Source organism: Bidens hawaiensis, unplaced genomic scaffold, assembly GCF_021521415.1.
Source record: "Bidens hawaiensis isolate Kalapana, Puna unplaced genomic scaffold, B.hawaiensis_p1.1 tig00007551_1, whole genome shotgun sequence".
Classification (NCBI taxonomy): domain Eukaryota; kingdom Viridiplantae; phylum Streptophyta; class Magnoliopsida; order Asterales; family Asteraceae; genus Bidens; species Bidens hawaiensis.
Genome location: NW_027491527.1, coordinates 370,161 through 442,249, shown reverse-complemented (window position 1 = coordinate 442,249; position 72,089 = coordinate 370,161). Strand labels below are relative to the sequence as shown.

Below are 72,089 nucleotides of genomic sequence, written 5' to 3'. Positions count from 1 at the left end.
TGTATCTTCTCCGCTGCAATTAATTTATTTATTTTTTATTTTTTTTTAATAATAATCCATAAACCCTAAAAAAAGAAGAAGTGTTCGATCACTGCAATCCAATTCTATACTTTGCATTGCTTTTCGTTACTTTAATTATTCTAAATATTATATTTGATCATCGCTACTGTGTTTATTGCGGCTCCGATTTATAGGTTAGGCTGAATTAGGTTCCTTCTTCGAAATTGTAGTTATTTGATCTTAGAAGTATGTTTTCTGTATTTGCATTCACTTGTATTTTTTATCCATAAACCCTTTCGATCACCGCAATTCTATGTGTTTCGTCGCTTGTATTCCGTTTGATCGTGTTCTGGTTGTGAAGTTGTTGTTACTGTGTTTATTGTATGCTGATTATCGTTGATGCAATTTAGTGTCTAAAAACATTCAATTAGGCTTTTAGGGTTAGTCAACTAAGCTGCCTGCAGGAGTAAGCAGAATCATCTTTTGTTATTTAAACACATCATTCTAAAACTCAACTGTGTTAATTGTTGTCCTTTAGAATAATAACAACTAACATTTGACTGCTTCAGATTCTAGGTTTACACAGCAAGAGCTTCCCGCTTGGAAACCAATTTTAACCCCAGGATGGGTAAGTTATGATTACAATTCTATTATATATATGAACTAATTTAGCCCATCAAATAGTTTTCTTTAACATTATATATTTCACTCAGGTCATCGCATCAATTCTAGCCATTGCATTTCTTTTCATCCCTATTGGCCTCTTCTCTCTGTTTGCATCCGAGCGCGTAACAATCAAACCATATCTTTTCCACTTTATTGCATCGAGTATTATTACAAGTTTCTTTGAATGGGAATGCAGGTGGTGGAAATTGTTTATCGCTATGATCAAGATTGTCTCCCTGAAATGTATCGTGGCAACGCAACTGCATATATTAAAAATTCTGACGCTAACAAAACCTGCATCGAGAATATTACTGTTAGTCCATGCTATTTTGATAATAATCTACGTTGACTATATATAGCTCTTTACATGAACCTTTCTCTTTTGGCCCGGTTGTTTCCTTAGGTACCTAAAAGAATGGATCCCCCCATCTATGTCTATTATCAGCTAGACTACTTCTATCAAAACCATCGCCGGTAAGATTACAAATTTTTTGGTCAAGAATTGTTGGTACATGATGTCAGTAGTTCAGTGTCTAGTGTCTGTAATCGAGTCGTTTGGATTTGTGTTTGTATGTAAGCGAAGTTAGCTCACAAGTTCGCTGATACAGGCGAACTTGTGAACTAAGCGAAGTTAGTGACAACTTCACCTGAACATGCCAGGCGAAGTTGTCGTGTTATATATTGATTAGGTTACGGCTTAATCAATAACATTAGGAGGGATTCAAATAGTGTATTCAGTTTACGTGTAACGAGTCCAGTATTAGTGATACATATCACGTGTTTAAGGTTGCAATATAACGAGTATTTGTTTATTGTAACGTGTGTTTAATCGTATCGTCTTCTACACTCGTAACGTCTTACGTAGGGATTCCGCACCTACGTAAAACGAGATATCTCGTGTAGATCCGGCTGGGAACCTACAATTGGTATCAGAGCCACTGCTCGATTGTGTGGTTCGGGATTATCACGCGGGTGTAGAAATCGTTCCGTTCGACTATTCGCGGGACGAGTTTTCTGAGTTTTTGTGTTATACTCACCTCCTACAATCATAAACAACCCATAACACCTTCACAAACCTCGTAAAATCCAGAAATCTAACCTGCATATTCATCGTGTTCATCAGGCGAAGTTGCCGTCACTGTTCGTAGGGTTTCAGCGAAGATATAAGGTTAAGCGAAGTTATCCACAACTTCGCCTACCTTCTCAAGTTCGCTTATCTCAAGCGAAGTTACCCACAACTTCGCCTACTTCACAAGTTCGCTTACCTTAAGCGAAGTTATACACAACTTCGCCGAATCAGGCAAATTTAAAAAGGAAGCGAAGTTCAGAATCAGCGAAGTTCAGACTTAAGCGAAGTTATTCACAACTTCGCCTACAGTACTGTTAAAAATAAAATTTTTATTTTTCGGGTTTCTGTGGGTTTCGTGAAAGATGTCTTCAACCAACATTACGGAACTAGTTAAGATGGAAGTGGAAGCGGGTTCGGCTACAAAGGCACCGAAGATGCTTAAGAAAACTGATTATGTAGCGTGGAAAGATCGTTTTGAACAATATGTCAAGTACCAAGATGCTAAGATGTGGGTATGCATACAAGATGGTTACATTCCACCTACTACTGAGTATGAGGGTCGTGATCAGATAAAGAAATACATAGAGATGGAAGAAGAAGAGAAGAAAATGTATGAGGCTGAAAGCAAAGCTCATGCTGCGATTACTATGGCTATTCCACAAGAGATTCTACACACCTTCAGAAAGTATAAGACTGATAGAGAGCTTTGGGAAGCTCTTGAAAGCCGTTTTGAGGGTAATGTGGGAATTCGTGCTTCAAAGATTAAACTACTTAAAACCCAATTCTCGGTCTTCAAGTACTTGAAGAATGAATCACTTGATGATATCATCACTTGATATTATCATCTGATGACCGAACTCAACAATTATTCAATTGCTTACAAAGAAGATGAAATTGTTGAAAAGCTACTTGATGCTCTCCCACCGAAATGGGAGATGTACACTGTGTTGATGAGAGAAGACAAAGACTTTGCCGACTATGATTTGGAAACGGCAGTAAACAAGCTATGAACTTTTGAACTAAACATGGTTCGAAAAGAGACACCTACTGATCAGGTTCAAGATCCAGGAATGTATGGTGCAAAGGTTAATACAAGTTCAAGTTCGAAGTCTGATTCGTCTGCTTACTACTTAAAGGGAGAGTCGGGCGCTAACTCAACACATGAAGGTCATGTATCTCTCAACATGAATGGTGATGTGTGCTTTGTAGCTGGAGGATCAAATGCTTCTAACCCTCAAGCAACCAAGAGTAGTTTTACCCCAAGTGTTTCGAACAACAACTACTCAAGGATGCCCATGAGTGTTAAATCTGCTGAACAACAGTTTGCTCTCTATGCATCTTTCATTGCTTCGTATGAAAATTACATTCAGGGTAAGATTGTTGATCCTGCGACTTTGGATGAAGATTATGATCAGATCGATGCTGATGATCTGGAAGAGATGGATCTGCAGTGGCAGATGGCGATGATTGTGAGAAGGGTTAATAGGTTTATGAAGAAGACAGGAAGGAAGTTTGTTGGTGAGAGACCGGGTTTTGACAAGTCAAAGGTGCGCTGTTACAACTGTCAGCAGAATGGCCACTTTGCGAAGGAGTGCACGAATGAGAGAGTTGAACGTAGTCAGAACAGGTCGACACACCAGAATGGGGTGGTAATGAGACTAGAGCCATGATTTCCAGACAAGACGGGGAGTATAACTGGAATCTGCATGTTGAAGAAGTGTTCGAACAGGCCAATTTGGCAAATATCAAAACTGCAGATACTGAGGAAGTGACTGGCGAAAGTGAAGCTTACATGGCAGAGGATCAAAATGAAGCTTGTATGGCAGATGTGAAAAATCAGCTCACCGAGGTAAGTACTAAACTCCCTTGCACTAAGTGTGAAAATCTGTCTGAGCAATTGACAACTATAACTGATCAGTATGTTAGTTTGGATGCTCAATTTAAAACCTTAAAAGAAGAACATCATTTCACTAAAGCTAGAGAAAATAGTTATAAAGTAAAAATAAAAGCTAGTGAAAAAGATATTAGAAGTCTTCAAGCAAATCTAGCTGAAAAAATTAAAGTAATTGATCTGAGCTATGAAGTGTTAGAAGAAAAAAACCAAACTAATAGCTGAAAGGGATAAACAGATAGCTGATCATCAGGTGAGAGTGGTGGAACTAAACAGGAAACTTGAGAAATTCAGAAATTCCACCGCTATACTTGATCACCTCGTTAGTGATCAAGGTTCCCCAGTTAAAAGGGGAGGAATTGGTTATCATGAAGTTCCACCACCTTACAATCATAATTACACTTATGATCCTAGTAATCAGAAATCTGTTGATGTTGATTATAGTCAGACAGTTCCGGTTAAGGTAACTAGTAAAGAACCAGAAGTTAGTAAAGGCGAAACAAGTAAGCCTGTTTCTAATGTGAAAATTTCTGTGCCTAGTCCTGTCTCATCTAACTCGGACAAGTCTTCCGAGTCGAGTGAGACAAAACAAGAGGCAGTGTTACCAAAAAGTGGGGAGAAACATAAAACAACTGAAAAGAAATCTCCACTAAATCCGTATGTCCCATCTTATGTGAGACAAACGGGCAGTAATACAGCCTCAACATCTAAAACAACTATGGAAAAGAAAGTTGAACACATGAGTTGTTTCAGATGTAATCAATTAGGACACCTAATTGCTGATTGCCCTCTGAAGAAGAGATTCAGAGGTGTGAGGTCTTCAAAATCTGAGAAAAGAAACAGTAATCAATATAATGGAAAAAATGAAAACTCATCAAAGTTCAAAAATTGGTCTAATTCAGGTTTTCAAAGAAATAGATCTCAGTTTTTCACTGCTAACAACCAAATCATAAGTAATAATTCATTTAATTCACGATGGTTTGGATGGCCTCATAGTCAATCTCCAAGAAGGTATCCGCTCAGGACTTACAGAAATTATTCTGATGCTAACTTTGGACAGCCAAGGTACGGGATGTATCGACCCAAGACCAAGAGGTCTTGGGTCCCCAGATTTTAACTCTCTGCTTTAATCGTGCAGGAACAGTTGAACAGGGCTGCAAACAATCAATGGGTTGTGGATAGCGGCTGTTCCTGGCACATGACGGGTAACAAGAATTTGTTACACGAATGGAAACCTGTTCAAGGAGGAAGAGTGAGTTTCGCTGGAGAGAGCGGTGGAAGGATCACAGGTATTGGGACTGTGACGAATGGAAAGATGACTTTAGAGAAAGTGAACTTTGTTGAAGAATTGAAGCACAATCTGCTGAGTGTTTCGCAGATCTGTGACAAGGATTACACCATGCATTTTACCAAGAATGAGGCGATTGTGTTGCATCCTGGTTTTAAGATACCCGAGGATTGGATTGTTATGAGGGCTCCAAGAGAGAAGAATACGTATATCATGGACATGAGGTCGACTGAAATGGCCACAAAAGAATCGTGTCTTTTGTCGAAAGCGACTGAATCGGAGTCCGAATTATGGCATAGGAGAATGGGGCATATTCATCTTCGGAAAATGAACTACATTGTCAAGAATGGGCTTGTGCTGGGTGTTCCATTGGAGAATTTTAACTTTGAAGACCAATGTTTGTCATGCAAAAAGGGAAAGCAACACAAGAAATCCCATCGCACCAAGAAGGTTAACTCAATAGTCAGTACCTTAGAACTACTTCACATGGATCTCTTTGGTCCCGTGAATGCAAAAAGTCTAGGAGGAACATCTTACTGCTTGGTGATCACTGATGATTTCTCTAGATATTCCTGGGTATATTTCCTGAAGTCAAAGGATGAAACTGTTCAGATGGTAAAGAATTTGATTACCAAGGTTGAGAATATCATGGGAAAAAGGGTTAAGTACATCAGAAGTGACAATGGGACTGAGTTCAAGAACTATGAGATGGAGATCTTCTGCTTACAGAAGGGGATTGAACACCAGTACAGCGCTCCGTATACTCCGCAACAAAATGGAGTGGCTGAGAGGAAGAACAGAACGTTAATTGAAGGAGCCAGAACCATGCTGGCTGATTCGAAACTTCCTGTGGTGTTCTGGGCTGAAGCTGTTGCAACAGCTTGTTATATCCTTAATCGAGTGTTAATCGTTAAAAGATTAAATAAAACATGTTATGAACTTATGCATGGGAGAAAGCCCAACTTGAGTGGTCTTGAACCATTCGGGTCACCGTGTTCGATATTAAAGACCAATTCTAAATTTGGTGAAGTAGCCGACGAAGGAATCTTAGTCGGATACGTTGTTGGGACTCCCAACAGACGGGTCTTTAATACATCGACCAACAAGGTTGAGGTGGTGTGTAACACTGATATCACAAGTTACAAATCACCAAAACCAAGCACGGGACCCGCCGCGGTTTTCGACTATGATAGACTTTTTAAATCTTTTAACATACCTTATTTGGATTTTGCAGAAGTTGAGGAAAGAATGGCTAGGAAGATGATATGCGATGAGGAAGACACTTTGGTGCAACGACCACAGTATGATGAATGTCAGCCTTCCTCGTCAAATGCTGTCAATACCCCTGCTGCCTCTACTGAAGAGGAATTCATCAATCCGTTTCACTCTCTACATCAATCTCCCATTGGTGAGCTATCTTCGAACTTGGAAGAGAATCTGAATGTCAGTTCGGTTCCGACTACGAGAGTTCACAAAAATCACCCATTGGAGAATGTGATAGGCAATCTGTCCGACGGTGTACAAACAAGACAAAGCTTGAATGAGCACACCTGTGTTTATACAAGCATTAAAGATTCAGGCATAATCAACGAATGCTTGTACACCTACTTTATCAGCCAGATTGAACCAAAGAACTATCAAATGGCTCTCAAGGACAGCTAGTGGGTCGAAGCAATGCAAGAAGAATTAGCCCAGTTCAAAAAGATGGAGGTATGGAACTTGGTTGCAAAACCAAAGAATGTGCATGCGATTGGCACAAAATGGGTCTTCAAATGCAAGAGAGATGAGAAAGGGATTGTTATCAGGAACAAGGCGAGGCTGGTTGTTAAAGGCTTTAATCAGCAAGAGGGGATTGATTACAATGAGGTGTTTGCTCCTGTGGCAAGATTGGAAGCCATTCGGCTGTTTTTGGCATTTGCTGCTCATAAGGAGATGAAGGTTTTTCAGTTAGATGTGAAGAGTGCGTTCCTAAATGGTAAAGTCGATGAGGTTGTGTACGTTGAGCAACCTCCGGGTTTTCCTGACCCTGACTTTCCCGATCACGTGTACAAGCTAAGTAAAGCACTGTATGGACTACATCAGGCACCTCGTGCCTGGTACTCAACGTTATCCGACTACTTGCTTGAGAATGAGTTTGAAAGAGGTAAGATTGATAGCACATTGTTCTTCAAGAGAAAAGGGAGCGACTTACTACTGGTGCAAGTCTACGTGGACGACATTATCTTTGCTGCATCAAAGGTCGCCATGTGTCAGGAGTTTGAGGCCGTCATGAAGAAGAGATTTGAAATGAGTGCTATGGGTGAACTAACTTTCTTTTTAGGACTGCAGGTTGATCAGAAGAAAGATGGCAAACCCAAAGGAATCTCACTTGAAGGGTGCGAAGAGGATTCTACGGTATCTCAAAGGCAAGCCTAAGCTGGGGTTGTGGTACACGAGAGGAGGAGACTTGGAGTTGGTCGCCTACACAGATTCTGATTATGGAGGGTGCAATCAGAGTCGGAAGTCAACAACAGGTGGATGTCAGTTTCTTGGTGGCAGATTAGTGTCATGGCAATGCAAGAAGCAGACCTCAGTCGCCATTTCAACCTGTGAAGCAGAATACATGGCATCATCCAACTGCTGCTCCCAGGTTCTTTGGATTCAACAACAGTTGCGCGATTATGGTCTGAATTTTACTTTTACTCCTATTTGCATTGATAACACTGCTGCTATCTCAGTAACTAACAATCCCGTTAAGCACATTAAAACTAAACACATTGACATACGTCATCATTTTATACGGGATTGTGCTGAGAAGAAACTGATTGAGCTCGAAAGGTTGATACGCTAGATAATTTCGCTGACTTGTTTACGAAAGCGTTTGACAAAACTAGATTTCAAAACCTTGTTGAGCTGAATGGGATGATCAATTCCGAGTAACCATGCTTTATGTTTTTGTTTTAAAAAAAAAACGTCACTATCGGTTAGAAGTATGTCGGTTGCCTCAGTTTGAAGGACATGTCTTCGGATATGTTTGGTCCTCATTTCTACTTGTAGAATATGAGGATAGCCATTAACCAGATGACTGAAAGTGACCGGGGCGGTTTATGATGTGTTTTCATTCTTTCGCTGAAAATTAGTCGATCATACTTAGTTAAAAGGACACATACTTGTATGTGGTCGGTCCAGCTGATCCATTGGATCTTCGGGACAGCCGTTTACCTGAAAACTTCAATTTGATCGGGGCGATTGAAGTTAAAAATTTTTCCGGGAGATGAAATTATTTTTCAAGTCTACTACTTCGTAAGAAGTTCCTTTACTATGTTTAACAGAAAATTGATCCAACCTTGGAAAGTGATACATATACTGATTCTGTGTGCTTAACTAGTGAAGTTATTAGGCCTAAAAGACTTTAGAACAGTCATTGTATGTCATGGTAGCTTTTTATGGTGCGTAAAAGTAGAAGTGATACTAACTAAATCTACTCGATTTTATGTGGAAACTTCTTAAGAGTTGTGCATGTCTCCATATATATCTTTCCGAATGATAGGCAGAAAAGCGATTACCCAGTCATACACGAGCCCGTGAGTGTTCTGATTCCCGTAAAGATAGCGTGTCAAGATACTGCAGTGATCCAGATTCGGGACTTGCAGTAGTTTATCTGAAGTTGTGTAAATACTTAAAAAAAAAAATGTGTGTGAGTTATTGAGACATTATAGAGTTCATAATGATAAGACGTCTCAATCAAGATGCAAGATAGAGAACGAGAAGATGAGTCTGAAAATCGAAGAGTAATTTCTATTTAATCAGACACTAAGGGTCGAGGTCAACTCGGGGTGACTTGGGGAAAGCCAAATACGCTTTGAGAATAGATAGGAGGTATCATAATCTTTGAGTTGTTGCCCACTTAAGTTTTGAGCTTAATTGAACCTAACCCGTATCACAGAAACGATGAAAACCATTCTAAGTTATTTACCTGCTTACAATCTGTTTCTTTTTGTCATAATACAGCTGAACACGGATCTGTGTGACAGTCACGTAGTTAGTATGATTCCTGTTCGGATCTTTTCTAAAACATGGTAGTCCCTATCGAGACTGAAATTTGATCCCGTGTACTTTATTTTTAAAATGTTTCTACTTATATAGTTGTATGATTTTATACCTGGTTACTTGGTCTTGATCATATCATTTAACGCCTTAAAGGATGTTTTAAACTTAATTGCAAATTGTTCAAATTATAGGGGTTTGTTTTGAAAATTTTAATATATAGGCGAACTTATCCATAACTTCGCCTGCAATAGGCGAAGTTATCCATAACTTCGCCTGTCAAATTTTGACCCTATATAAAGAAGTTTTAAGGTCAAACAGTATCATTATTTCAAAAACCTAAGCGAACTTATCCTCCGAAACCTAAGCGAACTTATCGTATTATCGATCTCAATCTTCTGTGTTCATTCTTTCTATGTTCTAAGTCGATTAAAGGTGTGTAGGGTTTATAGTTTGATATACTCATTGTTTTTGAGGTTCATCATCGGTCGTTTCGACTCGATTATCGACCTCGTCTTTCGAAACCTTAAACACCCGATTTCAAGCTTGTTATTACGTGTTCGTAATATACCTGAACGTCTAAAACTTCATAAAATCATGTGTTACGGAGTCCTCGATCTCCAATTTCATCATCTACACGTCGTTTGATAAACCTAACTGTTGCCGATTCGAATTCGGCGAAGTTACAGTTTAGGCGAAGTTATCCGTAACTTCGCCTGATTATAGATTTTGAAACAGTTTATGAGGTGATGTTGTGGTTAGGCGAAGTTATCATTAACTTCGCCTGGACCTTTTTACTTAACAGTTATCAGACGAAGTTCAAGTTGAGGCGAAGTTGTTCCCAACTTCGCCCCACCTCTAACTTCGCCTTTACAGAATAAATCACAACTTCGCTCATGGTAACAGGCGAACTTGTGATTTGCGTTGAAGTGTATCTAACTCAGTCTGTTTGATGCAGATATGGCTGCTGTAGGTGGTGCAGGCGGTGATGATGGTGGTGATAACCAAAGACAGTTCTTCCCGGGTCATAACATGTACATAACATTAGACCCGGAGGCGAGCGGAGTTGAAAAATTCTGCGAAATCATCACATTCTTACTACGCTCGCGTATATTCCACGCGATCTCTACAACACTGCCGATATCCTTGCCCAACATTGAGGATTTTTGGCAGACCGTGGAATATGACTGTAGAGTTGAGCCCCCGGTGATGCGCGCAACAGTCAACAATCAGATTGTTCAGTTCTCTTCTGAACAGATCCGGGCGGCTTTACGATTTGGAGATGAGACGAGGGATGACCCGACAGAGTTTGTGGCTCCTTTCCGTGATGGAGCGTTATTGAGGATGGGATACTCTGGTCCCTTGGGAGATACGCAGAGAAGAAAGGGGTTTCTGCTTGACCAGTGGCGCTTTCTCATGCATGTCATGATTGTGTGCATGTCAGGGAGAAAGGCGGGCACTGATGGCATGGGCGCGACCATGCAGTCGGCTATGACTGCTCTGACTTATAACAAGCGTTACAGCTTTAGTCAGATGGTCTTCTACGAGATCGATCGACAACGAAGAGCGGTGGCGCGTGAGAGATTTATCATGTATCCAAGATTTCTCCAAATGATCTTGAATCATGTTGCTCCAACGCTACCTCAGTGCCGTCCAATCCGATACGTAGAAAGTGTAAGCAAAAGGATCTTTGCCCAATGCAGATCCTCCAGTCCGAGGAGCAAACCTGAGCTCCGTCCTCGCCATACTCCACTTTTTGGGTACTTAATCAACCCGGGGTATGTGCCTGCTCGTGGGGACGAGTTTCGGGACCCGGCACCACAACAGGCAGGAGCACCTCAAGCTATACATGCTGCTCCTGTTGTGTCACCAGAGGAGAACGTTGACCTTGACGCAGAGTTTGGCGGTCAAGGATTTTTTGACATGGAGAGGGTAGATCCAGAGGAGTATGTGCAAGTCTCGATTGAGAGGGTGTCGACTGTGAATGTTACTAGGACAGCTGCTACGGTGGCTGGTTCTGATGAGGCAAGAAGGATGTTGGTAACACATGAACGGACTCATGGGAAGAGAAAGAGAACTGATGATGACAGCGAGTCAGATTACGAGGAGGAGGTACAACAGTTAATACGCAGATCAAGAAGGGAACGGATAGGTGCAGGATCGAGAGCCAGTGAGAGCTCGAGGGTGGTACGTTTCACCCCACCCACACTATCCGGTATGACAATGGTTCCCTCATCATTACAGGTTACAAGGCCAAGCGCCACGGACGTTCCCGTGGTGGCTACCTCATCTGCCTTTGGCCTCCCACCAACTTCATTCCAACTACCGACTCCGGAGATCGTTTCGTTGCCGCCTCCGACTGTTACTCCAATGGAGGTCGTGGCACACTTTATTGAGTCGACGGTTGTGGCCACTGCAGGGTTATCGGTGACGATACCACCTGCGGTTACGTCTTTGCCTACTTCTGAGGTCCCGGTTACATCGGAAATCCCTCCTCAGTACACTCAAGATATATCACATCTGAGGTTTGATTTCGATGCAACCTTATCAGACTCAGAACGAATAGCAGCACTTGAACGGGTCGTGGCAGAGCAGTCAAGGATTAATCTTATCCAGACCCAGGCTATTCAACGCCTTGTTGAAGAGAATCAGATGCAGTCGTCCCTGCTGGTAGAACATGGAAAAATCGTAGATGCTCTGAAGGAGTTCTTGGCATCTCAGGGGGAGACGAGCTGTAAAGGCGATGAGTTGAGGACGAAGAAGCGCAATGATAGAGACGATGATCCCAATGCATCGAAAGGTGCAGGTGGTGAGCTGCCAAGAACTGTACAAGCTCTTGGGACTTCCACAACTCAGGGGGAGTCGACAACTGCAGCTGGTGGTGATGATGTGGTGGTAGTGGAGGTTGAGGAGATGGATGATGACTTTATGTGTGATGATGATGTATTACCGAGTGATGAGATAGAGAAGATTGGTGAACAGATTGTGATTGATGATGAGATAGAAGAAGGAGAGATAGTAGAAGAGAATGTGAAGTGAAAGACTTAGCCAGATTGGGATTGATAAACCGAAGTGATGATAATATGGCTAGAGTTATTGGGAAGATTGTTTGGAAGGAAAGCATAAAAGAGAAGAAGTTTGAGCTGTTGAAACCACAAAAGGGAAAACTTATCGAAGACAAAGATCGTGGATTGAGAGTAGATGGTAAACCTTGGATGATTATGAAGTATAAGCCGATCCGGTGCCTTAAAGAAGTGCCGATGAAACAGATGCCCAAGGATGTGCTCAAAGATCTAAAGTGGTGGTTTGTTGATTGTGAAACAGCTGAAGCAGTGATTGAAGACGAAGATGAACAAGAGCTGCTAAGAGTTTATGATCCGATGCATCTAGTGAACTTGTCGCAAGCTGATCTGCAGGTGCTGAATGAGAAGAAAATCTTTTATATTCCTGCTTGGAAAGACGAAGCGAAGAAATATCAAAGAATTGTATCAGTTTGTGTACGCGAAGGAGTTCATGCTTGAAGATGAAGATGCAAGGTCGTTGAAGATTACAAGACACGTGTTTGAAGATAAAGAGTTGAAGCTACTGCCAAGGGGGAGTCTGTTGGTACATGATGTCAGTAGTTCAGTGTCTAGTGTCTGTAATCGAGTCGTTTGGATTTGAGTTTGTATGTAAGCGAAGTTGCTAACAAGTTCGCTGATATAGGCGAACTTGTTAGACAAGCGAAGTTAGTGACAACTTCGCTTGAACATGCCAGGCAAAGTTGTCGTGAATATATAGTCTAGGTTACGGCTTAGATTGATAATTATTAAACGAGTTCATTTATTCAGAGAACGAGTCAGAGAGAGTCTGTATTTGGTGATCTTTGTATCACGTGTTTACGGTTGCAACATAACGTGTTTGTGTTTATTGTAACGTGTTTAATCGTTTTGTTTTCTACGCTCGTAACGTCTTACGTAGGGATTCCGCACCTACTTAGAACGCGATATCTCGTGTAGATCCGGCAGGGAACCTACATGATTGTTGTTGATTAATTGATGATTTGATAACTAGATTGGATGTTGTTACATGTTGATTGTTGTGTCTATGATTTGAGTTCAAACAAAAACCCTAATCATGTATGTAATGGGTAATTGATGTGCATGGATGGTGTTTATGAAGTCTAGAGTGTTATATGAATGCATGATTGTTCATAGATTGTTAATATGTTGAGTTTGGATGCAAACAGTTTCTGGACAGAATGTGTATTTGATGTTTAAGTGACTGTAACGAAGTGTAAATGTAAAAATTGGTTGAGATTATTGATACTACAGTAAACTAGGTTGAGTCTAGTTTCTAAAGAATATAAACTTGTAATTTTTGGATAAGTAGAAGTTAACTTTTATGATTTTACAAAAACGTTGTGCAAAGCTGAGCTGTTAGACCTGCTGTTAGGTTGTTTTGTAAATGTTATATTTCATGATCTACGAGACCAATTGGGTTGGTTCCACTTCTGGAAGTTGACTTATTGAGTTAGGAACCTAACCCAAGTGGTCTTGCATTTATTGGATTTTTCGTTTAACGGGAATTGCAAATAACATTCTGTTGAGCATGAATTTGACTGTTATGAGTTTGCTGTAATGATTTGATGTTTGTGAGAAAACTATGTGGAATAAAAATATAATAAAATATGTTCTGGAAACCTAAGACATATATGCTTCTGTGATGATTTTTGGTAAATTAATTGAGATGCTATGATCGGTGGAATAGTACAATCTTTTAAGTAGAATTTCTGTCTCGGTGAAACTAGCTGCTGAGTTTTGTGAAAACGCATGAAACATGATACTTGCTATATAATTGTTATGTTTTGACAAAATTACCCTTGCGGGGAATAATTGCTAATTGATTGTCATAATTTGACCAAAATGCCCTTACGGGGAGTAATTGCTAGTGATGTGCTTTATGAATACATGACACGAATATGATTGCTTATAATGTATCACAAATACACTTGTTAAAGTCACACACGATTCACAAACGAAACACGAAACATGTTATGTGCATAGGTATTATGTGCCGGGTCTAGAGACTCGATAATATTCCGACACTTAGAAAAATCTCTTTGTTGTTTTAGAACGCTAGAGAGAGTTTTTCTGTGACGCGCATCTTGGTGATTTAATTTGGGAAATTCTTCGCAAACTGTGAGTTTCACTTACCCCTTTAAACTGTTTTAAACGCTTTTCACTTGGGGGAGATAACATACTCCGAAAAACGCATTTAAGATTTTGTTAGTAAATTATATATCACTTGTAAAGGCTAAGTGGCAAACGAAACATTTGAAGTCCTACACATCGAACCGGTTAATATTTGGAATAGCGAGTCACTGTTGAGTAGTACTACTGGGTTTGACAAACCCCACCCAACGCTAAACTCGACTGGAAGTCGAGCGGGTGTAATTTTGGCTAACACGTACCATGGTCTGGATGACCTGGTGACAAGGCACTTGATAAACAGTCAGCTTCGGTGTCGAACACTTAGTAATACTTGCTTTATAGGCTAGCTACCTATAGATATATAATTGACATAACACTATATGGTAACGCAAAATGCTGTAACGCAAAACGTTGTAACGCAAAACGCTGAACGCAAACGCTAAACATTTATTTTATATAACTTGTGAACTCACCAACCTTGTGTTGACACTTTTAGTATGTTATTCTCAGGTAGCCGAGGCGGGCGCGCGGTTTAGGAACATGCATTGCTTGAAAAACTTTTAACTATGCAAACTTACTTTTAACTGTTATCATTGGTTTTAAATCGTCCTGCGTGACGTAACATTGTTTTCTATGGTTTTACGCTTCCGCATTAAATTACTCGTAAACGTTTTTCATGGTTTTGAAACTTTGTTTTGTGGTTTGATTATAATTGATGATTCCGATCCTGTTAGTTCACACCCTCTGACGGTAAAACTCCGTTAGTGGATTTTGAGGGTGTGACAGATTGGTATCAGATCCATTGGTTATAGCAAACTAGAAGCTGCATGCATACTAGACTATAACCGCGACGACCCATTAGTTATAATGATACGCACTGCATAGATTTTTGTAGTCTTTGTTATCCTATCTCTTTACCTCTTTCACTCATACGCGCGCGCATACACGGCTTACCTGTAGGAATGTCGACGCCACCCTCATCATTATCCGATTCGATGACGCATGCTCACGGGAAGGAACCGCAGTTACCTACAGCATCGCCACCCCGTGTAGTCCCGGAACTCGAAGCTCCCGCACCGAAGAGGTACCGCCTATCCGGAGGCATATACGAAAACGACGTTAGCTGGGATTGGTACCCTAACATGATCAGACGTATGGTCTATCGCGAACAAGTTCCCCCGTTACCTCACCCGAACCACCCTTCTTATCCCAACACCCTACCACCCATAACCGAACCTGTAGAGCGAGTTCTCGCAGCTGTTGTTTCATGCTTGGAGCGTGACGTGGGTTACATGCGCTATACGAGAGCGAACGTTTCCGGACTGTTAAAAGACGGAACCGAGACTAAGGAGGAGATTGCCCGCATGGCAGCGGCAATGAAGGAAATGCAAGAGGCTAGTGATCAACAGATGAAGATTATGAGGAAGATGCAAGCCGAGATGATAGACTTGCAAGAGCAACTCCAAGTAGCAAGGACCCGAACCAAGATAGCCCTAGAGCGTTGCGATGTCTTACAAATGCAAATTGCTCAGAACGCAGCCGAACCTGAGGCAGAGCCTGAGGCCGAGCCTGAGGCGGAGCCTGAGGCGGAGCCTGAGGCCGAACCTGAAGAAGATCCTGAAGAGGAGCCTGAGGAGGATCCCGAGGAAGATCCCGAGGAGGAACCCGAAGAAGAACCGGAGGAAGAACCGGCTGAGGAGGAGGCACACTCAGAGGTGTCCTCAGATGATGACATCTAGTGATGATGACACTTAGATGGAGGGGTTGTCTCCATCCGAACTATTATTTTCTATGATTTTAAGGATTGATTAGAAATACTTTGTAGCGAATACAATGGTTTTAATCATGAATTATTAACTAGATTAATATATGGTTGTGATGTGATGTTGTTTCTTATTTCTTTCTTACCTATCTTTTTATTACATGTATGGTGTGTTGAATATGAAAGAAAAATTCATGTTTAACATTTTATACTGTGATTCTAGGAAATGGCTGGAAGAAACGCTGGACACGGACGTGGTAACATCAACTTGACTGCAGTTGAACTCCAAACTCTGCTGAACGACCATGCAGCGGCCGCTTTAGCCGCACACGTTCAGAATCAAGCTGGAGGTCCTAGCGGAATGTGTACCTTCAAGAACTACCTTGACTGCAAGCCCAGTACGTTTAAGGGCACTGAGGGAGCTATAGGCTTCCTGCGTTGGGCTGAGAAGGCCGAGTCGGCATTTGAGATGTGCAATTGTCCCCCTGCTAGTAGGGTCAAATTCGCTGCTGGAACACTTGAGGATTCTGCCCTCACTTGGTGGAATTCGAACGTGCAGATCCTTGGATTGGAACTGGCTAACGCTATGAACTGGGAGGAGTTCAAGAACATGATGCGAGAGGAGTACTGTCCGAGGGAAGAGATTTCAAAGTTAGAGTCGGAATTTTGGTCACTGAAGATGGTGGGCTCAGAAATTGAAGCCTACACCACCCGTTCTCACGAGTTGGCTGTGATGTGTCCGCGGATTGTGGATCCGCCGAGTAAGAGGATTGAGATGTATATCGATGGGTTAGCACCGCAGATTCAGGGCATGGTGACGTCTTCCAGACCAGCCACGATACAACAAGCGATCCGTTTAGCTCACAAACTGACGGATCAGGCTGTGACCCAAGGTGCGTTACCACCTAGGGGTTCAACCACTAAGGCCCGTGACAACCCGAGTAATGACAACAACAGCAACAGCAACCCGAGCAGCGGAAAGAGGAAGTTTGACAACACCAGATCCTCGTCCTCGAACCTCCCACCGCAACAACACTACCGTAAGCCCGAATTCACTCGGAGCTTTAACAATCAAAGTCACAACAACAATAACAACGGTAGCGGGCAGGGTTCGAGCGGATATGCTGGGAAAAATCCGAAGTGCAATTGGTGCAACTATCATCATGTTGGCCCGTGTAACCGTGTCAAGTGTCAGAGATGCGGAAAGATGGGTCACCAGGCGAAGGAGTGTAGAGGAGACCTTGCGGCAACGGGTGCTCCTAAACCACCTATGATGACGAAGGGATGTTACGAATGTGGGCAGGAAGGTCATTTCAGGAAAGATTGTCCCAAGCTGAAACAGAACGACAACAATGGAGGTAATGGATGTGGCAGTAATGGTGGAAGCAATGGCAAATGAAGGGCTTTTGTGATTGGGTCGGGTCAAGCCCGCAATGTTCCGCACGTGGTGACTGGTAAGTTCCCTGTGAACGATTGTTTTGCTTCTGTATTGTTTGACACTGGAGCTGATAGGAGTTTTGTGTCGAAAGCCTTTAGCCAACTCTTAGACTTAACTCCAACTCCGTTAGATGCTAAGTTTCCTGTTGAATTAGCTGACAGTAAGACTATAGTAACGACTCATGTACTTGCGGGATGTAAGTTAAAACTGTCAGGTCATATTTTTGATATCGACCTTATTCCTTTTACGCTTAGTAGTTTCGATGTCGTTGTCGGCATGGACTGGTTATCCGAGAACCGAGCGGAGATTATATGTCACGACAAGATAGTTCACATTACTACCCCTTCCGGCGAGATCATTTCGGTCCGAGGTGAGAGAAGCGGCATGACCACCAGCGTCATTACCCTCATGAAGGCGCAGAAGTATCTACGAAAGGGTCATCCGGCAATTTTAGCACAGATTGTTGAGAAACCCGCGGAGGAGAAAAGAATTGAAGATATACCGGTTGTGCGAGATTTTCCGGAAGTTTTCCCGGAGGATTTGCCTGGACTCCCTCCTATTCGTCAAGTCGAATTCCAAATCGAGTTGACACCCAGTGCAGCACCCATAGCACGAGCCCCGTATCAGCTCGCACCGGCGGAGCTTCAGGAACTGTCCACTCAGTTGCAAGATTTGTTGGATAAGGGTTTTATCCGACCTAGCTCATCGCCATGGGGAGCCCCTGTCTTGTTTGTCCGAAAGAAAGACGAGACTTTCCGCATGTGTATCGACTACCGGGAGTTGAACAAGGTGACGGTCAAGAACCGTTATCCCTTAACCCGAATTGATGATCTGTTTGACCAGCTTCAAGGATCGAGTTACTACTCGAAGATCGATCTGCGATCCGGTTACCATCAGCTAAGAGTGCGCGAAGAGGATATTTCAAATACGGCTTTCAGGACACGGTATGGTCACTACGAGTTTTCGGTTATGCCTTTTGGCCTAACCAACGCACCAGCCGTATTTATGGATCTCATGAATCGAGTATGCAAGGCGTACCTCGACAAGTTTGTGATTGTTTTCATCGATGATATTCTCGTCTACTCCAAGAACGAAGCTGACCATGAAGAACACTTAAGGGTAATTCTGGAATTGTTGAAGAAGGAACAACTGTATGCTAAACTCTCGAAATGTGAATTTTGGCTTCGCGAGGTTCACTTTTTAGGGCATGTGATCAACGAGAATGGTATCCATGTCGATCCCGGTAAGGTAGAGGCCATCAAAAACTGGGAAGCACCTAAGACTCCGACTGAGGTGCGGAAATTTCTAGGACTGGCCGGCTACTACCGACGTTTCATCGAGGGATTTTCAAAGATTGCTCAACCCCTCACCGCTTTGACTCACAAAGGCACTAAGTACAATTGGGGTGACGCGCAAGAATCCGCTTTTCAACTGTTGAAAACCAAACTCTGCAGCGCCCCTATTCTAGCCCTCCCCGAGGGAACGGAAAATTTTGAGGTACACTGTGACGCATCTATACAAGGTCTTGGTTGTGTGCTAATGCAACTCGAGATGGTTATAGCTTATGCCTCTCGACAACTACGGGTTCACTAGAAGAACTACACGACCCACGATTTGGAACTTGGAGCTGTGGTGTTCGCCCTTAAGATATGGAGGCATTACTTGTACGGTACCAAGTTTACCATTTACACCGACCACAAGAGTCTCCAACATATCTACGATCAGAAGGAGCTGAACATGCGGCAGCGTCGTTGGGTCGAGCTGCTTAAAGATTACGATTGTGCCATCAAGTACCACACTGGCAAGGCCAATGTAGTGGCCGACGCACTCAGCAGAAAAGAAACAGATAAACCCAGACAAGTGCGAGCATTGCAACTCACGATTCATGCCAGCTTACCTGATCAGATTCGCGATGCGCAACACGAAGCTTTGAAAGATGATAATCTTCCATCGGAACTCATGCGGGGCATGAACAAGCAACTTGAAACCAGATCGGACGGGGTCCGATATTCTGAGAACCGGATTTGGGTTCCACGGTACGGAGAGTTGAGAACTCTAGTGATGGACGAAGCTCACAAGTCCTGATATTCTATCCACCCTGGCTCAGATAAAATGTATCATGATTTAAAGGCACTTTACTGGTGGCCGAACATGAAAGCCGACATTGCCACCTACGTGAGCAAATGTTTGACTTGTGCCAGAGTCAAGATAGAATACCAGAAACCATCTGGCCTACTGCAACAACCGGAACTCCCAATGTGGAAATGGGAACACATCTCAATGGATTTTATCATGGGTTTACCTAAGACACCGATGGGATGCGATACCATCTGGGTGATCGTTGACCGGTTGACTAAATCTGCACACTTCTTAGCGATTAAGGAATCAGACAAAATGGAAAGACTGACTCGTGTTTACATGAAAGAAGTAGTGTCTAGACACGGAGTTACGAACTATTCAGACCCTGGAAGATATGTTGCGTGCATGCGTATTGGATTTCGGAAAAAGTTGGGAACCTCACTTACCTTTGGTAGAGTTTTCGTATAATAACGGCTACCACGCAAGTATTAAGGCAGCGCCATTTGAAGCGCTGTACGGACGGAAGTGTCGATCACCACTCTGCTGGGCAGAGGTGGGTGACAGCCAAATCACTGGTCCAGAACTGGTACTCAAAACTTCGGAAAAGATTGTTCAAATCCGAAATCGCATGGCAGCAGCACGAGATCGCCAAAAGAGTTACGCCGACAAGCGCCGAAAACCTCTAGAATTTCAAGTGAACGATCGAGTGTTACTCAAAGTCTCACCTTGGAAAGGTGTGGTTCGCTTTGGTAAGCGAAACAAACTCAACCCACGATATGTTGGTCCTTACCGGATAACTGAGCGCATTGGTCCGGTGGCGTACCGACTGGACCTACCAACCGAACTCGGTGGTGTACACAATGTATTCCACGTGTCCAATTTGAAAAAATGCCTATCTGATGAAACCCATGTAGTCCCTTTGGAGGAACTGCAAGTCGATGAACAGTTACGTTTCATTGAGGAACCAGTCGAGGTTTTGGATTGGGAAACCAAAACGCTTAAGCACAGCAAAATTCCAATCGTTAAGGTTCGTTGGAACTCGAGACGTGGACCGGAGTTCACGTGGGAACGCGAGGATCAAATGATGAAAAAGTATCCTCACCTTTTTGAAGGGCTAACCAAACACAGAAAACCGCGAAACCCGGCAAACCGTCAGACATCACCGGAGGTATGAATTAAATTTCGGGACGAAATTTCTTTCTACTAGGGGATGATATGACAAACTGAAATTTTTTTCTTACTCTTTCAGACACTCATCACGACTTGACTCAAATTTTCGGGACGAAAATTCTTTAACATGGGAATGATGTGACAATCGTCAATTTCAGGTTAACTCCGTTAACTCAACTCCGTCAATTCAAACTTAAAGATCATTGAATCTATAACGCACACTTCATTACATTTAAACTAGGGTTTAAATGACGCTTAACACTTACTACATGTGTAGTCTTTCGGGAATTGCACCGAAACGCAAACGAGTTGACGCAAACGATTGGTGAATAAACGAAAAACGTCAACATAATAATTATGTGTTAACATATGTGTTACTTGATTATATGGTGTGTAATGCTAGACAAGAAACAAGAACTAAGTTAGTTAAGCTAGGAAAAGTAATACTTAGAAGTGGAGGGGCCAAAGTGTAACATAGTATTCTATAAATATATCATTAACAACAAACCCTAACTTATTCTCTCCCCAAACACACAATCCCGATCGGAGCTTCCTTCCTTGTGAACCCTTGGCTGCCGTCACCTATACACACACATACAACCATCAAATCAAGTCCTTGATTGAAGAATTAGGCGCTAGGAAGGTATAATTGATTATCCTATACATCCTTATTACTTGATTTTGATGTTTGTTGGGTTAATTGTAAACCCTAGCTGCCGATTCTATATGTATATGTAGTTATTATGATTGTTGTTGATTAATGGATGATTTGATAACTAGATTGGATGTTGTTACATGTTGATTGTTGTGTCTATGATTTGAGTTCAAACAAAAACCCTAATCATGTATGTAATGGGTAATTGATGTGCATGGATGGTGTTTATGAAGTCTAGAGTGTTATATGAATGCATGATAGTTCATAGATTGTTAATATGTTGAGTTTGGATGCAAACAGTTTCTGGACAGAATGTGTATTTGATGTTTAAGTGACTGTAACAAAGTGTAAATATGAAAATTGGTTGAGATTATAGATACTACAGTAAACTAGGTTGAGTCTAGTTTCTAAAGAATATAAACTTGTAATTTTTGGATAAGTAGAAGTTAACTTTTATGATTTTACAAAAACGTTGTGCAAAGCTGAGCTGTTAGACCTGCTGTTAGGTTGTTTTGTAAATGTTATATTTCATGATCTACGAGACCAATTGGGTTGGTTCCACTTCTGGAAGTTGACTTATTGAGTTAGGAACCTAACCCAAGTGGTCTTGCATTTATTGGATTTTTCGTTTAACGGGAATTACAAATAACATTCTGTTGCGCATGAATTTGACTGTTATGAGTTTGCTGTAATGATTTGATGATTGTGAGAAAACTATGTGGAATAAAAATATAATAAAATATGTTCTGGAAACCTAAGAAATATATGCTTCTGTGATGATTTTTGGTAAATTAATTGAGATGCTATGATCGGTAGAATAGTACAATCTTTTAAGTAGAATTTCTGTCTCGGTGAAACTAGCTGCTGAGTTTTGTGAAAACGCATGAAACATGATACTTGCTATATAATTGTTATGTTTTGACCAAATTACCCTTGCGGGGAATAATTGCTAATTGATTGTCATAATTTGACCAAAATGCCCTTACGGGGAGTAATTGCTAGTGATGTGCTTTATGAATACATGACACGTATATGATTGCTTACACATGTAATGTATCACAAATACACTTGTTAAAGTCACACACGATTCACAAACGAAACACGAAACATGTTATGTGCATAGGTATTATGTGCCGGGTCTAGAGACTCGATAATATTCCGACACTTAGAAAAATCTCTTTGTTGTTTTAGAACGCTAGAGAGAGTTTTTCTGTGACGCGCATCTTGGTGATTTAATTTGGGAAATTCTTCGCAAACTGTGAGTTTCACTTACCCCTTTAAACTGTTTTAAACGCTTTTCACTTGGGGGAGATAACATACTCCGAAAAACGCATTTAAGATTTTGTTAGTAAATTATATATCACTTGTAAAGGCTAAGTGGCAAACGAAACATTTGAAGTCCTACACATCGAACCGGTTAATATTTGGAATAGCGAGTCACTGTTGAGTAGTACTACTGGGTTTGACAAACCCCACCCAACGCTAAACTCGACTGGAAGTCGAGCGGGTGTAATTTTGGCTAACACGTACCATGGTCTGGATGACCTGGTGACAAGGCACTTGATAAACAGTCAGCTTCGGTGTCGAACACTTAGTAATACTTGCTTTATAGGCTAGCTACCTATAGATATATAATTGACATAACACTATATGGTAACGCAAAACGCTGTAACGCAAAACGCTGTAACGCAAAACGCTGAACGCAAACGCTAAACATTTATTTTTATATAACTTGTGAACTCACCAACCTTGTGTTGACACTTTTAGTATGTTATTCTCAGGTAGCCGAGGCGGGCGCGCGGTTTAGGAACATGCATTGCTTGAAAAACTTTTAACTATGCAAACTTACTTTTAACTGTTATCATTGGTTTTAAATCGTCCTGCGTGACGTAACTTTGTTTTATGGTTTGATTATAACTGATGATTCCGATCCTGTTAGTTCACACCCTCTGATGGTAAAACTCCGTTAGTGGATTTTGAGGGTGTGACATGGTCGATGGCCTATTTGTTTTGACTGGATTGTGCGTCAAAGAAAGTTTATACTTGTAACCATACGCTCAGTCCATGTTGTGGACATCTTCGTAGAAGACTTTAGTATCTTTCCCATGCTGCGTGTAATGACTTATCATCATCGGTCTGGAATCCGGTAATGCTGGCTCGGTATTTGGCAATTTTATCAGGCGGAAAATATTTGAGGAGAAACTTTTCAACCATTTGGTCCCAAGTGGTGATGGAACCAGATGAAATAGATTCTATCCATTCTAGGGCTTGGCCCCATAGAGAGAAAGGAAATAGTTTAAGCTTGATTTGATCGTCTGAACAGTTTTGAATTTTAAAGGTTTCGCAAATTCGTAGGAATCGAGATATGTGAGAAAGAGGTTCTTCGTCGAGTAGACCATGAAATTGAACTGAATTTTCCACCATATGAATGGTGTTTGTTTTGATTTTGAAATTTTCGGTGATTTCAGGTTGAGCCACACCATTGCCATAGCTTTCGAGAGTTGGCTTGGCATACTAGCTCATGTTCGTCTCATTGTTATGGGCCGCCATTTATTTCTTCGGTTTGATTTTCTTTTAATGTGGTGGCGTCTACTGATTCGTCTTTGATTGCTTCGACGGTTTCTACAGTCTGTTTACGTGCTCGTCGACGAAAGAGTCATTCAGGTTCAGAAATTGGAGAAACAAGCTCAGGCTCAATAGTAGAGGACATACATGTGACTAAATCAAAATTAAAACTAAAGTAAAAGTTAGTTAAAGTTAAACTAAAGGTTAGTCTAAGTTAAACTACAGTTAGGCTATGCTATATTAAACTAAACTACGGTCAAAATTAATTAAGCTAAAGTAAAGGTAAGGTAAATAAAAGTTCAAATTAGGCTAGCCGTAAAATTATATAGTTTAATAGTTAGTAAAAAAAATTAAATAAAAATAAAGTAAAAGGTTAAAAATTTGTACAATTATAAACAATGATTAAACTAAAACTTGTATCGTTCTTAGAAACGTACCGTGTCCCCGGCAATGGCGCCAAAAACTTGATGCGTGCTGCGTAGCTTGTATAAATATGATTGATGGGATGATTTGCTATTGCACAAGATCGTGTTTTAAATTTATAAAAGTGATTTCTTCAAAGACTAAACACACACAAAATAGGCAAGTGTACCTATCGTATATGTAGAACAGAATTGGTAAGAACCAAGTATCGATTCGTGGACACCAATGTTTCTAATGATAAATCATTGTTTTATTTTAATCGGAGGTTTTAATCATTTTTGGGGTTGATTTTTAAACTTTTTATAATATAAATACTTATATATATAGGTGACCAAGACGAGAAATTCTAAACAAGTAGTTCAATTATATGAAGGTTACCATCTAAGATCAAGAATCCACTCCATTTTATCCTTGATAATTAATATGTAAACATGTGGTAAACTTGCCGTAATAATATATGATAGATAGCTCCTTAAGCCTTAAGTGAGCATCTTTGACATAAAAGGAGTAACATGCACATTTTAAAGTCCATCCTTTCCTAATGTCATGCTACCTCGGGAATGTCAATTTAAGTTGGCAAGTAGTTTCGTAAAGTGAAAATATTAGGATTGATTTTGATTTCTCAAATACCAATTCTAACAACTTCGGGTGGTTATAGTTCATCACATAACCTCCCCTTGGTTGATTAAAGTAGGTTATAATTACACATTCAATTAACATATGATTTCTTTAACTAGCATGATATTGTAAGCAATGCCATTTTCGGATTACCAAAGCATAGTGAAATAGATCATAACTTATATCTCATCATTTCTAAGTATAATATAAGGATCCATGTTTCGATAAGTTATCAAAGTGTTTCTATCTTTCAAGAACATGAGTCGATCATGAATGATTGTCAATGGGATTGACAATCACCAACTTTGAATTTGTAATTTAAGATGGTGAGACATTTCTCATCAAAAGATAATTGCAAGATAACCATGTACTTTACTAGACTACACCCCATGTTTTATATAATCATCAAGTAAAACAAAGCTTCTTCATAGATATTAGATGGTAAATGGAGTTTAGCTCATAATGAGCATGGTGATTAACATTAGGATGGATGATGATAACAAACACATGATTAAAATAGAACAGTCTAACCAAATGTGGATGAATCTTCCTTCTTAATGATGATGATGATGGTTAATGATGACCTCCAAGCCTTCAAACTCTTCACTAGATCTTCTATGTGAGTGTTAGTGTGTGTTTTTATAAGTGAAAACCGGATAGAACTCTCTTCAAGGCACACCAAATGAGTGCAACATGAGCCACTATTTATAGGCAATCTGGAGTGAGAAGCATGGCCCCGTGCTTACGCATGCACGCCCCCGTGCATTTTTATGACATTTGCCAAATTCATTTTGTCTTTTCTTGTAGACGACCACGGCCCCGTGGTCAAGGGGCACGGCGTCGTGCTTTTCTTCCCAGTTTTTGTCCTTTCTTGTAGATTTTTGTCTTTTCTAGTCTTCAAAAGCATGGGGGCGTGTTTCTTGAGCCATGGGGGCGTGTTTCTTGTTTTTTCTTGTGTTTTCTTCCGTTCTTCTTCTTCTTTTCACTTGTTTCTTCATTTGGGGATTGATTTCACCTGAAATTACATTTTATTATGATAAGTAGCCTTTTGTGCTATGTTATTTGATAGAAATTTCAGTTTTTAGAGATTATTTGATGCTGAAAATATGTATAATTTTATGTACATTAAGTAACATCCTACTTTCGATAATAATAAATAAAAGTAATCGTGTTAGTTTAAAAGTGTGTTAGTATTTAATTAACTTAAACAAAATAAAAGAGTATGGACTTGGTTAATGAAAGATGGGATAAATGATGGTGATGAGCCTTATGTCCATGTGCTTAAGGGAGTATAAATACTCCTTATTAAGGGAGTATAAATACTCCTTAAACCTCCCTAAAACTCGAAAACCCTCATTCTTATCTTCAAGCCTCCCAACACACTCAAAAACACACACAAACACTCTCTAATATCATGGCTCAAGATCCAAAGCCAAAACTGAGCCTAGTTCGTGATAGATCTTGATTATACAAGCAAGACACGAGTCCATAGTTGCACATCGAATCTAACCGTAGCCTAAGAACGCAAAAAGGTACGTTCTTTTTGCTTAAAGATTATGTTTTTAGGGACGGTTTGCCCTAAGACTTATCCCTAAGGCAAATCGGGTATTATTATACCATAAAAGATGTAAACTTAATGTTTAAAAGGGACTTAATGAACTCGTAGTAGGTACGGTTCCAAGGGAAACCCTTGATCTAGCTTAAACACGTTTAAAATCAATAAAGGTTTAGACTTTATGGTTAAACAAGCTAGATCTTAGTCTAGAATAAAAAGGAGCATTTTAAAAGATAAAGAACACAAAAATATGGATGTGGATGTTAGATTATGAAGTGAAAATGATAAAAATGGTATTTAATACCCTGCAGTAGGTATATTCGAATAGAATACTCTAGACTTAGAAATTTTAGGAGAAAACTTAAATGATGTATAAAAGGTTAGTGATTGCTATCTGTAATTCCATTCAAATGGAATACCCAGTCGAATCGAATGTCAATTAGAATAGAATACTCCATTCAAATGGAATACCCGTTCGAATAGAATACTCTTTTAGAATAGAATACTCCATTCAAATGGAATACCCATTCGAATAGAATACTCTAGACTTAGAAGTTTTAGGAGGAAACTTAAATGATGTGTAAAATATTAGTGATTGCTATCTGTAATTCCATTCAAATAGAATACCCATTCGAATAGAATGTCCATTAGAATAGAATACTCTATTAAAATGGAATACCCATTCGAATAGAATGCCCATTCGAATAGATTACTCCATTAGAATAGAATACTCCATTCAAATGGAATACCCCATTCAAATAGAATACTCCAGACTTAAAAGTTTTAGGAGTAAACTTAAATGTTGTGTAAAAGGTTAGTGATTGCTTTTTGTAATTCCATTCGAATGGAATACCATTCGAATAGAATGTCCATTAGAATAGAATACTCCATTCAAATGGAATCCCCATTCGAATAGAATGCCCATTCGAATAGAATACTCCATTAGAATAAAATACTCCATTCAAATGGAATACCCCATTCGAATAGAATACTCCATACTCAGAAGTTTTAGGAGGAAACTTAAATGATGTGTAAAAGGTTAGTGATTGCTATCTTTAATTTCATTCAAATGGAATACCCATTCGAATAGAATGTCCATTAGAATAGAATACTCCGTTCAAATGGAATACCCATTCAAATAGATAGCCAATTCAAATAGAATACTCCATTCAAGTGGAATACCCCATTCGAATAGAATACTCCAGACTTAGAAGTTTTAGGAGGAAACTTAAATGATGTATAAAAGGTTAGTGATTGCTATTTGTAATTCCATTCAAATGGAATACCCATTCGAATGAATGTCCATTAGAATAGAATACTCCATTCAAATGGAATAGCCATTCGAATAGAATGCCCCATTAGAATAGAATACTCCTTTCAAATGGAATACCATACCCCATTCAAATAGAATACTCTAGAATTAGAAGTTTTAGGAGGAAACTTAAATGATGTGTAAAAGGTTAGTGATTGCTATTTGTAATTCCATTCAAATGGAATACCCATTCGAATAGAATGTCCAGTAGAATAGAATACTCCATTCAAATGGAATACCCATTCGAATAGAATGCCCATTCGAATAGAATACTCCATTCAAATGGAATACCGTACCCCATTCGAATAGAATACACAAGACTTAAAAGTTTTAGGAGTAAACTTAAATGATGTGTAAAAGGTTAGTGATTGCTATCTGTAATTATCATACAGTTAGCTGTGCTTAATTAAAGAAGGGGATTACTATAAACTCGGAAAGAAACATGAGACATGTGAGTTTCTAACCCCATTCCTTATTATGTTTTCGGGGCTCTATGCATACTCAATGTTTGTGTTAATACCCTTACCTTATGTGGTAAGTGTATGTCATGATGAATTATGTGATGGTTATAATTGTGATATGAATGAATGTTTGTCGTACGTGAACGATCTTCAGATATTGCACGTAATGTCAAGTGGGATAATGTGTAGTAAGTATGGGATGGGTATGTAAAGGAAAGTATATATGAATAATGTATGTATGCTAATGTAAATATTGAATGTATGAATGATGTTTACAATTATAAGGACAAGGAAAGGTAAGGTATGGTTGTATGTAGGAAAAGAGAACCGGACCCTAATAATACTCGAGGCAAGAGGGAATCGAACCCTAATAATATTCGAGGCAAGAGAGAACCAAACCCTAATAATATTCGAGGAAAGAGGAAACCGAACCCTAATAATATTCGAGGCAAGAGGGAACCAAACCCTAATAATACTCGAGGAAAGTAGGGCGTAATGCTCTTTAAAACGTAAGGTATGATTATGAAAGAAAGAAAGTATGAAGGTAAGTAAGTATATAAAAAGAAAGTATGAAAGAATAAAATATGAATGAATGTAAGTATGTGTATATGTAATAATGACGTATATGTACATTCGGATACGTATAAGTAAGGTAGTAAACGTATTGTAAGATTTGCTAGAACTCACTCAGCGTAGCTGATTTTTATTATGCACGCAGGTTAGTAGAATGAGGCAGTTCGCTTGACGTTGACACATGGTAAGGAATTGAAGACACTGACATCTCAAGGAAAAATGTTATGATTTTTAAAGACTTATGTTTTACCTTAAAAGAATACAATATGAATGAATGTAAGTATGTGTATATGTAATAATGACGTATATGTACATTCGGATACGTATAAGTAAGGTAGTAAACGTATTGTATGATTTGCTAGAACTCACTCAGCGTAGCTGACTTTTAGTATGCACGCAGGTTAGTAGAATGAGGCAGTTCGCTTGACGTTGACACATGGCAAGGAATTGAAGACACTGACATCTCAAGGAAAAATGTTATGATGTTTTAAAGACTTATGTTTTACCTTAAAAGACAATAGATGTTTGTTAAGACAAGATTTGAATGTTATGTAATATATATGGTTGAAGTTTTAATTTCGCGCAAGTTTTAATTAACTCTGATATTTAGAACTGTGTTTATGAGTAAATCCGATATGAAATGTAGTCAGGGGCCTTACAAGTTGAAACCCAAAAACTAAATTCATCAAATTAACATATAAAAAACTAAATATTTAAACCCAAGTGTTGGTAAAACCTAAGCGTTAAAACCCAAAAACTAAAACCCAGACGGTGGTAAAACCCAAGCGTTGTTATTCCTGAGCGTCGAGGCGGCAATTCTGCGTGAATTCGGTCGGTTTTGGTTACGCTCTTTACGATATCGGAACTAAATCAAAAATAAAAAAAATTTGAGGCGGACCAATGGGTGATGTTGGTTGATAAAACTCGGGTGTTGGTAAAACACGCGTGTTTCCATCATGTTTGTTATAGTTTTGGTCGGTTTCAATTACTTTAGTTACGCAAATGAAACAAAAACGAAAAAAATATAAAATTGGTGTTCGGTCGGTTACCGTTCGTTTCTTATGGTATCGAAACTAAAAAACAAAATTAATTGTGGTCCCGCCACTTGCCCCAATCAAGGGCTTGTGGCCGGGCATCGAGACGGTATTCGGCGTGAATTAGGTTTGACTCGGTTACGCTCGTTACAATATCGTAAATAAAACAAAAACAAAAATAGTATAAAAGTTGAGCTGGATCAATGGGGCGACGTCGGTCGATAAAACTCTGGTGTTGGTAAAATCTAGACGTTTCCATCATGTCCGTTACAGTTTCGGCCGATTTCATATACGTTAGTTACGCTACCGGAACTAAAAAAAATTTGGTGTTCGGTCATTTACCGCTACGTTTTTAAACTAAAAACACAAAAAAATCAACAAAGTTAATAGACCAATGTGGTGCTGTCACTTAGCCCCATCACGGGCTTGCGGCACCAACATTGTCCTTTACTTTATATAGATAATCTATATATTATTTAGTTATTCAATGTAAGTTGATATGCGGATATTGGGATAATTACGAAATCAGTTTAGATGTTTAAAATTATTTGGATGATTAAAACACTTACAAGATCATACGTGAATAGGATAAAATAGAGAGATTATTAGAAAAATAATATAAGGAATTAAGAAAATAGAAAAGAATAATAAAGTTTGAAACTTACATGAAATATTTATTAGTTACCATAAAAAGAATTTGAAATCATGACTAATCTAACGATGTAATATAATAAATAGAAAAATAAAATGTGAATTTCTGATTGGTTAAAAATATTTCTCCCGCTTCTCGCATGAACTTAAACTTATATATATACATATATATATATACACACACAATAGGCGGATTAAAACCTAAGTTATGTATTGGTTTGGTGGTTAATTACTTTTTCCTTGCATTGCTTTAGATCATGAGTTTGAGATAAGTATTTTTTTTCTCAGTTGTCATGAAATGGTCGTAAAATCTCAATTATGTTTAAGCCTTCAAAATTATTGTGTTGGCCCTGAATGAACGGTGTAACATGTGATTTCATTTAATTGATTAACCAAACATTTTTTTTATTCTCTCATAATTATCTATTTCGTTTAGCCTTTTAATACTGTGTACTAAAGGCTATACAAAACGCTAACCTAAGTAGTTGTAGTGTATTATTAAGGTGATATTTGTGTATGTATTTTTTTTATTCTCTCATAATTATCTATTTCATTTAGCCTTTTAATACTGTGTACTAAACGCTAACCTAAGTAGTTGTACTGTATTTATTAAGGTGATATTTGTGTAGGTATTTGTGTATGTTTGAAACCATGTGGAACACACACAAATAAAACAAATGAGGGTATGACCCATTTATTAGTAAAATACATAGTGGACGGGGGGCCTATGTTTCTTTATTTGAAGGAAAACGTCAAGAAATTTGTTGATTTCCTCTTTATCAAATAAATGTTGGAAAACGAGACATGACATCCTGAGAATTCAACTCTTAAACAATGCAAACGTCGTATGAACACAATTATTCTTATTCTAAAACCGTGAAGAAGCAATGAAGTACCCAAGTAACCCAACCACTTACCTTCTTCATAAAATAATATATAAAAAATCTAGAAAATAAAACTACCACATCAAAACTGGTCACTTCTAAAGTTTGAAGGTAGTTGGGTTTGATGGAAATTTCTAGCTATTCATATTGCCATGCAAATGTCACTAAAACAACTACGAATAATATTTAAATTAATTTATATATAATATATAATATAAGTTCCTTTAGTGATCTTAATTTGTATGATAAACCTGCACGGTGATAATACATAAACGTTGTTGATCCAAAGCGTCGAGGCTTTAATTTGACGTAAATTTGATTGGTTTCGGGTACATGCGTTAGAGCATTCAGATCCAGTTCCTATCTCTAAATCCAAAATTACAATAAAAATCACCACATTTTTCTCTCATTCTCGATTAAATAATACTTTTCTATACGTTTATCATTGCCAATTCTTTTTCCTTTACTTACAATCAATTTCAAAATATATTAATAAAATATAGGATGTAAACAGTAACTTTTCAAATATATAGAAAATCATTGCATTTCTTCCTATTCCACTCACAACACCTTAAACCACTCCCTATATTATAAAAACTTCACTAACATTTTTTGATGGATTGAATATGAATGCTATTATGATACCAGAACTAAAACACAAAATAAAACCACAAAGTATATGAAAATGGAGGTGGACCAATGGGTTGTCGTTGTCGGTAAAACTCAGGCGTTGATTAGAGCTGAGCGTTGGCGAACCAGGATGTTGAGGGGGCGAGTCTACTCAAATTCGGTCGGTTTCCAACACGTCATTATTGTACCAGAACTAAAACAAAAAATTAAACGAATGCAATTGCCATTCGGTTGGTTTTCGTTAGATTCGTCACGGTAACCGAACTAAAACAAAACATGGTGAGTCTATGTGAATTCGGTCAGTTTCCATCACGTTCATTACGATACCGGAACTCTAAAAATTTGATATTCGGTCGGTTTTTATTAGAGTACCGGAAGTAAAACGAAAAAAATAAAAAACAAAATGCCGTAACTAATATGGTGCCGGTAAGTGGCCCAATGGAGGCTTAACGGCACCAAAGTTCTAAATTATATTGTATAATAATATGAGTAAATGCAACGACCAATTATATTAATAACCACCAAAGTTTTTGTTGGTTTGCTCTTAGTTTTCTTCACTTGTGTTATGTCCACAGCAAACACGTTTATTAAACTAAAACTTTGCGTAACTAATTTTTAGTTTACAAATTAGGTTGATTACAGTAAATTTGTGTTGTTTACGTTTCAAGATTAAAGATTTAATATTTATGTTCCTTATGTTTCATGACTTTTGAATGTTTCTGTTGATTTAATGAATAAAGTTCTTGAGTTTGAGAACTTATGTTTTATGAGTAAACCCGACCGTTGGGACACCCTGGGTTCAAAGAATTTCAATTTGGTATCTAGGCATGAGATTGATAGATTTGAGCATTCCCTAGAGCTTGAAGTGTTGAACTCAAACTGAGAATGGAACTAATGGATGATGCTAGTATGGATAGTCGGATGCTACGTTTACTTGTATATGTACCGAATGAGGAAGCCATACGCTAGGATATACTCGCATATGCTTGTGATGTAAACGTGTACCAATATGCTTTCAGATTCTCTCTAGATGATGGGCCGCTACGAGGTGCACATCGTAGTGGATCGAACTTAACCATATGTAGGTATGCATGTATGAATCCTTCTAATTATTAGGTTAAACATTAATAATAAAAACCTTTCAGTTCGAATCATCGTGTTTTTGTCTTGTTAGATCTATGATGTATCCAATTGTTACTAGTTCCTAATGAATAACGTTTTCACAATTGGTATCCGAGCAATTGTTACTCGTGATACATCAATTATCCGTTGCAAATTTTATTCTTCACTTGTTTGTGTTTATCATCTGTTCATTGGATTGAATTAGAGTGTTTTGGATGAAATTGATTGTTGAATTATGTTCGAGATGTGAATCCGAGGCTTCGTTGAAGTTCTGGTGGTGTAGTTTGATGATATGAATGTGTTTTGATGAATCCACCTTGAATAGCCATTAACAGACCTTCAAAGCAATCAATCGCTCAGATCTGTTCACCATTCACCTAAACAGCTTCCATGCGTTTGTAATTTTCAACTAACTGGCCATTTGCATGTACTTTGTGTCATTTGCTTTATTCTTTGATGCACATTCTCTTACTATTCTTTCATTCACTCATTATTTGTTTATAGTCGGCGAATGAATAGGTTTTATGAGAATGAATAACATGCTTTTGACGATTGGGATACAAATTCGACAAATGAAGATATCTTTTGGGCAAATGAGGTAGTATTTTAGAAAAAAATTCTTAAACGAAAACTTTCTGGGATATTCTTAATATGTAGGCATTCTTAAAAATTTTGGTGACAATATTTTCCGGCTAACTTTGCACGCGTATCTACTTGCCGATGGGGAGAACACGATTAATTAAATATGAGTTTATTAGATATTTTTGAAGATTGTTCAAGACCTTGCCAAATCTATTAAAAAAGGGGGAGATAAAAATTTTAAAAGTTTATTTTGATTGTTATATTCCTATAATTGCAAGTGTTTCTTGAAAAATTTAAAATTTGGAAGTTACTACAGTTCGGGTGGTTATACATTTTGAAAACACTATGTTTGTTTTAGTTCAAGACTAAACGACCGCAACATATCTTCGATTGCTAATTGGTTTGTCCAATATTGAAACGTGACTATGTTGGCTACGAGTATTCGACCGATTGCTTCAGTTGAAGGGGGCGATTCTTGAAAGGGTTGATCTTAATAAAGCATAGAAATGACTCTTCTCATCGAACTAAAGAATCAGTTCTTCCAGGATTGATAAATGACGGTTGGAACTCTGAATAATTTTCCCAAAACATTCACGAATCTAAGTGAAAGGGATGTAGAAGAGTTCCAAAGAATTCATTTTGGATAAACGTTTTCAACAGAGGGAAAACCAAAGTGAAAGATTTTAAATGGTCGGGTTATTCATGATGATGTGAGACAAGGTCAAATGTAAAGATATTTATGATTTACTGGTGTGGAGGGATAGCCGATGACTTGCTGCTGATTATTGAAAGATTGACCCGGATCATATGCAGTTGGATGATTAGAAGGATCACCGGGAGATGCTTACCTTGAGTGGGAGCTCTAATATGAAATGTTTCAATTTATTGTTTCTCTTACAAGACTTAAAGATTTGGTTGTCTACAAAAGCTTGAGAATTATTAGTCAAGGAGGAGTTTATTAGTACACTTATTGTGACTGGTGATTTGTAGTTGATAAAGCATTCGACATCAACGGAAAAGGGGGGAGTTTGTTAGCACAGTAAATTGTGTTCGTAGTTATTCGAATATGCTAGGGTATTATAGGGATATCAAATGTATGTAAACATGTCCCACACACGTGTGTGTAAACGTATGGTGTCCATTCATCTAGTTGTAATACCATACGCCTACAGGGTAGGCGTATGGAAGCCCTTATGCCAAGATAGTGCCCATTTTCTTAGTTTATATTGTATAGGTAGCGAATGAAGAAGCCATACACTGGAATATACTCTCGTATGCTTGTGATATAAGCGTATAGGAGGACGCCTATAAATGGCTGAGTTTTAGCGTATGCGAGTAGAGATCCGAGCCATTTCCTTCGATGAGTATCATTATGCTGTCGAATTCTCTCCTGATGATAGGCTTCCGTGAGCTTCACATCGTGGAGGATCGAGCTTAATCTTGTGTATGTATGCACACATGAAACCTTATAAGCATTCAGTTAAACGTTAATAACAAAAACCTTTCGGCTCAAACTCTGTAAGCTTATCCCAAAACATTAGTGCATCTAAGTGAAAGGGATGTAGAAGAGTTTTAAAGAATTCATTTTGGATTAACGTTTTCAAGAGAGGGAAAACCAATGTGAAAGATTTTGAATGGTCGGGTTGTCACACCCCAACTTAAGGCGGAAATGCCGGGGCGTGAGCTGATTTCTCACAGCTCTCAAGGTACTATCATGCGACAATTTAAATATGACAATATCTATTTAATTTAATTAATTATCCAAATAAATTCCAATACAAAGTACAACTCATTTAAACAACCAATGAATATATAAATCTATGTCTTATTCATAATTCTTCTAACTTAAATCTTCGCTAAGTCTTCACCAACTTGAAACTAGTTCAAACAATAACCTGCATATGCGTATAAAATAGAAAGGTTTGTCAGCAACACATGTTGAGTGAGTAAAACACCAGTTTAAGACACAATAATAATAATATATAACAATAAAGAATGATGCAAATTGTTCTTGTGAGAATAAACAGTTAAACCATAGCATATAAAAAAACAATCAAACCATAAAGAAAGGGCTCAACAAATTCCATATAAATGGACATTAGTTACCAAGAAAGGACTAAACCGTTGCCATAAAAATGGACATCGGTTGTTGAATATAGTCGTATGATCATACTATAATGAGGAACTTCACCAAAAGGCGTTCAAATAAAGCAAGTAAGCAATTAGCAAGTTAGGCATAAACTGTTATACACACAAGGATTAAACAGTTGCGGTTTTCGAATAGTAGATAATAGATAAATACTGTAAATACGCATATGTACCCAACGGTTAAAAAGAAGTAAAAAGGGGTGTGATTACTCACCTTAGTAATTAAGTAAGAGATAATGAATTCGTTAAGATATAAAGGTAGATCAAGCTCTTCGGGAAGATACCGAAGAGAAATCCTAAGTAACAATAATTGAGGAAAATAAATATGGATGGAATAACAAGGCTAAGATTAGATAAAGGTTCGGGATTCGATAATCGAGTACATTCTAACGAAAGTTTAATATTACTTAAATTTATTATTAATTTTATTATCGAAGTTTTAACATAAACAATATGATTTAATTACATAAATATACATAAATAAAATTTATAAGACTTTTGAATAGATTATCTAAAGAGATTTGTTATTTATTTTACACTAAAGTACCTTTAATATATATTTTATTATTAATAAGATTTCTTACTAAATTTAAGATTGAAAATATTAGATAATAAATAACTAACTTATATAAAATAAAATCTTTTATAAAGTACTTGACTTATACTATATTTTAATATATTAATTAATGAGATATTCTAAATATATCTATTAAAAACCTTTTTTTATAAAATTAAAAACTTTACAATTTAATACCATATAAATAACCATATATATATTTATGGTGTTAACATAATATAAATATCGGTTTAAATAAAATTCTGATAAAGTATCATATTTATAATACTAATAATATAATATAAATATTAAATGAGTTAATAAAAATGGTTTAAATGGTTATTAATAAAAAAAACTAAAAACCCAGTGCTGGAACCCCCAACCATAACAGTCTCAACCACGCACACCCAGAACATGAACTGAAGATTTAAAAATAGTTGCTCAAACGAACCATTTACACCAAGAAGCCTAATAATCTTAATCGCTCAATTCCGTTAATATTACTGCATTAATCATGATGTTAATGAAAGGTGAATCCAGACGAACACGTTAACGTAACCAGTTACCTTAAATGATGTTTATTGAAGGGTTAATTAACTCGATAAGATGACACCAAGAATAAGCCTCAAACACTAAATGCAGATCGTGGTAAACCAATTCATCATGGAGTTACTGTTGGCGACGGTGTAAGGGTTATTAATTGTATTATAATGTTCGTTAGTATGTATATTCGTTAACGAGTATAGATTGTTTGTTAAAACAAGAATCACGTATCAAAGAAGATCTGATTTTCCTAATCAATTACGTCAGTGGAGTCACTTATGGTATGAGATCAGTGAATCACGAATTAATTTCGATCATCAAGTTATAATAAATGGGTTCTCAATACGGGTTAGGATCTGGGTCGGATCTTGGGTAAACGGGTCTAGGATAGGTTATATTATAATAATAATAACATAAATTGCAATATGGTCCATGTAGTTTGAAGGTGGAAACACTAAGAAGTTAAAGTTTAGGTTTGGGTATATTTTGCCAAAATATGAAGGTTATAATTATATATTATATAAATATTACCAATAATATTATAATAATGAATTACGCTCGATAAACGCGAATAAATTTCCCGAACCTCGAAATGGGTCGGGTATTTAATAAAAATATTGATTTGAAATTTGAGTTGTTACACGGGTTATTAATGATGATGTGAGACAAGGTCATATGTAAAGATATGTATGTTTTACTGGTGTGGATGGATAGCCGATGACTTGCTACTGATTGTTGAAAGATTGACCCGGATCTTATGCAGTTGGATGATTATAAGGATCACCGGGAGATGCTTACCTTGAGTGGGAGCTCTAAGATGAGATGTTTCAATTTATTGGTTCACTTTCAAGACTTATAGATTTGGTTGTCTACTAAAGCTCGATAATTATTAGTCAACGGTGAGTTTATTAGTACACTTATTGTGACTGTGATTTGTAGTTGATAATGCATTCAACATCAATGGAAAAGGGGGAGTTTGTTAGCACTGGTAAATTGTGTTCGTAGTTATTCGAATATGCTAGGGGTATTATAGGGATGTCAAATGTATGTAAACATGGCCCATACGCTTGTGTGTAAACGTATGGTTTCCATTCATCTAGTTATAATACCATACGCCTACAGGGTAGGCGTATGGAAGCCCTTATGCCTAGATAGTGCCCATTCGCTTAGTTTATATTGTATAGGTAGCGAATGTGGAAGCTATACACTGAGATATACTCCCATATGCTTGTGATATAAGCGTATGGGAGGAAGTCTATATAGTCTGAGTTTTAGCGTATATTTGTGGATATCCGAGCCATTTCGTTCGATGAGTACCGTTATGTTGTCGGATTAACTTCTGATGATAGGGTGCTACGAGGTTCACATCGTGGCGGATCGAGCTTAACGTGTATGCATGTATGAATCCTGGTAAACATTCGGTTAAATGTTAATAACAAAAACCTTTCAGCTCAAATTAATTGTTTATGCCTCGTTAGATATGTGACGTATCCAATTGTGACTAGCTCTTGTCGAATGGCATTTTCACCGGTAATTTCTATATCATCGGCTCTTCTTATTTATATTGATTTACGTCTAGCCTGTTGTTCTATTTTTTTTTCTTTTCATAGAAATATTCCGCATATTTTCGCATCTAGTATTTACATATACAACATATATCACTTACAATATATATCACTGTCAAGGGGGAATTTCTTAGTATTTGGGTGATTTTTAGGTATTTCAATAAAAAAAAATAATTGGGTTGCGCCATATATATGAAAGAGTATACAATAATGATGTATTTGTCGAATCAAATACCATGGTCTAATAATTAAACATTCTGGCTAGTTGATAATTTTACTATTAGTTGGGAATTTTGGGAAAGGTTCCTGTAAAAGGTTTCATTAACGCCTAATTCATGTCGAGTAGACCTTATTGTTGTGAGAATTATTAATTAATGAGTTGTAGGGAGGGATTTATGTCACCACAAACAGAGACTAAAGCAAGTGTTGGATTCAAAGCCGGTGTTAAAGATTATAAATTGACTTATTATACTCCTAAATATGAAACCAAGGATACTGATATCTTGGCAGCATTTCGAGTAACTCCTCAACCTGGAGTTCCGCCAGGGGCCGCAGTAGCCGCCGAATCTTATCCAGAACTCATAAACAAAATTGAATAATAGAACATTCAATATTTTGGAATAATGAAATACTAAAACAAAAATATATATATATAAGGATAAGTTAGCACAATTAAAAGTATATTTTTGTACAAAGATATTTTTTTATGATACGGGGTTAGAAGAATTAGCAAGTATAGATTGCTAAAAGAATGTTAACTTCCTAAGCAACTTTGGAACCATGTGGATACATTTTTGTACAAATGAGAAGACAGTAAAATATAAAAGATGATTTAAACAAATGTGTGACAATCGTCAATTTCAGGTTAACTCCGTTAACTCAACTCCGTCAATTCAAACTTAAGATCATTGAATCTATAACGCACACTTCATTACATTTAAACTAGGGTTTAAATGACGCTTAACACTTACTACATGTGTAGTCTTTCGGGATTTGCACCTAAACGCAAACGAGTTGACGCAAACGATTGATGAATAAACGAAAAACGTCAAAACAGTAATTATGTGATAATTATGTGTTAGACTTATGTGTTACGTGATAACATGGTTATGAACATTAACTCAAGATGTAAACTAGTTAGTTAAGTTAGAAAAACAACAATTGAAAGTAGAGGGACTTGAGTGTAACTTGTATGTTTATAAATATATCCTTAACAATCAACCCTAACTCATTATTATTAACCCCACAAGTCCGATCGGCCCCTCCCTCCCTTGCTCCTTGGCTGCCGTCCACTATACACACACCTACAACCCTAAATTCAAGCTTTTGATTGAAGAACTAGGAAGGTATAATTGATCATCCTTTACATCCTTTTTACTTGATTTTGATGTTTAATGGGTTAATTGAAAACCCTAGCTTGACCGATTTCATGTATGTATAGTTAATATGATTTGTTGTTGATTGGATAATGATTTGATAACTAGATTGAATGTTGTTGCATGTTAATTGTTGTGTCTATGGTTTGAGTTCAAACAAAAACCCTAATCATGTATGTAATGGGTAATTGATGTGCATGGATGGTGTTTATGGAGTCTAGAGTGTTATATGAATGCATGATAGTTCATAGGTTGTTAATATATTGAGTTTGGATGCAAACAGTTTCTGGACAGAATGTGTATATGATGTTTAAGTGACTGTAACGAAGTGTAAACGTGAAAATTGGTTGGGATTATTGGTACTACAGTAAACTAGGTCGAATCTAGTTTCTATAAAGTATAAACTTGTAATTTTTGGACAAGTAGAAGTTAACTTTTATGATTTTACAAAAACGTTGTGCAAAGCTGAGCTGTTAGACCTGCTGTTAGGTTGTTTTGTAAATGTTATATTTCATGATCTACGAGACCAATTGGGTTGGTTCCACTTCTGGAAGTTGACTTATTGAGTTAGGAACCTAACCCAAGTGGTCTTGCATTTATTGGAGTTTTCGTTTAACGGGAATTGCAAATAACATTCTGTTGCGCATGAATTTGACTGTTATGAGTTTGCTGTAATGATTTGATGATTGTGAGAAAACTATGTGGAATAAAAATATAATAAAATATGTTCTGGAAACCTAAGACATATATACTTCTGTGATGATTTTTGGTAAATTAATTGAGATGCTATGATCGGTGAAATAGTACAATCTTTCTAGTAGGATTTCTGTCTCGGTGAAACTAGCTGCTGAGTTGTGTGAAAATGCATGAAACATGATACTTGCTATATAATTGTTATGTTTTGACCAAAATACCCTTGCGGGGAATAACTGCTAATTGATTGTCATAATTTGACCAAATTGCCCTTATGGGGAATAGTTGCTAGTTAATTGTTATGTGTTGACCAAATTGCCCTTACGGGAAATAATTGCTAGTGATGTACTTTATGAATACGTGACACGTAAATGATTGCTTACACATGTAACGTATCACAAATACATTGTTAAAGTCACACAAGATTCACAAACGAAACACGAAACATGTTATGTGCATAGGTATTATGTGCCGGGTCTAGAGACTCGATAATATTCCAACACTTAGAAAAAAAATCTCTTTGTTGTTTTAGAACGCTAGAGAGAGTTTTTCTGTGACGCGCATCTTGGTGATTTAATTTGGGAAATTCTTCGCAAACAGTGAGTTTCACTTTCCCCTCTTTAAACTGTTTTCAAACGCTTTTCACTTGGGGGAGATAACATACTCCACAACGCATTTAAGATTTTGTTATAAATTATATATCACTTGTAAAGGCTAAGTGGCAAACGAAACATTTGAAGTCCTACACATCGATCCGGTTAATATTTTGAATAGCGAGTCACTGTTGAGTAGTACTACTGGGTTTGACAAATCCCACCCAACGCTAAACTCGACTGGAGGTCGAGCGGGTGTAATTTTGGCTAACACGTACCATGGTCTGGAGGACCTGGTGACAAGGCACTTAATAAACGAGTCAGCTTCGGTGTCGAACACTTAGTAATACTTGTTGTATAGACTAGCTACCTTTCGATATATAATTGACATAACACTATCTGTAACGCAAAACGCTGTAACGCAAAACGCTGTAACGCTGTAACGCAAAACGCTGTAACGCTGTAACGCAAAACGCTGAACGCAAACGCTAAACGATTTATTTTTATATAAATTGTGAACTCACCAACCTTTTGTTGACACTTTTAGTTTGTTATTCTCAGGTAGCCGAGGCGGGCGCGTGGTTTAGGAACATGCATTGCTTGAAAAACTTTTAACCATGCAAACTTACTTTTAACTGTTATCATTGGTTTTAAATTGTCCTGCGTGACGTAACATTGTTTCTATGGTTTTACGCTTCCGCACTTATTTTCATTTAAACGTTTTTATGGTTTGATTATAACTGATGATTCCGATCCTGTTAGTTCACACCCTCTGACGGTAAAACTCCGTTAGTGGATTTTGAGGGTGTGACAAAATGCTTTAAAATAAAAGCGGGTATTTAATTCCCGATTTTTTATAAAAGAATATTTTTAAACGCTTCTTTATAAACTCAGATGTTTTTTCAAAAAAAAAAAAGTAAAATTTATAGATCACACGGCTAGGCTGCCATGGCAGGGTCTGAAAGTGTAATATCAAAGCTAAAGGTTTTATGAAATAGATACTTGATATGGTATCTAGGCTTACACAATTAAGTTGTGGTAAGTGTGACATCAGCTACTTTTCACACCCGAAAACCTGATCTTTAAATTTTATTTAGTTTCATGAAAGATTTTTTTGTAATGATATTTTTCATTGATTTGTATTTGTTAAGTTACAACCTCGATTACCACGCTATATTATTATTATTATTATTATTATTATTATTGAATTGTTAATAATTCATTTTAAGTTATTAACATTATTTCATATGTACAAGTACTTGAATCTATGTTCATTTCATTGTTTACATGTGTAATCGTGAATTTGATACGTTGAACCGGACATGTCTAGATTAATATTCTAACATGTAACCAAAATAATTATGGTAATCTTATACTAATTTTTATCCTAAAGTATTTTATCTAATATCTTTTGTTAAAAGAAAAATATCTTTATAGCATATTCCAAACACAACATTCTCTCCAAGACTTACCTACTTAACCCCTTTCTAATTAGACAAAGGTCGAGTAATTACCTGGTCATAACAAACTGGAGCGATATAAGGGAAAATCCTATCATTAACTTCATTGAGTTAAGGTTCAACAACTATTTATTTGTATTGTTCTATTTCGTATGGCTTAACAATCATTACTTCAAAATTAGTGCGCAAATTTGTACCATTTGTGAAGATCGACTATTTTAGCCTATCTCGGGCCAGAATCCGGGAAAAATTTATAAATAAAAGTTGTTTATTACACATTAATCTAGTTGGATGGAGATCTTTATAATTTTTGAGAAGGTATTGATTTTTTTAAACATGTATGCAATCGGTGACAAAAAGTTGTCCAAAAATGATTTTATTTTTCTTGTTTCTTTTTCAACTTCTAGTTGTGTTATATGTTTCTTTGACCTTTATTTATCCAACACGTTCTAAAGAAACCTTGATCACTTGTATTTAGGGATTAATCATTAGGACTCACCCAATATTAACCAAAGACCCGATCTTTTCATTCCCCAATCAAGGTAAGTAATCACATTCTCGTTTTTCTGTTTTTGTTTTGGGGATTTTATGCGTACACAAATTTATTATTTAGTTAATATACAACTATATACTCAAACACACTTCCACTATTTGCAAATTTTGAAATTTCTTGATTAGTTGCAAAATGTTATACGACTATATGTTTACACTTTTTATGGTTGGTTGATATCTCATCCTCATAGTATAATCATACACCGCCCGAGTAAACATGTCCGAATCTAGTGGTATGCTGAAATGAAAATTTTATTTAATGTTTTGATAGTGACGTAATACACATTATCGCTAGGAATCGTCATTTTTATCATTATATATATCTCAAAACTTGTGATTACTTGCTCAACATTATTTTTGAGAAAATATATCTATTTTTACGCATATCACATATGGGATGATTGAAGATGCAAGACATTAGTTATACCTTAGGTATAATAAAACAAAGAACAATTTGTAATTTCAGCTTGATGTAATGTTTTGAATTATTTTGTTATGTGAAACTCTTGTGTACGATGATTTTGGGTCACAATTAATGGTTTAGGCTTAGTTATTGGGCTTAGTTTTGGGTTTCTGTATGTAAACCGAAATCATGTTTTCGGTGGGCTTAATATGTTTGGGCTTAGGGTTAGCATGTGTATAAATATGATGTAGTGTTAACTGTTTTGGTGTTGGACGTGAATGAGACAAAGAGAGACGAGAGAAGTGTGATCTCATTGTAATCAATAATGCTTAAGCACCCGATGTTGAATAAACTGTGTTTTGAAGCATTTTTATTGTGTTCATTTTTATTCTTGAATCGTCATATTGTTAGATTCCGCCTAACAACGATATTCGGTTAATATCACATTGAAAGATCTGTCTAGGGACTTACAATTGCTATAAGAGCCTATTGACCTATTCTAGGCTCGGTTGTGATATCAAGGATTCAAGATTTGCTCTTAAATGTGGCTGTGGTGTTTGATTTTCCGGTGATATACTCATCGAAGGAGGGAGGAGATATCTTGGGATAGAAATTGAGTCAATTTTGGTTAAAATTCAAATCCCATCTATTTGGGGATTTAGTTTGTTGCCAAATTTACTTGGCCGACCGTCTGAGTTATCAGTGGATTTCACTGGTTCTTGGTCAAGTTTTCAGGTTCTCGGTCAATATCTTGGGTTCCTGGTTTTGGTTCTCTGTTACTTGTGTTATTTGGACAACTGTGGTGTTCTAGGCTAAGATCACTTGTTCTCGATCAAGGGTTCTCGGTTGAGTCCACGGTTATTGTTCTCTGACAAAGTTCTCGGGTCAAGGTTCTCTGGTTGAAAGGGTTCATGTCTACTTGGGCTTTAGTAACTGTGTGGATTTGGGCGTGTTGTTTTAGGCCTTAGTGACTTGAAATCACACAGTAGATTGTTTTGGGCCTTAGTAATTTGGGCTTATGATTTATGGTTTAATTAACTAGTTCATCCACTAATGCTGCACTACATTAGGGGTTGGACTCCATTATGGGTATTGCCACCTGTATGCTCCGTTTATTGTCTCACGGGGGGTTTACTAAATGGAAGTTCAGATTTGAGAAATATGTGAAAATGAATGATGCGAAGATTTGGAGGAGTATCGTACGGGGTCCTCAAGTTATTACTTATCAATGAGAAAATTCTGATGAGGTGGTTGCGAGGCCTGTCGAAAGAGTGATTGGTTAACATAGATTCGGAAGAGTGATTGGTTAATATGTCGGTTAAATTAAATTCTGATAAAGTATCATATTTATAATACTAATAAAATAATTTAAATATTTAAATGAGTTAATAAAAATGGTTTAAATGGTTATTAATAAAAAAAAACCTAAAAGCCCAGTGCTGGGGGTGGCCCAGCCATAACAGTCTCAACCACGCACACCCAGAGCCACTGAGCTAGGGGGTTTAGTTGTTAATTAACATGAACTGAAGATTTAAAAACAGATGCTCAAACGAACCATTTACACCAAGAAGCCTAATAATCTTAATCGCTCAAATCCGTTAATATTACTGCATTAATCATGATGTTAATGAAAGGTGAATCCAGACGAACACGTTAACGTAACCAGTTATCTTAAATGATGTTTATTGAAGGGTTAATTAACTCGATAAGATGACAGCAAGAATAAGCCTCAGACACTGAGTGCAGATCGTGGTAAAACAATTCATCATGGGGTTACTGTTGGCGATGGTGTAAGGGTTGTACATGCGCGATTAATCGTATTATAATGTTCGTTAGTATGTATATTCGTTAACGAGTATAGATGGTTTGTTAAAACAAGAATCACGTACAAAGAAGATCTGATTTTCCTAATCAATTACGTCGGTGGAGTCGCATATGGTATGAGATCAGCGAAACACGAATTAATTTCGATCATCAAGTTATAATAAACGGGTTCTCATTACGGGTTAGGATCTGGGTCGGATCTTGGGTAAACGGGTCCAGGATAGGTTATATTATAATAATAATAACATAAATTGCAATATGGTCCCTGTAGTTTGAAGGTGGAAACACTAAGAAGTTAAAGTTTAGGTTTGGGTATATTTTGCCAAAATATGAAAGTTATAATTATATATTATTTAAATAATTAACAATAATATTATAATAATGAATTACGCTCGATAAACGCGAATAAATTTCCCGAACCTCGAAATGGGTCGGGTATTTAATAAAAATATTGATTTGAAATTTGAGTTGTTACACGGGTTATTAATGATGATGTGAGACAAGGTCAAATGTGAAGATATATATGTTTTACTGGTGTGGATGGACAACCGATGACTTGCTACTGATTGTTGAAAGATTGACCCGGATCATATACAGTTGGATGATTATAAGGATCACCAGGAGATGCTTACCTTGAGTGGGAGCTCTAATATGAGATGTTTCAATTATTGGTTCGCTTACAAGACTTATAGATTTGGTTGTCTTCAAAAGCTCAATAATTATTAGTCAACGGTGAGTTTATTAATACACTTATTGTGACTGTGATTTGTAGTTGATAATGCATTTAACATCGATGGAAAATGGGGAGTTTGTTAGCACTGGTAAATTGTGTTCGTAGTTATTCGAATATGCTAGGGGTATTATAGGGATGTCAAATGTATGTAAACATGGCCTATACGCTTGCTTGTAAACGTATGGTGTCCATTCATCTAGTTATAATACCATACCCCTACAGGGTAGGCGTATGGAAGCCCTTATGCCTAGATAGTGCCCATTCGCTTAGTTTTATTGTATAGGTAGCGAATGTGGAAGCTATACACTAAGTTATACTCCCATATGCTTGTGATATAAGCGTATGGGAGGATGTCTATATAGTGTGAGTTTTAGCGTATATGTGTGGATATCCGAGCAATTTCGTTCGATGAGTACCGTTATGTTGTCGGATTATCTTCTGATGATAGGGCGCCACGAGGTTCACATCGTGACGGATCGAGCTTAACATGTATGCATGTATGAATACTTGGTAAACATTCGGTTAAATGTTAATAAGAAAAACCTTTCAGCTCAAATTATTGTGTTTATGCCTCGTTAGATCTGTGATGTATCCAATTGTGAGTAGCTCTTGTCGAATGGCATTTTCACCGGTAAAGATCCAGAACTCATAAACAAAATTGAATAATAGAACATTCAATATTTTGGAATAATGAAATACTAAAACAAAAATATATATAAGGATAAGTTAGCACAATTAAAATTATATTTTGTACAAAGATATTTTTGAATGATACGGGGTAAGAAGAATTTGCAAGTACAAATTGCTAAAAGAATGTTAACTTCCTAAGAAACTTTGGAACCATGTGGATACATTTTTGTACAAATGAGAAGACAGTAAAATATAAAAGATGATTTAAACAAATGTTTTAAAATAAAAGCGGGTATTTAATTCCCGATGTTTTTTAAAAGAATATTTTTAAACGCTTCTTTTTAAACTTAGATGTTTTTTTCAAAACAAGTAAAATTTATAGATCACACGGCTAGGCCGCCATGGCAGGGTGTGAAAGTGTAATATAATAGCTAAAGGTTTTATGAAATAGATACTTGATATGGTATCTAGGCTTACCCAATTAAGTTGTGGTAAGTGTGACATTTGCTACTTTTCAAACCCGAAAACCCGATCTGATTTAATTTTCTTTAGTTTCATGAAAGATTTTTTTGTGATGATATTTTTCATTGATTTGTATTTGTTATGTTACAACCTCGATTACCACGCTATATTATAATAATAATTATTATTATTATTATTATTGAATTATTAATAATTCATTTTAAGTTATTAACATTGTTTCATATGTACAAGTACTTGAATCTATGTTCATTTCATTGTTTACATGTGTAATCGTTAATTTGATACGTTGAACCGTACATGTCTAGATTAATATTCTAACATGTAACCAAAATAATTATGGTCATCTTATACTAATTTTTATCCTAAAGTATTTTTCACTAATATCTTTTATTAAAAGAAAAATATCTTTGTAGCATATTCCAAACACAACATTCTCTCCAAGACTTACCTACTTAACCCCTTTCTAATTAGACAAAGGTCGAGCAATTACCTTATCATAACAAACTGGAGCGATATAAGGGAAAATCCTATCATTAACTTTATTGAGTTAAGGTTCTACAACTATTTATTTGTATTGTTCTATTTCGTATGGCTTAACAATCATTACTTCAAAATTAGTGCGCAAATTTGTACCATTTGTGAAGATCGACTATTTTAGCCTATCTCGGGCCAGAATCCGGGAAAAATTTATAAATAAAAGTTGTTTATTACACATTAATCTAGTTGGATGGAGATCTTTATAATTTTTGAGAAGGTATTGATATTTTTAAACATGTATGCAATCGGTGACAAAAAGTTGTCCAAAAATGATTTTATTTTTCTTGTTTCTTTTTCAATTTCTAGTTGTGTTATATGTTTCTTTGACCTTTATTTATCCAACACGTTCTAAAGAAACCTTGATCACTTGTATTTAGGGATTAATCATTAGGACTAACCCAATATTAACCAAAGACCCGATCTTTTCATTCCCCAATCAAGGTAAGTAATCACATTCTCGTTTTTCTGTTTTTGTTTTGGGGATTTTATGCGTACACAAATTTATTATTTAGTTAATATACAACTATATACTCAAACACACTTCCACTATTTGCAAATTTTGAAATTGCTTGATTAGTTGCTAAATGTTATACGACTATATGTTTACACTTTTTATGGTTGGTTGATATCTCATCCTCATAGTATAATCATACACCGCCCGAGTAAACATGTCCGAATCTAGTGGTATGCTGAAATGAAAATTTTATTTAATGTTTTGATAGTTGACGTAATACACATTATCGCAAGGAATCGTCATTTTTATCATTATATATATCTCAAAACTTGTGATTACTTGCTCAACATTATTTTTGAGAAAATATATCTATTTTTATGCATATCACATATGGGATGATTGAAGATGCAAGACATTAGTTATACCTTAGGTATAATAAAACAAAGAACAATTTGTAATTTCAGCTTGATGTAATGTTTTGAATTATTTTGTTATGTGAAACTCTTGTGTACGATGATTTTGGGTCACACTTAATGGTTTAGGCTTAGTTATTGGGCTTAGTTTTGGGTTTTTGTATGTAAACTGAAATCATGTTTTCGGTGGGCTTAATATGTTTGGGCTTAGGGTTAGCATGTGTATAAATATGATGTAGTGTTAACTGTTTTGGTGTTGGACGTGAATGAGACAAAGAGAGACGAGAGAAGTGTGATCTCATTGTAATCAATAATGCTTAAGCACCCGATGTTGAATAAACGTGTGTTTTGAAGCATTCTTATTGTGTTCATTTTTATTCTTGAATCGTCATATTGTTAGATTCCGCCTAACAAAGATATTCGGTTAATATCATATTGAAAGATCTGTCTAGGGACTTACAATTGCTATAAGAGCCTATTGACCTATTCTAGGCTCGGTTGTGATATCAAGGATTCAAGATTTGCTCTTAAGTGTGGCTGTGGTGTTTGATTTTTCGGTGATATACTCATCGAAGGAGGGAGGAGATATCTTGGGATAGAAATTGAGTCAATTTTTGTTAAAATTCAAATCCCATCAATTTCGGGATTTAGTTTGTTGCCAAATTTACTTGGCCGACCGTCTGAGTTATCAGTGGATTTCACTGGTTCTTGGTCAAGTTTTCAGGTTCTCGGTCAATATCTTGGGTTCCTGGTTTTGGTTCTCTGTTACTTGTGTTATTTGGACAACTGTGGTGTTCTAGGCTAAGATCACTTGTTCTCGATCAAGGGTTCTCGGTTGAGTCCACGGTTATTGTTCTCTGACAAAGTTCTCGGGTCAAGGTTCTCTGGTTGAAAGGGTTCATGTCTACTTGGGCTTTAGTAACTGTGTGGATTTGGGCGTGTTGTTTTAGGCCTTAGTGACTTGAAATCACACAGTAGATTGTTTTGGGCCTTTGTAATTTGGGCTTCTGCTTTATGGTTTAATTAACTAGTTCATCCACTAATGCTGCACTACATTAGGGGTTGGACTCCATTATGGGTATTGCCACCTGTATGCTCCGTTTATTGTCTCACGGGGGGTTTACTAAATGGAAGTTCAGATTTGAGAAATATGTGAAAATGAATGATGCGAAGATTTGGAGGAGTATCGTACGGGGTCCTCAAGTTATTACTTATCAATGAGAAAATTCTGATGACGTGGTTGTGAAGCCTGTCAAAAGAGTGATTGGTGAACATAGATTCGGAAGAGTGATTGGTTAATATGTCGGTTTAAATAAAATTCTGATAAAGTATCATATTTATAATACTAATAAAATAATTTAAATATTTAAATGAGTTAATAAAAATGGTTTAGGTTTAAATGGTTATTAATAAAAAAAAACCTAAAAGCCCAGTGCTGGGGGTGGCCCAGCCATAACAGTCTCAACCACGCACACCCAGAGCCACTGAGCTAGGGGGTTTAGTTGTTAATTAACATGAACTGAAGATTTAAAAACAGATGCTCAAACGAACCATTTACACCAAGAAGCCTAATAATCTTAATCGCTCAAATCCGTTAATATTACTGCATTAATCATGATGTTAATGAAAGGTGAATCCAGAAGAACACGTTAACGTAACCAGTTATCTTAAATGATGTTTATTGAAGGGTTAATTAACTCGATAAGATGACAGCAAGAATAAGCCTCAAACACTGAGTGCAGATCGTGGTAAAACAATTCATCATGGGGTTACTGTTGGCGATGGTGTAAGGGTTGTACATGCGCGATTAATTTTATTATAATGTTCGTTAGTATGTATATTCGTTAACGAGTATAGATGGTTTGTTAAAACAAGAATCACGTATCAAGAAGATCTGATTTTCCTAATCAATTACGTCGGTGGAGTCGCATATGGTATGAGATCAGCGAAACACGAATTAATTTCGATCATCAAGTTATAATAAACGGGTTCTCATTACGGGTTAGGATCTGGGTCGGATCTTGGGTAAACGGGTCCAGGATAGGTTATATTATAATAATAATAACATAAATTGCATAATGGTCCCTGTAGTTTGAAGGTGGAAACACTAAGAAGTTAAAGTTAGGTTTGGGTATATTTTGCCAAAATATGAAAGTTATAATTATATATTATATAAATAATTAACAATAATATGATAATAATGAATTACGCTCGATAAACGCGAATAAGTTTCCCGAACCTCGAAATGGGTCGGGTATTTAATAAAAATATTGATTTGAAATTTGAGTTGTTACACGGGTTATTAATGATGATGTGAGACAAGGTCATATGTAAAGATATATATGTTTTACTGGTGTGGATGGACAGCCGATGACTTGCTACTGATTGTTGAAAGATTGACCCGGATCATATGCAGTTGGATGATTATAAGGATCACCGGGAGATGCTTACCTTGAGTGGGAGCTCTAAGATGAGATGTTTCAATTTATTGGTTCGCTTTCAAGACTTATAGATTTGGTTGTCTACTAAAGCTCGATAATTATTAGTCAACGGTGAGTTTATTAGTACACTTATTGTGACTGTGATCTGTAGTTGATAATGCATTCAACATCAATGGAAAAGGGGGAGTTTGTTAGCACTGGTAAATTGTGTTCGTAGTTATTCGAATATGCTAGGGGTATTATAGGGATGTCAAATGTATGTAAACATGGCCCATACGCTTGTGTGTAAACGTATGGTGTCCAGTCATCTAGTTATAATACCATACGCCTACAGGGTAGGCGTATGGAAGCCCTTATGCCTAGATAGTGCCCATTCGCTTAGTTTATATTGTATAGGTAGAGAATGTGGAAGCTATACACTGAGATATACTCCCATATGCTTGTGATATAAGCGTATGGGAGGAAGTCTATATAGTCTGAGTTTTAGCGTATATGTGTGGATATCCGAGCCATTTCGTTCGATGAGTACCGTTATGTTGTCGGGTTATCTTCTGATGATAGGGTGCCACGAGGTTCACATCGTGGCGGATCGAGCTTAACATGTATGCATGTATGAATCCTGGTAAACATTCGGTTAAATGTTAATTACCAAAACCTTTCAGCTCAAATTAATTGTTTATGCCTCGTTAGATCTGTGACGTATCCAATTGTGACTAGCTCTTGTCGAATGGCATTTTCACCGGTAATTTCTATATCATCGGCTCTTCTTATTTATATTGATTTACGTCTAGCCTGTTGTTCTATTTTTTTTATCTTTTCATAGAAATATTCCGCATATTTTCGCATCTAGTATTTACATATACAACATATATCACTTACAATATATATCATTGTCAAGGGGGAATTTCTTTGTATTTGGGTTATTTTTAGGTATTTCAATTAAAAAAATAATTGGGTTGCGCCATATATATGAAAGAGTATACAATAATGATGTACTTGTCGAATCAAATACCATGGTCTAATAATTAAACATTCTGACTAGTTGATAATTTTACTATTAGTTGGGAATTTTGTGAAAGGTTCCTGTAAAAGGTTTCATTAACGCCTAATTCATGTCGAGTAGACCTTATTGTTGTGAGAATTATTAATTAATGAGTTGTAGGGAGGGATTTATGTCACCACAAACAGAGACTAAAGCAAGTGTTGGATTCAAAGCCGGTGTTAAAGATTATAAATTGACTTATTATACTCCTGAATATGAAACCAAGGATACTGATATCTTGGCAGCATTTTGAGTAACTCCTCAAGCTGGAGTTCCGCCTGAAGAAGCAGGGGCCGCATTAGCCGCCGAATCTTATCCAGAACTCATAAACAAAATTGAATAATAGAACATTCAATATTTTGGAATAATGAAATACTAAAACAAAAATATATATATAAGGATAAGTTAGCACAATTAAAAGTATATTTTTATACAAATATATTTTTTTATGATACGGGGTTAGAAGAATTAGCAAGTATAGATTGCTAAAAGAATGTTAACTTCCTAAGCAACTTTGGAACCATGTGGATACATTTTTGTACAAATGAGAAGACAGTAAAATATAAAAGATGATTTAAACAAATGCTTTAAAATAAAAGCGGGTATTTAATTCCCGATGTTTTATAAAAGAATATTTTTAAACGCTTCTTTTTAAACTCAGATGTTTTTTCAAAAAAAAAAAGTAAAATTTATAGATCACATGGCTAGGCTGCCATGGCAGGGTCTGAAAGTGTAATATCAAAGCTAAAGGTTTTATGAAATAGATACTTGATATGGTATCTAGGCTTACCCAATTAAGTTGTGGTAAGTGTGACATCAGCTACTTTTCAAACCCGAAAACCTGATCTGTTTTAATTTTATTTAGTTTCATGAAAGATTTTTTTGTTATGATATTTTTCATTGATTTGTATTTGTTAAGTTACAACCTCGATTACCACGCTATATTATTATTATTATTATTATTGAATTATTAATAATTCATTTTAAGTTGTTAACATTATTTCATATGTACAAGTACTTGAATCTATGTTCATTTCATTGTTTACATGTGTAATCGTGAATTTGATACGTTGAACCGGACATGTCTAGATTAATATTCTAACATGTAACCAAAATAATTATGGTCATCTTATACTAATTTTTATCCTAAAGTATTTTATCTAATATCTTTTATTAAAAGAAAAATATCTTTATAGCATATTCCAAACACAACATTCTCTCCAAGACTTACCTACTTAACCCCTTTCTAATTAGACAAAGGTCGAGGAATTACCTGGTCATAACAAACTGGAATGATACAAGGGAAAATCCTATCATTAACTTTATTGAGTTAAGGTTATACAACTATTTATTTGTATTGTTCTATTTCGTATGGCTTAACAATCATTACTTCAAAATTAGTGCGCAAATTAGTACCCTTTGTGAAGATCGACTATTTAAGCCTATCTCGGGTCCGAATCCGGGAAAAATTTATGAATAAAAGTTGTTTATTACACATTAATCTAGTTGAATGAAGATCTTTATAATTTTTGAGAAGTTATTGATATTTTTAAACATGTATGCAATCGGTGACAAAAAGTTGTCCAAAAAATGATTTTATTTTTCTTGTTTCTTTTTCAACTTCTAGTTGTGTTATATGTTTCTTTGACCTTTATTTATCCAACACATTCTAAAGAAACCTTGATCACTTGTATTTAGGGATTAATCGTTAGGACTCACCCAATATTAACCAAAGACCCGATCTTTTCATTCCCCAATCAAGGTAAGTAATCACATTCTCGTTTTTCTGTTTTTGTTTTGGGGATTTTATGGGTACACAAATTTATTATTTAGTTAATATACAACTATATACTCAAACACACTTCCACTATTTGCAAATTTTGAAATTGCTTGATTAGTTGCTAAATGTTATACGACTATATGTTTACACTTTTTGTGGTTGGTTGATATCTCATCCTCATAGTATAATCATACACCGCCCGAGTAAACATGTCCGAATCTAGTGGTATGCTGAAATGAAAATTTTATTTAATGTTTTGATTGTTGACGTAATACACATTATCGCAAGGAATTGTCATTTTTATCATTATATATATCTCAAAACTTGTGATTACTTGCTCAACATTATTGTTGAGAAAATATTTCTATTTTTACGCATATCACATATGGGATGATTGAGGATGCAATACATTAGTTATAACTTAGGTTTAATAAAACAAAGAACAATTTGTAGTTTCAACTTGATGTAATGTTTTGAATTATTTTGTTATGTGAAACTATTGTGTACGATGATTTTGGGTCACACTTAATGGTTTATGCTTAGTTATTGCGCTTAGTTTTGGGTTTCTGTATGTAAACTGAAATCATGTTTTCGGTGGGCTTAATATGTTTGTGCTTAGGGTTAGCATGTGTATAAATATGATGTAGTGTTAACTATTTTGTTGTTCGACGTGAACGAGACAAAGAGAGACGAGAGAAGTGTGATCTCATTGTAATCAATAATGCTTAAGCACCCGACGTTGAATAAACGTGTGTTTTGAAGCATTCTTATTGTGTTCATTATTATTCTTGAATCGTCATATTGTTAGATTCCGCCTAACAACGATATTCGGTTGATATCATATTGAAAGATCTGTCTAGGGACTTACAATTGCTATTAGAGCCTATTGACCTATTCTAGGCTCGGTTGTGATATCAAGGATTCAAGATTTGCTCTTAAGTATGGCCGTGGTGTTTGATTTTCCGGTGATATATTCATCGAAGGAGGGAGGAGATATCTTTGGATAGAAATTGAGTCAATTTTGGTTAAAATTCAAATCCCATCAATTTCGGGATTTAGTTTGTTGCCAAATTTACTTTGCCGACCGTCTGAGTTATCAGTGGATTTCACTGGTTCTTGGTCAAGTTTTCGGGTTTCCTGGTCAATATCTTGGGTTCCTGGTTTTGGTTCTCTATTACTTGTGTTATTTGGACAACTGTGGTGTTCTAAGCGAATATCACTTGTTCTCGATCAAGGGTTCTCGGTTGAGTTCTCGATTATTCTTCTTTGACATAGTTCTCGGGTCAAGGTTCTCTGGTTGAAAGGGTTCATGGCTACTTGGGCTTTAGTAACTATGTGGATTTGGGCCTGTTGTTTTGGGCCTTAGTGACTTGAGATCACACAGTAGATTGTTTTGGGCCTTAGTAATTTGGGCTTCTGCTTTATGGTTTAATTAACTAGTACATCGACAAATGTTGCACTACATCAGGAGTTGGACTCCATTATGGGTATTGCCACCCGTATGCTCCGTTTTTTGTCTCTCGGGGGGTTTACTGAATGGATGTTTAGATTTGAGAAATATGTGAAAATGAATGATGCGAAGATTTGGAGGAGTATCGTATGGGGTCCTCAAGTTATTACTTATCAATGAGAAAATTCTGATGAGGTGGTTGTGAAGCCTGTCGAATTATATGTCGACACAGATATTTAGAAGATTGAAGAGGATGAAAAGGCTCTTGCTACCTAAACAATGACACTTTCACCTGAAATTGCCTTGGATTTAGAGAGTTATAGTCTACTAAGGCATTATGGGAAGCCCTTATTGAAGTGTATGAGGGAAATGAGGATATGAGAAGATGCCGACAAGATCTATTACGACAAAAGTTTAACATGTTTAATCATATTCTGGGAGAGTCTTTGGAAACACAGCTGCAAAGATTTATATCACTAGACACTGAAATGCAATCCAAAAACATAAACCTGACTTCGGTTGAGACAAATAATAAGTTGGTCAACTCCTTGCCACAAAGCTGGGACATGAATGTTGTAGTGATTAAGAAGACAAAACGATCTAGCCAGGGTAACTTTGTTAGAAGTAATGGCAATCATTAAATCATGTGAGATGTATGATAAGAAGCATGCCATAAATCATGACAATTCTTGGAATGCGGCCGGCAATGTTGCTTCTGACAATGATCTCATCTCACAAGACAACTTCTCTATGTTCAAATCCTCTCAAGGTCAGTATGCTCAGCCACAATAGTCTCAAAACAATTTTTCAATGTTTAAGTCTGCTCAAGGTCAATTAACTCAGCCTTCACCACAGCCCACTCCCGTATTCTTTCAACAACCCTCTCCTGCTACTAAACCTCAGTCAACTGCTGCATCCTCCAATCAGTATCCTACTCAGGTTCCTACTATTTCGAAGGAGACTCAAGAAAACATTTCCTTGATGGCAGGTTTCATGAATTGCTATAATGCTTTTCTTGCTGGAGATCTGGTTCAACCAGTTTTCGCGCTGAGCTATATCAAATATATCCTGATGATGTGGAGGAAATGGATATCTCCTGGAAAATAGCCATGGCGGTGTTTAGAGCTAAAAATTTTACCAAAAGAATAGGTAGAAATAACTGGAATGTTCCAGCTAATCAGAAGGTGGGATTTAACAAGGATACTGTAAGGTGCTACAATTTTATGAGCCAGGTCACTTTGCTCGTGAATGCACGGACCCAACTAAGGAGGGAAATTGAGAAAGGACACTGGTTCCGGTAAGCAATGCAAGAGGAGAGAATATAGCCGGTTCAATTGAGATTGAGAGGGGATTGGTAGCTCAACAGTTTTCATGGAATGACCAAATGACAGCTCTCAACATCATCAATCAGACTGCCAACTTTGCCAGGATTGATTTTGCTGAAGAAGAAAACGATGCTGAGGAACCAGTCAGTGATCTTCAATTTTCCTTCATGGCTTTTACTTCTTCCAGCTCATCCTAGGTAAGTTCTGAATTATGTTCTCAATATTTTGTTAATAAGGTAGATTCATATAAATCTCACAATAGTAATCTGATTAGAGAAATGGAGGGAATAAAACATGAAAACTTCACTCTTAAGAAATTCGAAAAGGCTTTAAAAGAAAAACTAGAGGCACAACAAAATGATTCTCAAAACTTCAATCTGACTTTAGCATAAAATGTTGTCACCACTTAGATGCCAAATAGAAATTTGTTGATTTAACCGCTGAATTAGAAGCCTCTAAATTGGAGATTGCTAAGTTAACTAATAAAATTGAAAATGTTGAATTCAATTTTAAGAAATTCGATGTCTCTAATGCTGTAGTTGAGTCCATGATTGAAAAACAATTTAAATGGAAAGTATACAAAGGTGAGGGTATTGGGTACAGTGTGGTTCACCCTCCATATAATGACAACTACACTGGACTTCCTATTATCAAAGAAGAGGAAGAAATGGAAAATTTTATGCAGCATGGTAAACCAACTGAAAATGGCAATGGTGCTCTTGGTTAAACAAAATCTACTGAATCAAGGTTGAATGATACTATTGTGTTTGCTTCACGTGCAGATGAAGTAATTGTTGAGGATTGGACTGATGAGGATGATGATTTAGTTGTGTTGAACCATAAATAAATTAGTTCTAATGCTCCTTTAAATTTGCCTGTTTTTAATTCTATTGCTTCAAATGCTTGTGTGGTCTCTGTTTTAAAGAGCAAAGACAATTGTGTGGTTGATTCTTCTAAAACTATTAAATTTGGTGGTGTGTTTTCAAATAAATTTGATACAAATAAAAGCTCTCGTAAACATTTATCACTTACGTTTATTAAAGAAGGTAGCTCATGTGTTCACAATTGTGATAAATCAAGTGTCAGGTCCAAAGCGAGACAAACTAGCTCACACAACAAATCGAGACCAGGTGTAGACCACATTGAATTTTATGTTAAACTTCAAACATGTTTTAACTGTGGAATTCCTAATCATATTGCTAGAAATTGTCGACACCATCCATATGTCCCATATTATGGATATCATCAGTGGTATATGCCTCGAAATACCTTCTACAAGTATACTTCTAATTAATTAAGGTATTATGAGATAAATCCCTATGACGGTGATTGGAAAAGAAACAAGGCTGACAGGTTTAGCTCTCATCAGACCAAGCCTAATATGTGTCAAAAGCGTGATGGAAACTCGGTTTCGGTCCTGAGAACCAAGTCGGCCTCTGGACCGAAACCAATTTGGAAGTCAAAGTCAAATATGTTTTCTGCTCGCAAACCGGAGATGAAGTCAACCGTTTATATTAATAACAAAGTTTTAAAATCCAGATATGAATGGTTGCATAAATCTTAGGTGACCAAGCCATCAAAAACTTCTTGCTTAATCTTAGATAATCAGGATGATATGTCATGGCAACCTGTGATACGCTTTGATAAATCAGGCCTACCCAGCACTACTATGGACTGGGTACCAGAAACTAATTAATCTCGCACATCGTGCAGGAACATCTATTGAGGAATATCATCAGACCTTGGTGTGTTGATAGTGGCTGTTCCAGGCAAATGACAGGAGACATCTCCCAACTGCACAATATTCAAATTTTTAATGGCGGGTATGTGTCCTTTGCGTGAGGAGAATAGGGGAAGATTAAATAGAAGGGTACTGTAAATAATGGTGTTCTTAAATTTAAGAATGTTAACTTTGTTCCAGAATTGGAACACAGTCTTCTCAGTGTCTGCCAGATCTATGATAAAGGCTTTTCAACACATTCACTAAGAAAGAGTGTTTAATTTTAAAACATGTTATCATTATACCAGAAGATTAGGTTCTTGTTCGATCACAAAGAAAAGATAATGCTTACATGATCTACATGAACAAAAATGTTCCTGATGAAATCACTTGTCTATTTTCAAAAGCGTCAGAACATAATGCCATGCTTTGGCATCGTTGTCTTGGTCATGCAAACATTAAAAACTTAAAACGTCATGCTAAAATCGACATGGTGTGTGGTTTTCCTGTAAAGAATTTTGTAACAATTGAGAAATGTGTAGCTTATACTTTGGGAAAACATCATCGTAAGTCTCACAAGCTAAAACTGGTTAATACCAGTTCCTCGGTTTTTCAATTGTTACATATTGATTTGTTTTGTCCAGTTCATGTATTGAGTCTTTCTCGCAGCTCATATTGTCTAGTTATTACTAATGACTACTCACGTTTTACTTGGGTGTTTTTCTTGTCAAATAAGAGTGAAACTGTAGAATTGATAAAACTCTTTGTGGTGCTCATGCAGAACCAACTCAATCTAAGCTAAAGGGAATTTGATGTGACAACGACACAGAATTCAAGAACTCAATGTTGAATTATTATTGTGCCGAAAAAGGAGTACTTAGACAATACAACTCTGCTCGCACACTACAACAAAATGAAGTTGCTCTGAGAAGAAACAGAACTCTTATCGAGGCTGCAAGGACTATGCTGTGTGATTCAAAGCTACCTATGTTCTTCTGGGCTGAAGCAGTCAACACAGCCTATTATGTTCAAAATCGGGTGTTGATCAACAAATCACAGATGAAGACTCCCTATGAAATTATTTATGGTCACAAGCATACTATTGCACAATTTTGAGCTTTTGGATATCCGTGTACTCTATTAAATCTCGAAATGACTCCAAAGTTTGGAGCTAAAGCTGATGATTGCTATTTTGTTGGATATGTCGGTCGCACTTCCTACGGAGTTTACAACAAGACAACGAAGCAGATAGTGGAATCTTATGATGTGTGCTGGCTAGAAGAGAATGAGACTAATGATCGCGTTGGGCCTGACTGGTTATTCGATTATAAGTAAATGTTTAAGCGAATTCATGTGTTTCCAGTTGTTGATACAGAAAACTCAGGTGCTGGTGCTTTAAATGCTATTGATGAAGAAGACGATATCCCTAATGATTCTCATATGTCTCTAGTGCTGATTATAGACCCATCAGAATCATTGGATACTACTCAGCCGTTGCCTGCAAATCAACATTAAAGTATTATTGTGACTTTGTCTTCACAAGAGTCTCCTGAAATGCGTCAACTAAACACCTCTAAGACTGTTGCGGCTGATGCATCATCAGCTAAGGAGGAGAGTGCCATTCTTTAAATATTTGGTAGCACTCTATTCCCTGATGTCATACCAAATGAGTACATTGCCAATACCTCATACTCGCTCAATACTGCGGCATCTGGGTGGAAGAATCCTCTCTCTGAAATCCTTGAAGATCCAACAAATTTACCTACTACCTGTCCCATTCCTGATCATTCTATTCCGACAAAAATTCAACGGGATCATCCAATCGCTAATGTAATAGGTCCCCTTGAAACAGGGGTCTCAACCAGAAGTTAGAAGGACACATCAACAATTGTTTATGTTCTTGTTTCATCTCTCAGATCGAACCTAAGTCCATTGAAATGGCCTTACAAAAACCAAGCTGGGTGGACTCTATGCATAAAAAATTGAATCCGTTTGAGAAACTCAAGGTTAGGAGATTGGTTGAGTTGCCAGTCGGGAAGAAGGCCTTAGATACAAATGGGTTTTTCGTAACAAGCAAGATAATAGTAGGGTTATTTTTCAAATAAAAGCACGACTTGTGGTTCGTGTTTTTCGTGAGGTTGAACGTATAGATTAAAATGAAGTGTATCCTCCAGTGGCTCGTCTTGAGGCCATTCGGATTTTCTTGGCATATGCTTCCTATATGGGGTTGACGGTTTACCAATTGGATGTCAATACAACGTTTCTTTTTGGTGAAGTAAAGGAGGAAATTTATCTAGACCAGCCACCAGGTTTTGTCGACTCAAAGCATCCTACTTACGTCTACAAGTTAAACAAAGCTCTCTATGGTATTCATCAAGCGCCTTGGGTATGGTATGCAACTTTGACGACTCATCTACTAGGGCATGGTGATAAGCAAAGAACCATCGACTAGACTTTATTCTTTAAAACTATTGGGAAGGTTCTAATCTTGGTTCAGATTTATGTGGAGGATATCATTTTCTGCTTCACCCGCACTGCTCTATGTTCTGAATTTGAAGAAGTTATGAAGAAGAGATTTGAGATGAGTTCGTTGGGGGAGATGACGACATGTCTGGGATTACAGGTTCGTCAGAGTTCAACAGAAATTTTTTTACATCAAGAAAAATATGTCGAAGACATGTTGGCAAAGTTCAAGTTCCAAGATTCTAAAAGTGCGACAACTCCTATGGCGGAAAGACCTCTTCTTTCATTTGATCCTGAAGGGAACTCTGTAGGTGAAACATACTATCGATCAATGATTGGATCCCTGATGTATCTCACCGCCAGTCGCCCTGACATCATGTTTGTTGTCTGTCAATGCGCGCGCTTCCAGGCTACTCCTAAACTTTCTCATTTATTTGCTGTTAAACGTATTTTTAGATATCAGTAAGGGCAACCGAAGAGGAATTTGAGAAGTCGATTCAAATGAAGTTTGAAATGAGCTCGATGGGGGAGATGAATTTTTTTTAAGGTCATAGGTTCATCAGTCTGATAAGGGAATCTTTATTCATCAGACAAAATATGTGAACGATGTCTTGAGCTAATTCAAGATAACAGCCGGAAAAATTCCTTCAACGCTTGTTCCCGTGGGTCACAATTTGTCACTTGACGAATTAGATGATATCGTAGATCCAACCCTTTACCGATTAATTATTGGTTCTTTAATGTATTTAACTGCTTCTCATCCTGATATAATGTTTGCTGTTTGTTTGTGTGCTAGGTATCAATCAAGTCCCCGAGTGACTCGTCTGGCGGCGGTTAAACGTATATTTCATTATCTGAGGGGTAATCCTGGCATCGGGTTTTGGTATCCCAAGGACAATAGCTTTGAACTCACTGCGTTTTTCAATTCTGATTATGGAGGATGCAAGATCAATTTCAAGTCGACTACAGTGGGTTGTTTCCTGGCAGTGTAATAAGCAGACAACGATCTCCACTTCAACAGCCGAATCAGAATATGTGGCAGCCTCGAGTTGTTGTTCATAGGTTCTATGGATCTAGCAACATTTTCCGGACTACGGTTTGAAGTTTCTTACTACTCCAATTCTTATTGATAACTCTGCTGCTATTAGTATCACCAAAAATCCTGTGCAACATTATAAAACAAAACATATTGAGATTCGATATCATTTCATTCGCGACTGTTTTGAAAAGAAGTTAATTGATATTGAAAAGTGCACACGGATTTTCAATGCGCTGACTTATTTACCAAGGCATTTGACAAAACTCGTTTTAATTTTCTGCTTGGTTTAAATTGTTTAAAAACACTTGCTGACATTCTTAAACAAGGGTAATTATCTTTATTTTTATTTTTATTTTTTCTATCTTCTTTTGTTTATTTTTTTTTATGTTTTGGATGTTGGGGGTGAAAATAAAAATACAAAAATATTGTGATTTATGTTTGTACAGAGAAAAAAACCAAAAATATTTTTGCACACTCTCACTTAAAATTATGGGCAGTTACTCTTATTTTAAGGACATGTACTTGTACGTGTTTGGTCATGATATTTACTTGTAGATGTTCTGGATAGCCATTAACCTAAAAGTGGAAAGTACTTGGGGCGATTGTTGTGTGTTTTTATTCTCTCGCTGAAAATTAAGTAGGTTATTTAAGTTTGTGACATGTTTACATGTTTGGTCCTATTATATACTTGTAGAATTATGGGATAGCCATTAATCTATGAACTAAAAGTGACTGGGCCATTGAATTTTTAAGCTCCTCAAAAATTGAGTTTTGAAGCAAAAAGAGAAAATAATAGTACATTGATCATCTAGTCCTAAACAAGCTGTTAAGGTAAAAAGAGAAAATAAGCTTAAAAGGTTGTGTGCTTAATTGCATTGGTGCATTGATAGGTCTTAAACAAGTTGTTAATGTAAAGTATTTGATATAAACATAAAGAAATGTCAAATTGAAAGAGGTGTTAGTCTCTTCCAAAACTCTCGGCAATGATGACAGAATTGTAATAGCCTATCATACTCAAGCCTTATATTTTTCTGATCACCAAAACCAATAAAGCAAATAAAAAGCATTCGACTTCTGGACACTGTGAGTCTTTATGCGGCTTATTCATCTGGGTATTCATATGCATGAATATTTCAAACGCTTTTAGAGCAAACCCAAAGTCATTAAATTTGATCGCTGTTGTACATCGTACAAATTAAATTATTGACTTGATCAAAATCCGATGTTAGTCATACATTTGTTCCTCCCTTGCGCGCGTCTCAATACTAATAAGAAACGGACCCCAGAGGATACAATTTATGTAAGCCTATAGATGGACTCATGCATACTCAATCAAAGTAAAGGAATCTTGGTGCATTGCTCAAAAATATCTATAAAAATCCAAAATTTTGATTGACGATATAATGGTTTAAGTCAAGTTGGGGTGATATGGTAAAAGTCAAATTAAGTTTGAACCGAGAAAAATTGCTGATATTTCTGATATTCTGTGCCCTAATTGAAAATTAAATCATATCACAAAATGCTCGAAGGTTTGTTATGAGATTTAAGTGGACAACAATATCAATGACCAACTTAACGCCAGTCATAATAGCACTGAAATATAAAAATGCGATGGAAGGGCACTCTGGTCAATATTATTCTCTGCTTAAACTCACAAAAATAGGTACTACTTTCGTAGTTTAATTTTTCATATTTTCTTTTATGTATAATTTTTTAGTTCAAAAATATTCAAAAAGACAAAAATATTTTGTTTTCTATTTTATTTTTTGTTTTCTGAATTATTTTTATTTTTTGAGTTTAAGGGTAAATATTTGATAAGAAATAGAAAATAGCAAAAAGATTTTATCATTTTTATTTAATTCTTTTAAGTTATTTATGTTGAAGTTAAGTGTTTTGAACTTAAAACACGTTAAGGTATTGCATCTTACTCCGACGGATACGACTCGTAATGTTAAGTTCATTGGGACACGGGTTTTGATGCACTATTTAATTCTTTTAAATTTTAAAAAGAAAATGTTTTAAGTTTAAGTTATTTTCCATTCGCTATCCATCTGAATAATGAATGAGGGTCATTTGAATAATGAATCAATCCAAATTCGTTATACTTAATTCTCTTCCGCTACTCTGTAACAAATGACCTCGCTCGTCATCTGATTGATAATGAATGAAGCACGAATTTCCTTTAATTTGGTATGATTGTTAACATATTACTCATTCGTTACCGGTGTTTACGAATGAGATAACGAATTAGCTCATTCGTTAATTTTAAATTAATGAATTAGCTTATTAGTTGTCTGGGAAAGTGTGCCATTTCGTCATATATAATGAAAAGGGCTGAGACGAATCGTCTCATTAGTTCACATCGTTCTTCGTGCTAACCTAAAAGAAACTCTGGCCATTTTTTTCCAGAAATCTCGACCTTAATCAAATCCAATTTAAGATTCATTAGGTAATTATGATCACAACGCAATCAAAAACGTCAAAATCCATGAACGTTTACTTGGTTAATTAATTGATGTTACCTCCGGCAATGAACCTATAACCATAAACCTAATTATAACAAGTTTTTACCTAAAATGGTTGTAATGAATCGGTCATCGATGTTATTGCGAGCCGATTCATGCTCTTTGTTAGTTATTTCATCGTCTAACATGGTCTAATTGATTCTGCTATTGCATATTGACCATTGGTGTTCATCTCAATTTGATTTTGACTCCTGATAGTCATGGTTGATAGTTATTGGTGTACATTCGTTATAGCTCAACGAATGAACACTTATTCGTGCTCAAGTTCCATTCGTTATGTTTAACATATCGAATATACTCCTTCGTCTATTTTGATAACGAATGAACTCAGATTCGTTATGATTAATTCGTTACCCTTTCGTTATTGATTCGTCATCAACTTTGTATAAGATATATATAACGAATCAAGGAATTCGTTATAGCGAATGACCTCATTCGTTATAACGAATGAATCAAGAAAATAACTAATGACATTCTTAATTAATATTGTTATATAATTTAATATTCGGATGTTCGTGTTTGCTAGTTCTCGGATTTATATATTTTCAGATATTGCGGATGAAAATGTTCAGGATGCTCCTGTAGTTGATCAGCCACAGGTTCAGTAACAACAAGAACCTGCGATCCCGCAGTTACCATTTGATAAAAAGCACAACATTAGCGATTTTATCCAAGATAATTTTGCTGATAAGGAGATATTCGGTGACATGATAGCATTCTTACAACGATCAAGGATCCACCATGCCAATACTGCTGATACTTCTTTTCACTTCAGCATCATTCGCCCGTTCTGGAATTCGGCACGTTACGTCGAGTCCGAGAATCAAATCATTGCTGAGGTCAACAAGAAGTCGATTGTCATCTCACCTGGGGTTATATGACGTGTGCTTCAGTATGGGGATAACATGGACATGCCATGTGAGTTTGATAGGTTGTTGATCCGCGGGTTATTTCGACAAGTATTTTATGCGGGTGACATTGAATGTTCCCAGTATAAGAAGGCTTACTTGTGCGCCCTGTACAAGTATCTACTCCATGTGCTTACCCACTACCTTGGGGGACGCAAGGGTGGATACGATGAATGCCGTATCATGTTGCAATCGTCATTGTAGCTCTGATTTTGAACAAACAGTTCAACTTCTATGAGCAAATCTTCTATCATCTTAAGGAAAACTTCTTGGTCAAGAACCTACGTGGTAAATTCCTGATGTATCCACGGTTTATAAAGTTGATCATTCAGAACTTAATTCCTGATTTGGTGATTGATCGAACTGTGGAAAATACGTGTTGAAGCTGGAGCATATGAATGCTGATACGATGAAGGGGATGAAGTCTTATAGATAGGATACTCCAAGGACCAAACGTTAGATTGGTCATTTATCGAATCCGGCATATGAATGTCCTTCTAATGATAGTTGGTTCCACGATGATTCGGATTCCAAACGAGAAGAGGGACCAGGAAGGAACGAGGGAGGAGATGATGGGATCGTTCGACTTTTAACCTAATAGCCCCCACCCTCATTAGTTTGGTATATTCATGTAGAGACTAAGTTTGACTTTTTCTACATCTTCCTTTGTGGGACCAGTTTCCGCATCCTAAGCATCATTCGTATCTTTTTGCTCTTCTTTTCATTGCGCTATTGGAAACTCCACAAAATGGTGGCATGTGTTCGTCTTGGCGCCACTTTTCCCTCACCTCGTTGCTAAAGAGAAAGATTATCTCCCTAAGTTCTATAGGCAACCTAGGTTTTGCGAAATGTATGCAGCAAAGGAAATCGAAAGAATGCATTTCCAGTTCTTTAGGGTCCGCCGGTAAAAGACCAGTGTTGTATTTTACTGGTGAGATGGATAAAGTGGTAAGGTTTTTGGATAAGGTTTTTGGGTTTTGTGATTTGGAGAATGGTTTGATGGAATTGTTATAATATTACCTACTTCCTTATATAACGCTTCGTGCGGTCTTGAAATGAATAATTGAGACAAGTTCTAAATCACATGAAACATATAACTCACTCAATGCTTCCGAAAAAATATTTATATGGCATGAGGTTTATCTCACAGTAACGGAGGGATTGGGTATAAACGTTATATTTTGCATAAATTTGTTCTCATTATTACTAAACTTTTTTATAACCTTTTCACTTTTTTGCTTATATGTAACATCCTAAAATTTATAATGTTGAATAAAGAAAGTTGTGTTAGTGATTTCGCGTTTTTAATTATTAATATCGGGTAGGAGCGGGTCATGGACTTGGATTAATTGAGATAGGATAAATGAGAATGGGATTTCAGGGATATAAATACCCCCAAAATCCCAAAATATCTCATTTCTCACCAAACTCCACACACTCCTCAAAACACACAGATTCTAACCGATCAAGATTCGAAGCCGAGACCCGAGATTTCGTTGATAGATCTGAGTTGGTAAGGTAAGAACAAATCCAACAAAGTTAATATTACTGAAAATAGTTAGGATTGGATGGGTTAACCGGACCCGAAACCCAAACTGCCCAAATCGGACCCCTGAAACGTCGATTTTAGGCCGATTTGATGGTTGGGATTTGTAGGCGCCGATCATACGATTCCGTGGGTACCAAAATCGAGTTATTTGGCTAAGAAACGAAGGAGTTATGGGCAAACAGATCTGCAGCGCGATAACTTCGCCTGCAAGATTAAGTTCGCCTGATGAACTTCGCCTTCAAGCGTAACTTCGCCTTCAAGCGTAACTTCGCCTAAGGTTTAACTTCGCCTGAAGCCAAGTTCGCCTAAGGTATAACTTCGCCTGAAGCCAAGTTCGCCTAAGGTATAACTTCGCCTGAAGCCAAGTTCGCCTAAGGTTTAACTTCGCCTGAAGCCAAGTTCGCCTAAGGTATAACTTCGCCTGAAGCCAAGTTCGCCTAAGGTTTAACTTCGCCTGAAGCCAAGTTCGCCTAAGGTTTAACTTCGCCTGAAGCCAAGTTCGCCTAAGGTTTAACTTCGCCTGAAGCCAAGTTCGCCTAAGGTATAACTTCGCCTGAAGCCAAGTTCGCCTAAGGTTTAACTTCGCCTGAAGCCAAGTTCGCCTAAGGTTTAACTTCGCCTGAAGCCAAGTTCGCCTAAGGTTTAACTTCGCCTGAAGTGAAGTTCGTTTATAAAATAAATTAAAAACCTAATGGAAAATGTGTTAAGGTAGTTATCGAAAATAAAATTTTTCCAAGCTGACCTGGCAGCTTAACCCCAGCCAGGGGCTCTGCCTCTTGGACCCCGCTAGGGGCTGCCGCCCCTAGAACCCCGCTGCCAGGGGCGCTGCCCCCGGACCCCCGTTCGTTGTGGGTCATATATAGATAGAAATACAAAACGAGTAGTAGTAGTTAATTGATATGCGTAAATATTATACAGTTAGCCGAGCCTAGTTAAAGAAAGGAATTACGATCAACGGCGAGCGTAACAGGATCCAGGTGAGTTTCTAGCCCCATTCCTTGTTATGTTTTCGGGGCTGTGTGCATACTTGATGTGTTGTTAATACATTTATCCTAAGTGATAAGTGTATGCCATATGTGATATATGTGATATGTATGAATGATTGCTTGATGGTTCGTGAACGATCTTCGGATATTGCACGTACTGTCAGGTTGTAACGTTATAAAGCCATATGTGATATATGTGATATGTATGAATGATTGCTTGATGGTTCGTGAACGATCTTCGGATATTGCACGTACTGTCAGGTTGTAACGTTATAATTATGGTAAGTATGATATGTATGTTTATGTGTATGAACGTAATAAAGTTAATAAAAGAAGGAAATGACGGTTGTATGGTTGTATGGTTACGAAAGGGGTACCGAGCCCTAATAATACTCGAGGTATGATGCATGGTTGTATGGTAACGAAGAGGGAACTGAACCCTACTAATATTCGAAAACAAGGGACCAGACCCTCATAATATCTGTGATGTTAGGGACCAGACCCTCATAATATCTGTGATGTTAGGGACCAGACCCTTATAATATCTGTGATGTTAGGGACCAGACCCTTATAATATCTGTGATGTTAGGGACCAGACCCTTATAATATCTGTGAGGTTATAGGGCGAAAGGCTCTTTAAAACGTATGATTATGAATGTAAAGAAAGTATGTAAGTAAGAAAGAAAGTATGTAAGTAAGAATGAAGGCATGAGTACTTATGTGTGTATGAAAGAAAGTTATGAGGTTAAGTACGTATGTGTGTAATAAGGTATTGTATGGTATGGTATGATTAACTAGAACTCACTCAGCGTAGCTGACTTTTAGTATGCACGCAGGTGAGTAGGTTGAGGCAGCTGGCTTGAGTGGAGGACACATGGCAGAAGACTAAAGCCTGGCATCTGAAGATCTGATATGTTTTATAAGTTATGTTTGATTTTGAAAGACAAGAGGAATGTTTTAGGACATGATTATGAATCAATATGTAATGTTTTATGAAAGTTTTATATTCCGCGTAAAGTTTTTAATTAACTCTGATATTTAGAACTGTGTTTATGAGTAAATCCAACACGAAAGTAGGGTTACCGGTAACGGGGCCTTACATTATAATAGATTTTTGATTGGTTACTTGCAAAAAAAATTTATTGGATATGCTTTTGGTTTTCTCAAAAATAGTCTTTGTTTGCTACAAAAATTTTGGTTATTAGAGAATTTAATAATTGGTTGAGCAAGCAATTGGTTAAGTAATTAACCTCCCCACACTTGAATCTCACATTGTACTCAATGTGAAAAGATTCATAAAAAGATTCATATTAAGATTCAAATGAAGTATGATGGGTAAAATGGAAAGGAACTTCCCTACGGACTAAAGAAATTTTGACAAAGCGTCCTCTGTTTTTTCGTACGCTTTCTTGTAGTGTACCTAAATCATAAATAACTGCACACAACCAACAAACATTTAAATCATAATAATACTGATTATTATTATTATTATTATTATTATTATTTATATTTTAATTTCTATTTACAATGCCTAGTTTAATCAGGGTCTTGGCCAGACCCTACTTTCAATATGTTCGTTGGTTCCGGTGGAGGATTAGTACCTCCGAGACGGTCTCGAATGGACCATCAATGTATGGTGTTAGTCGATGTCCATTAACTTTGAACTTGTGACCGTCAGAATTTGAGATCTCGACTATCCCGTAGTAAAAAACTGATTCAACTATGTGTGGATCTATCCAACGAGATTTTAACTTTCCTGGGAAAAGAAGATTGAAATTTTTTGTTTCCTCTTAAATGGGTGTCGTGTAAAAGTTTTGTCTTTTCTTTATAAGACCAGAAATTTTCATATGCCATTGCTCTTAGTTGTTCTAGTTAATGAATTTGATCTTTCCGGTTTTTACCGGCGAGCGTTACATCAAAGTTCACTACTCTAAGAGCCCAATAAGCTTTGTGCTTTAGTTCTACAGGTAGATGACATGATTTACCATAAACAAGTTTGAAAGGTGTTGTTCCTATGGGGGTTTTGTAGGCTCTCCTAAGGGCTCGTAAAGCGTCATCTAACTTTTCTACCAAATTTTTGCGATTCATTCCTATAGTTCTTTCGAGGATTCTTTTAATTACCCGATTCGAGACTTCTACTTGCCCACTGGTATGAGGGTGATATGGTGTTGCCAATCGGTGGTGAACTCCATATCGTGCTAAGAATTTTTCCATTAGCGAGTTGCAGAAGTGAGTACCTCTGTCGCTAATTAGGGTTTTCGGAGTACCGAAACGTGAAAATAGCTTTTTCAGAAATCGTACAACTGCTCGAGCATCGTTAGTGGGAAGAGCTTGTGCTTCTACCCATTTAGACACGTAGTCGACTGCTACAAGGATGTACTTATTTATGAATGAGTTAGGAAATGGGCCCATGAAATCTATTCCCCATACATCAAAGACCTCACAAATTTGAATGCCTTTTTGAGCCATCTCATTTTTGGTTGAGATGTTTCCAGCTCTTTGACAAGCATCGCATGCTTGGATCAAAGCATGTGTGTCTTTATATATGGTGGGCCAGAAAAATCCTGCATCAAACACTTTTCTGACCGTGGTGGCAGTACTGTGGTGTCCACCAGTTGGTCCTTCATGGTAGTGCTTGAGAATATCTAAGGCTTCCTTTCCAGATACACACCTAAGAACGACCTGATCGGCACCTATCCTAAACAAGTAAGGGTCTTCCCATAAGAAGAACTTTAGGTCTAAGAAGAATTTCTTTCGTTGTTGATGAGTTAGCCCCTTTCTTAGGATTCTGCAGGCTAAATAGTTTGCGAAATCGGAAAACTAAGGACTTTCATCCTCCTCTTGCATGATCGCTTGGATATGCATGAGAACTTCATGATCTGGGCAATCTAAGCGTGAGAGATGGTCTACAGCTACATTCTATGTTCCTTTCTTGTCCTTGACTTCTATGTCGAATTCTTGGAATAAGAGAATCCATTGGATAAGTCTAGGTTTGGCCTCCTGCTTGTTGAAGAGGTATCGTATGGCTGCATGGTCGGTGTAAACTATGGTTTTGGAAAGAACTAGGTAGGATCTAAACTTTTCAAAGGCGAAACCTACTACTAATAACTCTTTTTCGGTTGTGGTGTAATTTTCTTGTGCATCATTAAGAGTTTTACAAGCATAGTAAATTGGGTGAAAATGTTTTTGTTTTCATTGTCCGAGTACGGCTCCAACTGCAAAGTCACTTGCATCGCACATGATTTCGAATGGAAGGGTCCAATCAGGTGTAGTCATGTTTGGTGCATTGACAAGTTTGTCTTTCAATATGTTGAATGAATCAACACATTCTTCAGAGAAGACGAATGGTGCATCTTTCTCTAGAAGTTTGGTCATCGGTCTAGCAATTTTGGAGAAGTCTTTTATGAAACAGCGATAAAATCCTGCGTGACCTAGAAAACTTCTAATGGCTCTGACTGAAGTTGGTGGTGGAAGTTTGGATATGGTTTCGATTTTTTCCCTATAAACTTCTAGTCCTGCTCGGGATATCATATGACCGCGAAGAATGCCCTCTTTGACCATAAAGTGGCATTTTTCCCAGTTGAGTACTAAATTCACTTCTTCACACCTAGTCAACATTTTGTGTAGGTTTCTTAAACAATGATCGAAGGAGTCTCCAAAGACTGAGAAATCATCAATGAAAACTTCCATATAGTGTTCGATTATTTCGTGAAAGATGGCCACCATGCAACGTTGGAAGGTGGCCGGAGCGTTACATAGTCCAAATGGCATTCTCCGGTAGGCGAAGTTTCCATACGAACATGTAAAAGTGGTCTTATCCTGAGAATCTATCAAGAAAACAGTAGAACATTTTTCCAGATAGACGTTCAAGCATTTGATCGATGAAAGGAAGTGGAAAATGATCTTTTCTTGTGGCGTCATTAAGCTTCTGGTAATCAATGCAAACTCGCCAGCCTGTGATTGTTCTCATTGGTATTAGCTCGTCCTTCTCGTTCATTACAACTGTCATTCCTCTGTTCTTTGTTACTACTTGAACGGGACTAACCAAAGGTGAATATGAGATTGGGTATATTAATCCTGCATCAAGAAGTTTGATTACTTCTTTCTTCACCACATCTTACATGTTGGGATTGAGAGGTCTTTGATGTTGGATCACGGGTTTGTATTCTTCCTCCATGAGAATTTTATGATTACAAAAGGAAGGACTGATGCCCTTGATATCCATGGTCTTCCATGCGATAGGCTTTTTATG

At 37.0% G+C, this 72,089-nt stretch overlaps 2 long non-coding RNA genes across 2 annotated transcripts; both read left to right on the top strand.

The window, feature by feature from the left end:
* Positions 1-538: 538 nt before the first annotated feature.
* Positions 539-1,143, top strand: LOC143635524 (uncharacterized). The gene is made up of 4 exons (XR_013154069.1): positions 539-628; positions 714-788; positions 863-979; positions 1,070-1,143. It is a non-coding gene; the product is annotated as an uncharacterized LOC143635524 (long non-coding RNA).
* Positions 1,144-38,447: 37,304 nt separating this feature from the next.
* Positions 38,448-52,317, top strand: LOC143635523 (uncharacterized). Its single transcript, XR_013154068.1, has 2 exons — positions 38,448-38,610; positions 51,981-52,317. It is a non-coding gene; the product is annotated as an uncharacterized LOC143635523 (long non-coding RNA).
* The last annotated feature ends 19,772 nt before the right edge of the window (positions 52,318-72,089 follow it).